General features: G+C 43.3%; 2 protein-coding genes and 2 non-coding genes across 4 annotated transcripts in view; all 4 read right to left on the reverse strand.

Moving 5' to 3' along the window:
- LOC124651346 (protein unc-13 homolog) overlaps positions 1-4608 on the reverse strand; it is a 5713-nt gene extending 1105 nt beyond the window's left edge. Inside the window, exons 1-5 of the mRNA XM_047190438.1 lie at positions 4099-4608; positions 1949-2812; positions 1091-1534; positions 239-428; positions 1-150 (exon numbers count right to left, since the gene is read on the reverse strand). The exon at positions 1-150 is cut by the window's left edge and continues 1105 nt beyond it. Coding sequence (XP_047046394.1) covers positions 1-150; positions 239-428; positions 1091-1534; positions 1949-2812; positions 4099-4608 — 2158 coding nt within the window. The remainder of the gene's footprint in view (positions 151-238; positions 429-1090; positions 1535-1948; positions 2813-4098) is intronic.
- Positions 4609-10323: 5715 nt separating this feature from the next.
- On the reverse strand, positions 10324-10396 carry TRNAK-CUU. The gene has a single exon. It is a non-coding gene; the product is annotated as a tRNA-Lys (tRNA).
- Positions 10397-12044: 1648 nt separating this feature from the next.
- On the reverse strand, positions 12045-33613 carry LOC124657926 (inositol-tetrakisphosphate 1-kinase 4-like). Its single transcript, XM_047196398.1, has 2 exons — positions 32582-33613; positions 12045-12263 (listed from the first exon to the last, which is right to left on the reverse strand). Exons 1-2 carry the CDS (start codon positions 33568-33570, stop codon positions 12206-12208), a joined length of 1047 nt encoding a protein of 348 aa, XP_047052354.1. The 5' UTR covers positions 33571-33613; the 3' UTR covers positions 12045-12205.
- A 32137-nt stretch (positions 33614-65750) lies between these two features.
- Positions 65751-65823, reverse strand: TRNAF-GAA. The gene has a single exon. It is a non-coding gene; the product is annotated as a tRNA-Phe (tRNA).
- Positions 65824-72089: the final 6266 nt, after the last annotated feature.

Here is a 72089-nt window from a genome sequence, read left to right on the forward strand (position 1 = left end):
GGCCCAATCCATCAGTTCCATTGGTTGATCCATTTTGTGATACTCGATGCTGCGGATTCTGTGGCTTTTCCTTTTTCTTGAATAACAATTTTGAGCCAACCTCGCACCGCGTTAATGGAGGTAGTTCAGGCAAAAAAGTATTCCGTGATCCTGTAATTAATACAAATGAAAATTTTATTCAGCACCAGAACACCATGTTACAGAAAACGATTCCATCTTTTATCTACCTAGTACTTACCGCAGCCAGATTTTGCTTTGGAAACATAAAGTTGTAGGCTTCTATCCAGACCAGCTGTCAGATCAGGAAGAAGAGCTGGATGCATTGGTATGGGCAATTGGAAAAATGCATCTAGTGTTTCACCAATAATCCGAAGCATCTCCACAGACGAGGGAGCAAAATTATCTCTGTTGGCACCTGGGTTCCATGTCTGCTCAGAAGATATTGCCAAGTTTAGTGAAAGAAAATCTTACACAAACAAGCCACAACTTTTGAAGCTAAAGCTAACAGAACGGCATATGATTTAGTACAACTTTGTACTAAATTAACAACAAGTTATAGATCGGAGGGAGTATTAATTTCTATATACCAACAAGTTTTGTTGATATCATCTTCACACAGGATCATTCAGACTTCAGACTCAAGATGCATGAGTCAATCTATTGTTTTGCCTGCACACACAGAGTGTGTTTGGTCTTATGGTGACTTCTAGCCTGTACAAAACTAATATGATACATTTTTTAAACTGTGAACTGAACACTAATAATATGAATAGCTTTGCGTCAACGATGAATGGTGCAGGGAGATGTTGAAGAAAATAGAATGCAGTTTACTTTACATTATGCATTAGAAAGGTGCGAAGGATATTGACATAATTGGCAACTGGTGTGCATGATCATTATTAACCAAGGCAAATTTTGCAGTTGTATCCAGACATACATCTTGTTTGAATGCATTAGCCATATGCAGAAATAGAGTAACTTAATCTTGTAAGAGTAGTAGCAATAACATCATGCAACATCAGTCACTATATTATGAAGGTTTCAATTTATATTGACAAAATAAGATCCAACAGATGTAAAATAACCGCACCTCTTGCTTCAGATTCCGGTCAACCCATCCCTTGAGTCTATCCACCCTTTCTTTTATCCACACTTTCGCCAGATTAGCAATTGCATTTTCAGCTTCATATGGTGGCATCTCTCTGATTAATGACTTGCCTCCATCATCACTATCCACAGAATCTTCAACAGCAATATTAACAAGATCCTTCTCTAATTTGTCTGCAGACTTGAGCACTTGAACTGTGTCTGGGGTTAACTCTGTAAGCCCAGCTATGAACTGCTTCAGTTCATTACCAAAACATGAATGAAGTGTTGCAACAGCAACTCCTGAAGCAAGGGGATGCCATGTTTTCAATATTGGACTGTACATATTTTTCTCCTTAATTGCTAGGTCACCGATGTCCTTTGCAAGGATAGACATCACTGGGGTAGGGTTCCTTGATGATCGCTTTGAATCTGCTTCTTCCATTCTCTGTACAGGCGATGTGTCACACATGTTTTTATAAGATATACGGCTATAAATATCTAATAAGAGACAGATTATTCATGGTACTGCTTGAGCTTCAGAAGAATAGTTTCTTGGGGATTAGTTATCAGAAGCGTACTTTCTAACTGTTTTTTCTACAATTTACAGCTATAAATATTTAGTAAGAGACAGATTATTAAATGTACTGCTTGAGCTTCAGAAAAATGGTTTCTTGGAGGTTAGTGAGATTAGTTACCAGGAGTGTACTTTGTAACTGTTTCATTAGCAAAATAGCCCTAACGAGGTTGTAATGATCAAAAGCAAATGTAGCATTTGGGTAATTTTTACAACATAGCACTGTTCATCCATATACTGACCAAGGTAAATGCAGTAATGTATTTTTAGCTAACAGGGACTTACTTGAGCAAAAGCTGTACGAAGTGAAGACCTTATGTATGTTTCTATCCTACTGCGAGCTACATCGGTCACTTCTTTCCTCCTACGGCGGTATTCATGGGATATATCTTCAACAAGCACCTTTGCAGCTGACACTCCGATTGAGACAATACCTTGCATGGACTCAATGTTACTTGCACCAAATGTTTCATGGTAAGCCAGAAGTCTTTTTTCTGTCCAACCCATTATAGAGCTTAATGTCGAACTCAATACTTTACAGTAATTAGGATCCTTAGTGGTTTTGGCATCCTTTGCAACTTCAACCAACTGATTCTCTGCAGCAGAAAGCAGTTCAATATCTACTTGTCCTGACATAACAAAATGATTGAACAATGCCCAAGCAAAGCAAAGATTGTGAAGCATTTGGCTAATTCCAAGAATGCCCCAGGTCTTCTTCAAGAGCTCTAGCACCTCATCAATCTCATCAACCACAGTGCTATCGTCACTATCAAAGCAAGCTTCTAACAACATTTGGTATAGATGGAGATTCAAGGGAAATCCATCTGCCCAGTGGCACCCATCAGAAGTTCCGTCATGTGATCTTCCAGCAAGGGACATGACAGCAGTGCGTAAGACCTGCATTGATTCGGAGTTCTTCCCAGTTTCAAGTGGCCTATCATAAGCTCCACGTATGATTTGCCTCAGCCGCTGTGCAGAACTGTCTGATTTGTTCAATGGAACAAAAGGGTGAACCAGCAAACCAGCCTCAATAAGCTTCAAGTTCCTAGCCTGCCATGCCTCATGTTCTTGAGGATCAGGGAAATCTGATGACTTGAACTGCTGCAGGAATTCCAATGGTAAAACCATAGCTTCCGCACGCCTGCCAAGCTGTTACAAGATGTTCATTTTTAGCATTAAAGAAAATTGGAGTTTGAACATTAATTTCATCAATGTGCATATGGATTAATTAGGACTGTCAAACTAAACTGATAATGACCCACTACCTTAACTCAAAATTCTTCTCTGAATTTACAAGTTCCATGGGAAATATGCAAAGAAAGTAAGTGACAGATGACATAGTATCAGGTTGTATGCATAAAATTCAACGTTTGGCATGTTGACATCAAACTGAAGTTCAAACCAATCTTTACAAAAAAGTTCAGCGAGATGGATGCTAACACCAAAGCAGATAGTGTGTATCTAGTCCATCACTGGCATGTTCACAAATGAAACAAGCAAACAATGTCACGTGAGTTAGTACAAATCATTCCTTAAACCAGAGTTGTGCAGCTAAAGCATCAAGTGTAATAAAATACAATTCAAGATGTCAAGGGTAAGGTTAGGGTGTGGCTTGTATCAGTAATCCCAGTAATAAGAAAATGTTTTTTACTCAGTGTTTTCAATCATGCAAATAACATTTCACTAACTTGTTAAAAGTTATACTCGATATCATCAACTTCTTATCCTCGCCAATGCTTTCAATACATGTCGTTCTTTGGATGGTGGACCGAATTAGTATCCATCTCACCGATTTCTCCACTTTTGTACTTATATTTCACATTCCCCTTCCTTCAAGTGTACTTCATCGCTTAAGCAAACTAGGTAACAAGTAGGAATCGTGCCATTAACATTGTTCCCCGTTCCTACTAAGAATTACTTAGTTGAAATATCCTACCGGATCAAATTACTTTGAGAATACATATCAATGTCTACCAGAAGTGCCAACTAAAATTTGATGGCACGATCAAATTATTCTGGGGACAGAGAATGGTTTCACTGCAGCCGACACCACCGACAGTTACGAGATCCATTCATCAAGCTTAATAAAAAAAGAAAGAAAACTACTTCCACGCACCCTCAGGAGAACTGGTAACACGGAAAACCAAAAATAGAAAATGAGAAAACGAGCGTCTTTTTGGCAAAGATTAAATTTTTAGTCCTCCAATCAACTCTCCCCTGAAGAACGATAGCCAAACTAGACCAAAACGAAGATCGCACGTAATATATGCATTGGGCGCGAGCGACACGCTTTACCCACCCAGATCTGCCGACGGCAACATTTGCAGAAGCAAAAAAAAAAAAAATGGCGATCCAATGACCAGACTTCAAGCTGCATTTCAACTGAAATCCCAGAGAGAAACGCGGTAACAACCAGAACCAAGTCGAGATCCTACCTGGCCGGCGGCGATGCGGAGGAGGCCCCTGCGGATCCTGGCGTCGGCGGGCTCGGACACGCGCATCTGCACCCGCATGAGCTCCCCGACGGTGGCCGGCCGGCGCGGGGCCGCCTTGGCCCCGCCGCCGCCGCTCCCGGGGCTGCCGCCCTTGGAGGAGGCGGAGGACTTGAGCCCGAGCGCCTTCTTCATCTTGCTGGCGGCGGCGGAGGTGAGGGAGCGCTGGAGCGACGGGGAGGAGCTGGTGGCGGAGGACGCGGAGGAGGCGGGGGACGCGGGCGCCGCCTGGGGGATGTAGGTGAGGGGCCTGCCGCCGGTGGTGCGGGACGCGGCGACGAGGACCTCGTAGGCGGCCTCGCGGAGCTCGGCCGCGGAGAGCGGCACGCCGAGGTCCGGGAACGGCGACGGGAGCGCGGACGGGGCGGGGGAGACTGCGGCCGCGGGTGCGAAGCCATTGGAGGAGGAGGATGTGGCGGAGTCGCGGCGGGAGTCGCGGAAGAGGCGGGACATCGCGTCGGCGACGGCGGGGCGGCGGCGGTGGGTGTGGGCAGCTTGCCGCTCTCGCTCTCTCTCTCGGTGGTGGGGGAGAGAGAAAGGGAGGAGGAAGGTGGATGAGTGTGCGCGTGCCGCTTTTTCTCTCGAGGGATGATGAGGAGAGAGAGACGCATGGTGAACTGCAAGAGGTACCCAGCCTGTGCCAAGTAGGCAGGGAGATGGAATTAGGTTTTTACCACTGATATTTTCATAACTAACCATATGTCTCCTTTTTTCTGTCTTAATAGCTGAATCAATTCCTAGCATAGAATATACTTTTGGTTCAACAGTTTCTAAAAGGAAAATGGGCATAAGGGCAGGTATAACGAGATGACATCAGCATTTTCTTACACTTGCCACATAGGATTTTTTGTTTAGTTGGAGAAAAGAGAAGAGAAAGAGAATGTTGTCTTCCCTTAGTGAAAGGATGATCTCTTATTATGAATAAGAGAAGACTATTTTCCTCATTGTATGACTTGTCTTCACTAGCCACACACTTTTCTACTACAACTAATTAATTCTCATTTATTGTAAGGGAGACAATAAGAGATAATGTATTATACCCCTAAAATATTTATCATCTTCACTAAATGACAGTGGACTACTAAGAGAAGACATATCTTCCCTACCATTGTACATACCCTAACATGTTCATTTCTATGAGGACATTAGTGTGAAACTTCTCTAGAGTCACTTCGCATCAATTCACATGGCAACACTTACTCATGCCACTTGTACATACGTGACACGTCATAAGGCTGGGAGCTATATTAGCGCCATCTTCGAAAAATATTGTGCTATGTGATCATCAGTCTGTGTAACAAGAAATGCACGATCTGTCTTAGCGAGTCAGGATCATTAGCGGTTTGGAAGGCTAGGAATTCATCTTGGTTTAAGCAGCGATACCCTAGTGATCATGCATCTATGGTCTTCGGTTTGTATAACTTTCTTACAAATAGGGAATTTGTTTTTCAAGAATTGAGATTCTCCATTCACCCAAACATCTCTTTATACTCCCTCCAACTTCAATTAGTTGTTGCGGTCGTTGGGCACACATGTTTGTAATCAATGATGGGCTGCTGATAAGTAATTTGGGCCAAAGGGAGTAGTTCTTTTGGTTTTTCTTGTGATGCAAACACACTTGATGTAAATTCATCTAGTTTCCTAATCATGAAGGTTTTAGAATGACATGGCACTCTATTGATTCTTTTTTAATCTTTGGGTTTAGAAACATGTGAATTGATAATGCCCTCTTTCGTTTTTCACTCTGGTTCAACTAAAGAACCGAACATGAGAAACATATAATTTGGGTGATATGATATTATATCATGTGTTTTACTATTCAAATAATGCAAGTCAAAGAGATCTGAAGGTGGCGCACACATGTCATCTCTTAAAAAGATAGTTTCTATGTAGATCTTTTTTTTTTGCGAAACGCAGTACAAATACGTACATACACTCACATCTATGAATGCATCCATACCATACTCCTATGAGCAACTCCGAGAAACTGACACCAAGAAACTAATTCAGCAGGCCTTGAAATTGACGAAGTCATCACAAATAACTTGCTATCGACGAAAACATCGCCTCTCTCTGAAAGAATGCCAAATTGAGGTTTGAACTCTAATGGGTTTAGGGATGTCACTGTCCTGACCATCCAACAACGTATGTCTTCTCATGTACTACTCATATTTAGCACATTTGGCATGATGTAAAGCAGGTACAAACATGCATTTATCCTGGTGTACGTTGCGAGAGTAACCACTGCAAAATACTAGTACCCCAGTGCCATCTCCATTACCGTGCGTGTTAAGGCTAAGCAAAAGACTTTGGTGGGAGTACCGAGTACCCAGTTGTCGACTAGTAATTGCATAGACCAGATCCTTCCAAGACGCGTCTGCCCGCCGATTCCAAACGCGCTGCTGCGGAAGTGCAACGCTCAACGCTGCTCTATGTGCTCTTCTTTTTCTGGTGCCGTGATTTTGTTCTCAGCCAAAAACAGAAGCAAAATGATAAAAGAGAGGACCGTCGTTTTCAGCAAATCAGATTTCATCCCACACAACGAACACGACCATACTATTTACCCCATCTCATCAAAGTTATATAAAATTTGTCTAAATTTAGATAATCTGGATACTAAATACTACGTGTAAATTTATAAGTAGTAGCATATAGATACGTATAAATTTTGATAAATTTTAGACAACTTTCATTGAACCGAGGGAGTATGTGCTAGAACCAGACGACATTTTGGTACGATATAGGAAATACACTTTTGATCCCATGTATACATACGAAAAAATATTTAAAATATAAAAAATCAAGCATACATGTCGATATTTTATATGTGCACGCCATTTTTTTAAATGACATTGTTTTGTTTCTTGTCTAAAAAAGATACAGAAATGTATCATTAAGAACTATTTTTAGCATCGAATTTTATCTTATTTACACGTGACGTAAACAATGTTGGTTTTTTATGAAACGACTTACGAGCACATAGAACGTTGAAATGTACACACAATTTCTGTCAGACTTTTTAACATTTGAAAATACGTTTAAAACACATTAAAAAAAGCAGAACCATATACTCGTAGGCGTAAAAACGTCTTGTGCCGATGTAGGTCTCCCTAACCTGCAAGAAAGCGTTCTAACCACTTATTAAAAAAACGTTCTAACCACTTCTATCTCATGAACTATTTGGCCTATTTTGAGAAAACATAAAATTGAAAATAAGCAAGAGGGTATTTTTTACTATCGCTGTTTACCGTTGCCTAACGGGCTGCATGCACCGGATAGTCGCCTGGTGCATCTTGATTACCGCGCTGTAAACTGATAGGATCTCCCGTGCAGCTAATTTTTAAATGTTTGTACAGTAACAACTTCTTGATCGTTTTACTCTCTTCTGATGGGATTTGCTACAATCAAGCGGTTTGTCCTCGTCTCCATTAAAATATTTCGAATATGCAGAATGTGTTGTACGAGTAATAGAATAGATGAACGTCGCCGACTGCGCATGTGGTCGAGAAATGCATTGTGCTGCGTCCACAGATGGAGACCTGCGCATCCAATCAAACTGTCTTCTTGAACAGCTGGAATGCCATTGCCATGATATTTCATCCGAGGGAGACACCTAACCGTATTTCTCTTGCAGCAAATTAGCTGGAAAAATGTCGATTAGCTTGTAGTTGGAGCCTATAACTGTTCCTTTTTGGGTATTTCAGAAGGATGGAATTTTTTTTTTTTGAAAAGGAAGCAAGCGCTCCCTTGCCCTGGGTCAACTAGATTTATCGGATTTTTTTTCTTCGTTCTCTTTTGCCAGGACAAATAGAATTTATAAGATGAGATATTGCACAAAGTAGTTGGGGAGTAGACTGCATCGACCCAAATTTTTTTGTCGAGAAATTAGGACATACTTTCTGCAAAAATTCTCCTTTTGCCATCCTCATATACAAATTCCGTAATGGGAGAATATCTAGTGATATCGCACCTTATATGATACCACTAAGTTTCAAAATTTTCTAAAATAAATTTCTAGATGTTCTGTGTGTCTACAATCCCTACAATTTACAGAACCAAATACTAAATACACTCAGAGAAACAAAAAAAAAAGATAATCCAACAAAAAAAATTGTTCCTCGACATCATATTCATGTCGAAGTATGTGTAAATTGTGTTTTATTTTTCTTTTTTTTGTTTCCCTATGTTCATTAATAATTTAGTGTGAATTTTTTGGCAATATAAACACACATCTTGTCAACACCCATAAATTTATTTTAAATTTTTTTACACTTGCAAATTTGAATTTAAGGAGTGGTATCATGGTATCACATAAGGTGCGGTATCACTCATATGCACATACTTTGACATGAATATGTACTTCCTATAAAGCAAAACCTCTCTAATGATAATTATGATAGTCAATCTATTTACACAAACTATCCACATCATTAATTCTTCGAGACCACTGATTTCACCTTATAGGCAAAAAAAGTTGGGTACTTTCCTAAATCTGCGATATTTAGTTCATCAAATGCACAACCATTTCACTTCGAATAAATGTAATGTGCATGCTATTTAGATAAAAAAAATGCATTTCCTCTTTTATTGGTAGCAAAATAGATTCTCTAAAGAGGGATCATGCTGCAACGCGTGAGGTGTCGATCTTGTCCAACAAATTTAACTACGCTATACCGTCTACATAAAGATATAATACTAATATACTCTACCTTGTCATTCAAAAACAGATATACTCTACCTACCAGGCTACCAACCAGAAATGCATATACCTGGAAACATTAGTTGGCAGAGGCAGTCAGCATCCATTTTATATGGCACTCCTGGAAAATACGGAATGCTTAAAATATTAAGAGCTCTAACTAGTGTGAGGGTGCAAATGATTGGAGACTAATCGCTTTCACATGCCCCTGTACTTGCACTGCTGGACTGGATATGCGTGAGCCGTGTCTGGCTGGCAACCATTTGTGGAAAAAGAAAAGAAATATGTCACCAGCAACTGTATGTCTGGTTGTCCATCTGATAGCATATCTAAAATACTAAGACGGGTATGCATATTCTACCACCTGGATCCACATGTATGAGCATTTTGACTGACAGAAATTAGAGTAGAGTTGCAGAAATCCTTTCAAAATGTACACAATACAACCTGCGAGAGATGAAAAAGACAGTAAGTAGCATGCTATTAGATCTCCACATCTCCAGTAAGAGGGACATGCATAAAACAAATGAAGTAAACAAGCACACAAAGGTCCAAATGCAAGGGAGCAAATTAAGTTCCAAAAACTCTGAGCTAAGCAAATCTAGAGGCTTAGCTAGAGACAGGAATACTTCTGATAACAAATAAAGCCCTTGTCGCTGACTGTGCTTGGAGAATGTAGATTATTTTAAAGAGGACGAAGAGCACCAACTTTGCGTAGGTTCAGAAAGCAAACAAATATATATTGTCTTCGAACAACTTTGTAACGAGCCTCCACCGCTGCTTTCTCGGCATGATTTACTAGATTTAAGTAAAGCATATATGTGCTCTCCACTCTCTGGATCATCAGACATGACCCTGTGTTCATACAGAATCATGCTCTGTCATGTCATGTATTAAGGGCCTGTTTGGTTCCTAGCCACACTTTGCCAAGCCAAAGTTTGGCAATTTGGCATGTGTTTGGTTCTTGCCACACTTTAGAGCTACCACACTTCACTAATCATATGGCCCACTTGTCATAGAGTGAATTTTTTGCCAACTTTTGCCACACTTTGTGGCTTCCAAAATCATAGCCACACTTTTGTGGCTGCCACACTTGCCAAAGTTAGGCTTGGCAAACTGTGGCTGGGAACCAAACAGACCCTAAACTTCCCGTGCCCATTACGGCGAACCTCAAGCAGTCAAGCTCGATAGCCATGCCGGGACACTGTCCATCGTTTTAGCTCAGACTAGAGTCGACATTTTGCTCACGGATTAGCCAAGGAGGTCCATTTTTGAAGAGTGCAAATGTATTTTTTGTTGTATCTTCACATGCCTAAGTAAGCTTTCGCCAATTCATCAAACAAAAGAATAAAATAAGTGCATAAATATCTTCACATGCCTAAGTAAGCTTTCGCCAATTCGATCCGAAGACAAAAAAAAAAAAGAAGCCCTAACTGCGTCCTCAACCCGAAGGCTCAAAAAGTGGAAAGCGCCCACCGTGGGGCTCGAACCCACGACCACAAGGTTAAGAGCCTTGCGCTCTACCAACTGAGCTAGACGGGCCAGGATGGTAAATGTAAAAAATTGTCTTCTTTGTAACCTGCACTACTGTCATGGTAAAAACTGAAGTTTTTTTTTTGTCCACCGTAGGATCTAAGGAGTTTGGTGTGGTTTTTTCTCTTGTGGCAACGTCAAGGTAACTTTTTCATCAAGATCAGAAGTGGCGAACCATTTCATCATGATCAACAATAGAAGAACATTCTGGCATCGGGCAAAGTACAAATAGTGCTGAAAGCCAATTCATCCTCCAATGGATCACCCGCCACCAAGAATCAGTTGACTACTTGCAAGCATAATCCACATAGAGATGCCAATGATCCGTTGACTACTTGCAAGCATAATCCACATAGGGATGCCAATGATCCCACTCAAGGTACTTTGAAATGACTGTGGATGATATTGGTACATGGAGGTTCGGTCCGGAAGGCAGGCTTTTGCTGAAATGGTGATAGAAGATGAGTGGTCTTTTGGAACCGGTGAGCGGTTGGGGGGTAAGAAAGTTCATGTCCAAGGCTTGCCCAAGTTTCAACCATGGGATCAAGAAAACCTGCACTAGAGATAAAGAGATATTGTTCGCAAGTATGTTGAGCTCAGAGCAAAGCTGAAAGTGGCAGGTCCCGAGTCGCCCATTTTTGTTGTACCTAGCTAATCACACACACACAAAAAAAACCCGGAAAGGGGAAACATCACACACAAGGGAATGTTTTTCGCCATTCCTGATGTTTGTCCCGTGTTCGATAGGATGCACTTAGAGTCGTTATGTACTAGTGAGAGGATCAGAGGATGATGGTTAGGTAGTGCGGGTTGGGTTCTTTCTTTTCGACACCGGCTTGGTAATTAAGAAGCCTAGTATTTGTGGTTGTAGCAGGCCTAGAAATAGCGTTAATTAGGACTGTAATTTATCATGCATATCTTATTTCTTTGATTGTCTATTTCTCTTGTACGAATCATCAAATGGTCATCTAAAAAAAATCATCAAATGGTAAAAGAAAATGAATAAGCATATTTCAAAAGAGAGGCAAGTATGCATGTCATACCTTACACCGAACCAAGAAATATTGCATATGAAGATCTCTATATTTGGAAGGAGTGAACATTAAATCTTTAGAAAATGGTTTTGTCAATTCTCATTCGACCGAAAATTAAGTTAGAGCTCATTTCATTCAGGAGTGTCAGATTTGTATCACGATTCATAAGCCCTAAGAGTTGCAAATAGGGTTGCAACTGATTTTGCAGTTGTAAGTGAAGTTGCAACCAAGAATTTTTAGTCGCAATTGCGGTTGCAACTGAGATTTTTCCGTTACGAGAGGATTGCAACTGAGAATTTTAAGTTGCAAGTGAGGCTGCAAAAAATTATCGAGGCATACAAAACATTCAGTTGGTAAAAATTGTTAATGTAGTGTAAAATTGTGGAGATGACATCACACTCGACTGGAATGAGAATTAGCCACAGCCTTAGAAGCATAGTTTAAACAGCACACTAAGCCATTTAGTGGAAACACGCGAAAAAAAGCTATAGCGCCACTAATTCGCTGCTATAGTATGCTATTTAAGGGTATTCGACCCGCTAGTATCCTTAGCGGCATGATGAAGAAAACGCTATAGCTCGCTATTTAAAACCTTGGATATATAGATGGGAAAAAAATTAAACTCGTTATGGCTACCATATATATGTAGACAAATTTACCCTTGCACAATTGATGGTTAGGATCTAATTATTCCCCTACCCTTGCACAATCGATAGTTAGGATCTACTTATTCTCCCACCCTTGGGAGGGTAGGCGAGAGCGCCTTAAAAACTCTCCCAATCTTCTAAAAACCTTTAGCAGCTCTCGACACGTACGATGAAAAAATCTCCGGCTGAGCAAACATTTTTCTTCTCTTAATTGATTTGGTAGAACACCTACCGTTTACCCTAAAAAAATGCTAATCTCTACTACTTAAAAAGACTAAAGTGGTTCCTTATTCTGCCATCACAATACGTTTTGGTCGTCCTTGGTCGTTCGCTCCGTTTGGTCGTCCTCGTCGCGTCCCACTGGTTTTCTTCCATTCGTTTTTTTATCTGCCTGCGAAACCAACCCGGGAAAAACCTAGCGATCTCTCCCTCCTCTCTTCTCGACCCACGCCGGTAGCGGCCTCCCTGCCGCTCTCCCTCTCTGCCCTCCCTCCTGCGCCTGCGCCGATGAAGGCTGCCGCCGCGTCCTCCGACTTCCTCTCCCAAGTCTCCTCTCTCAACTCCCGCCTCGCATCTCGGAGGTCCTCGCCTGGAGGGCGTCATCACAGCCATCGCCCGCCTCCCCCATCTGTGCCATTGTCCGCCTCCCAAACTTCCGGTGGGTGTGCGGCCGGGGCGGCGGGAGGGAGCTGCTCCCCTGTGCGCTCGCCAAGGCCGCCACCGCCCGCGACTACTTTGCCACGCTCCGCATCACCACCACCAATTGGTTGGGGACGGACGAAAGTGGGGCAGAGCCGCCGCGGATTCGCCTCGTGGCGGGGACGGGACTGCTCACTTGGGCGCTCGCCAAGGCCGTCGACGGCGGGCATCACATGTGGACTAGATCCGTCAGTCTGAGTTCATCCTATTGTGTTTTATATGTTCTGCATTCAAATAGTGTCCATGTCTAATTTTTCATGTCTACGCTCATGACTGAATTCATAGGCGGATGATTCAGTGTCCGTGAACCTTTTGCAAGGCAGACTGGTAGGGCTATATCATCCGTACATTCAGTTACCGTAAGGGTTTGATCTTTACTTTCAGTTCATGAATCATTCTCATTATCATGCTGAGGAACAAAGTGTAAGATGTTTTCCCAGAACTTCATAGCCATGCTGATATGCTGATATGGTAGAAACTTATACAGATTTGTCTTCCTTCTACTCCAATTAGTTTAATGAACTTGACAATACTTTTTTTAATCCTTAGTCCCTGATCATAACTTGTTTAAATTTTGAATAGGTGGATCACTCTTGCAGTCTCAAGATTCTTATGAAGGTTTAAATCTCTTAATCTATTCTCAGTTGCATCTTTATGTACCTACTATTAATTTACCTCAAGATATCTATGAAGATTATATACAAATCCCAGCCTTCCTGTGTGGTCTAGAGGGTGTTGTAAGACCTCTTGATAGAATTAATTTACCAATTTTATGTTTTATTTATACCTAACTTAGGTTGTATTCCGCGATCTTGGATATTTTGTAGCGTAATCCAACCTGAGGTATCATACATAGCACTTTGACTTTTTTATTTCTCTCAAATGTCTTTGGCTATATATAAAATGAGGCACACTCTATTTAAATCATCAAAGCATCATGTACAGAGAATAAATAAATAAATAAATAGAGCCTGTTAGTTTCAAATGAGGCTGCACTATAAATAAGTAATCTGTAGCTGCTTGGAGCAATGCTGTAATATATCTCATTTTTTTTTTCGAGAAAACGCAAAAAGCCTTTGCGTTTCATTGCATTGAAAAGAAGGAGAGCATAAGTTCAACAGTTACAACCCGCGGAAGGGGCAGAACAGGGGACAAGCAAAAACAAAAACAAGCAAAAAATCAATGTACATCCCAGGTGCTCGGCAAGACGACGCGCAGGCCTCGTGCTCCAGCTCTTGCCCAGGTGCTTGCTTCATCACGGATCTTGGTGACCACACCAGGGACGGAGGGGTTGCGCCGTCGAAGACGCAGCCATTGCGTTCCTTCCAGATCATCCACGGAATGAGCAGCGTCATTGAGGCGAGACCTTTGCGCAGGGTTTTGGGTGTGGTTTTCCTAGCTTGGAGCCACCAGGAGAGCAAGGAGTCATCCTGGGCAGGTGGTCTACAGGTGGCGCGAAGCCAGGAGAGGATGTCAACCCACACCTGACGAGCGAAGCTGCAGCCGATGAAGAGGTGCTGTATAGTTTCCATCTCCTGGTCGCAGAGCAAGCACTTAGCATGGTGCGGGAGACCTCGTCGTTGCAGACGCTCGGCCGTCCAGCATCTATCCAGGTGTGCCAACCAATGGAAGAATTTGACACTGTGAGGTGCCCAAGTCTTCCAGGTAAGCTGCCAGGCATCACAGAGCAGGGATCCATGAAAGGTGGCTCTGTAACAGGAACTTGCCGAGTAGGATCCGTTGCTGGTCCACTTCCACACCATGGTGTCGGCCTGGTCAGAAAGCTGGACGTGCTCGAGTCTCCTCCAGAGCAACAGATAGTCGCCGATTTCCTCGATACCCAGGGTGCCGTGTATGTCCCGAACCCATTGGCGGTTTTGCAGGCCCTAAGCAACGGTAGTGGCGCGCCTCCGGCGCTTGGGGATGCAGGCGTAAAGGCGCGGCATGATCTCGCTGACAGACCTGCCGTCGATCCAGCGGTCCTCCCAAAACCGCGTCGAGTGTCCATCGCCGAGGGATATGGTTGTGGAGGCGAAGAAGAGGGCACGCTCCTCGGCAGAGAACTGCAGGTCGAGCCCATGCCATGCTTTCGACGTGTCGGTGCGGCTGAACCAGAGCCACCTCAGGCGCAACGCGAGGCCGGCTTTGGCCATGTTCTGGACGCCGAGACCGCCAAATTGGATGGGCCGGCAAACCCTGTTCCAATTGACATGGCAGCTGCCACCGTTAGCTTCTTTGCGTCCAGCCCATAGGAAGCCCCTCTGGATCTTCTCAATTTGCTTGATGATCTTCTTTGGTGGCGCGTAAACAAGGAGCTGGTGAATGGGGATGGCGCATAGCACCGCCTTGACCAGCTTCAGCCTACCAGCCTTGTCCATGAGGTGCGCCTTCCAAGTTGGGAGACGTGCGGCGATGCGGTCCACGAGGGGTTGAAGCTGCGCGCATGTCGGTCTCCTAATCGTCAAGGGGATGCCCAGGTAAGACATAGGCATAGTTGTCAAGGGGCAGCCCAGGCCGGTGGTGACCACGGCGGTGTCCTCGTCTGTGCCGTTGATAAGGGCAGCGAAGCTGTTGCCATAGTTGACCAGGAGGCCGGAGGCGCGTCCAAACAGCAGTAGGATCTCCTTGATGGCGGCTATGTCATCGCACGAAGGGTGGCAGAAGAGGACGACGTCGTCGGCGTAGAGAGAAATCCCGGGGATGCGGCGGCGGGGGTGCAAGTCCTTGAGGATGCCCACTTCGGTGGCGCGCCTAAAGAGCCGGCTCAGCACGTCGACGGCCAACACGAACAGCTGCGGGGAGAGGGGGTCTCCCTGTCTCAAGCCACGGCGGTGCCATATGGGAGGGCCAGGCTCGCCATTGATGAGCACCCTGGTGCTTGCCGAGCTGAGGAGGAGGGCGAGCCGGTCCGAGAATCTGTCGGGGAAGCCGTACCGGCGCAGCACCTCGAAGAGGAAAGGCCATGAGACGGAGTCGAAGGCGCGGGCGAGGTCCGGCTTTAGCGGCACACGGGGCTCGCGCAGGCTGGTGAAGGAGGCGAGCAGATTGCCCGACGAGGACGAAGTTGTCGTGTAAGCTGCGGCCGGAGATGAAGGCATTCGATTCTTGCCGACCGGAGTGTCGAGCTTGGGGGCGAGGCGGAGCGAGAGCGTTTTGGCGAAGAGTTTTGCCACAAGGTGAATCAAGCCGATCGGCTCGTACTCGCTCATCGTCGCAGCATCCGGTTTCTTGGGCAGCGAGTTAGAAGCGCCTGGTTGAGCTTGTGAAAGCCGCGGCCACGGAGGGCATAGAGCTGGTCAAACGCCTGGATGATGTCGTTCTTGACGATACCCCAACAAGCGCGCAGGAATTCGGCCGTGAAACCGTCTGGCCCTGGGGCTTTCCGTGCCGGTAGGCGCTTGATGGCGCCCCAGATTTCCTCCTCCGTGAAGGGAGCGTCCAGGTCCTGCAGATCCGCGGAGGGATCGATGAGCTGCTGCAACTCGAGGGCGACATCCCGCGCACTCTCAGTACCGAGCATGGCGTCAAAATGCGCGAACGCGGCTTCGGCCATGTCTTTGTGATCTGTGAGGACGTGGCCATCAACGAGGACACTGTAGATCATGTTCTTCTGCCGGCGATAGCAGCAATGCTGATGAAAGAAGGCAGAGTTGGCCTCTCCATCTTTGAGCGTGGCAAGGCGGGAGCGTTGCCTGGCGATGGTGCGGTCGAGGGAGGCGAGGCCAAGGTAGGAGACCCGGAGGTTTTGGTGCAGCCATCTCTCCAAGGGCGATAGAGGCCGATCTTCCCTGGCTTTGTCAAGTTTCTCAATCACCTCACGGCAAATGGCCATGTTGTGCCGCACGCTTCCCACCGTGCGTGCGCTCCAGCTTGTCAGCGCCCTCGCAGTGGCTTGAATCCTCAACCAAAGGCGGTGGAAGGGGTCCATGGCATTGACGGAGTGCCAAGCCGTGGTGACCACATCATGGAATCCATCTTGGCGGAGCCAAAATTCCTCGAAGCGGAAGCGTCGGTGAGCGGCCGGCGAGGGAGAGCAGTCGAGCACCAAGGGACTATGGTCGGAGAGGACAGAGGCAAGACAACGTAGGTGACATTCGCCAATCATGTCCTCCCAGTCCGAGGTGCAGAGGGCTCTGTCAAGAAGCACCAGGGTTGGTGGGTCTTGGCCGTTGGTCCAGGTGTATCGACGGCCGTTGAGATAGATCTCCTTCAGGGCTAAGTCGTTGATGCATCGGCGAAACTTTCCCATGAGCCGCCGATTAAGACTGTTGTTATTCTTGTCCTCGTCCCTGTAGATAAGATTGAAATCGCCGCAAAGAAGCCAGGGTCCGATGCAGGTGGTGCGGATATGCCGCAACTCGCTAAGGAATTCAACCTTGTCCGCATCATCTTGGGGGCCGTAGACAACGGTGATCCACCGGGGTGCGGACTCGGCCATCGTGACCTTGGCCGTGAGAGCGTTGGTGGTGAACAATGGGTCCGTGACACGCACGTCCCTGCTCTTCCAAGCCAGCAGGATTCCTCCACGTGTGCCCTCGGCCGGGAGATAAGTATAGTCGTCAAACTCGGATCCAAGCGTCTCGAGCACAATGTACGAGTGAATGATTTCCATTTTCGTTTCTTGGAGACATACAATGGACGCGCCCGAGGAGAGAATGAGGGAACGGATAGCGGTGCGGCGTGCCCGGGCGTTGAGGCCGCGCACGTTCCAGATGGCGATCTTGAGATTCCTATGCATTAGGCACGAGATCGACGGTGTGCTGGTCCTGAAGATCGGCGGGGAGCTCTCTGTTCACCAAGGCAGCAATGGCGGCGATCACGTGGCGAGGGAGAGGCGCGGCAAAGATGCTGTCATAGGCGCGCATCTCCGCGGCGGTGATCACCTGGTCGACGCCGATGATGCCGATGGTGCGAAGGACCCGGACCCGGGCGCGTCGCTCGGCGGTAGGTGGTGCTACTCGTTGCGGTTGCCTTGGCGGCACACTTGGCGGAGCGGCCACGTCGCGGAGAGAAGGACGGAGCGTGGCGGCGAGGGCGCCGTCCGGGACAGGGCAGAGATGCGGAGATGTCCTTGGTGGCGGCTTTGAGGAAATCCCCAAGGGTCCGGGCCTGCGGGGCGGGGGACGCCGTCCGCTTCTTCCTGCGACGGATGGTGATCGGCGGCGACGCGAAGCGGCCGGCGGAGCGGATGGTGGTAGGCGGGAGCGGTTCCGGGCCGCAAGCGCCGAGGTGGGCTCGGGCGTGGCGGGCTGGGCCTTATCCGCCGAGGTGGGCTCGGGCGTGGCGGGCTGGGCTTCGGGGTCGGCCCGGGTGGGACGGGAAGGAGGAGGAGTTGGCGCCAAGCTGCGCATGTGGTTGGCCTCGTCCTCTTCGGCGACGCCCTCGCGAGCGGGTCCCGGGGTAGCAGCAGCACAGGGTGGTGCGGACGAGGTTTGCCCCGACAGGAGATCTGCCTCGGGCGCAGCGCGTGGGGTAGCTGGCTACGAATCAGGGACCTCGCTGCATCAAAACCGCTTTGCATGCTTTGCTCCTTGGATGCTTCTGGGGAGCCAGGCTCGGGATCAACAGCCACTGGCTCCGGGGGTGACGACGCGGGGTCGTGGTCCACGTTGCCACGTTGGCCTCTTGACCAGAGAAGCTGCCAAAGAGGACCAAGGCTAGGGCCCCGTTTGCAGGAGCAGACACAGCGCCGGTCGGGGCCGAAACAGAGCAAGAGCCAGCTGCAGTTTGGACAGGCGTGGCCTGTGGCGATTGGCGTGGAGCGTCTGGAGACGTTGTGTCTGCAGAGGCGGGGCCCGCGTCTCCACTTTGAACAGCTTTCTGACGCCAGACAAGCTTTCCCTTTCTCTTTTTGGCGTGGCGACGACGGCGGCGGTGGGCTCCACGGTGCCCAGGCCAAGGCGCCATGGATCGGTCCGTGCAGGCAGGGAGCTTCCCAGGCGGCGCGCCACGGCGGTGGCCGGCGGCGGCGCCCCATGCGGCGTCGAGAGCCAGCCCGTCTGCGCGTTGGTGATGGCCAGGGGCGGGCCAGGAGAGTGCGTCCATGGCGAGGCCGTCCGCGCGTCCGCCGGCGGCGGGAGAGTTGGGGCGGCGGCGCTTCCTGGTACGCCGACAAGGCGGGCGGCGTTCTTGGGCAGCGGGAGGTTGTCCGCCACGATCCTGGTTGGTCTGGTCACCCTGCCCACGACGGTGGTCGCCATCACGAGCATCGGGTGGTGGCGCACGGTCGGCTTCGTAGCGGACGATGTCGATGGAGATGGGATAGAGGAGCCGCTTGATGGAGGGAGCTTGGGAGGCATGGCGAGCGGGGGTGACCTCCACCACTTCCAAGATGGCATGGCGGCGGATGGAGGCGGGGTCGCAGGTGCGGGCGTCGAGCCGGAAGACCGCCATGTCGGCCCTGGTGCGAGTGCTGGGATGCAAGCGCTCGATCCAGCAGCTGGGGTTGAGGAGGTGCTCGGCCGTGGACAAGTTCCAGGCTTGGGGCGGGATCCCGCGGAGCTCCAGCTCCACCTTGTAGTCGAACGAACCCAGGTCAGCATGGGCGAGCTTGCACCACGGCCTCAAGGAGAGCGTGAAGCCGTAACCAGCGCCGCCAAGGAAGTGGTCGCCGGAAAGACGGTCCTTCAGCTCCATGGACCGGAAGATGAGCAGGAAATCCTCTGGGTGGTGGAGGTGGACGGAGAAGTCGCCGGGCCGGAGCTCGAACTGCTCATAGATCGCAGTGGCAACCTCCTCCGCGGTGACCATGGGGCGCGTGCCCGTGATGGTGGCGACGACGGCGCGACGGAGGACGTCCTCAGCCTGCTCAACCTCGACAGACCGCGAGACGATGACGCGCGCCGGACCCTGGGGATCGACGGCGGGTCTTGTCCGGGTCGGCGTAGGAGCGGGCAGAGAGGGCCTGGGCGCGGCGGCCGCGAGCGGGACCATGGTGGTCAGCGCGTGCGAACGCGCCGTTGCCCCGGTGTTGCCGTGTCGCAGCTCGCATTGACGTGACGCATGGCCAGAGACGAAGCAGAGCCTGCAGCGCACATCGCCGGTGCAGTCGCGGACGCGGTGGTGAGGTGACAGACAGCGGAAGCAGAGGCCTCCTTCTTCCTCAGGGGTGGGGCTGCGCGGGCGAGTGATACGTCTCCAACGTATCGATAATTTCTTGTGTTCCATGCCACATTATTGATGTTATCTACATGTTTTATGCACACTTTATGCCATATTCGTGCATTTTCTGGAACTAACCTATTAACAAGATGCCGAAGTGCCGATTCTTTGTTTTCTGCTGTTTTTGGTTTCGAAATCCTAGTAAAGAAATATTCTCGGAATTGGACGAAATAAAAGCCCGGAGGCCTATTTTCTCACGAAGCTTCCGGAAGTCCGAAGGAGAGACGAAGAGGGGCCACGGGGCGCCAAACCCTAGGGCGGCGCGGCCCCCCCTTGGCCGCGCCGGCCGTGGTGTGGGCCCCCTGTGCCGCCTCTTGACCTGCCCTTCCGCCTACAAATAGCCTCCGTGACGAAACCCCCGGTACCGAGAGCCACGATACGGAAAACATTACTGAGACGCCGTCGCCGCCGATCCCATCTCGGGGGATCCCGGAGATCGCCTCCGGCACCCTGCCGGAGAGGGGAATCATCTCCCGGAGGACTCTACACCGCCATGGTCGCCTCCGGAGTGATGAGTGAGTAGTCTACCCCTGGACTATGGGTCCATAGCAGTAGCTAGATGGTTGTCTTCTCCCCATTGTGCTATCATTGTCGGATCTTGTGAGCTGCCTATCATGATCAAGATCATCTATATGTAATTCTATATGTTGCGTTTGTTGGGATCCGATGAATAGAGAATACTTGTTATGTTGATTATCAAAGTTATGCTTATGTGTTGTTTATGATCTTGCATGCTCTCCGTTATTAGTAGATGCTCCGGCCAAGTAGATGCTTTTAACTCCAAGAGGGAGTACTTATGCTCGATAGTGGGTTCATGCCCGCATTGACACCAGGACGAGTGACGAGAAAGTTCTAAGGTTGTGTTGTCTCTGTTGCCACTAGGGATAAAACATTGATGCTATGTCTAAGGATGTAGTTGTTGATTACATTACGCACCATACTTAATGCAATTGTCCGTTGCTTTGCAACTTAATACTGGAGGGGGTTCGGATGATAACTCTGAAGGTGGACTTTTTAGGCATAGATGCGGTTGGATGGCGGTCTATGTACTTTGTCGTAATGCCCAATTAAATCTCACTATACTCATCATAATATGTATGTGCATGGTCATGCTCTCTTTATTTGTCAATTGCCCAACTGTAATTTGTTCACCCAACATGCTGTTCGTCTTATGGGAGAGACACCTCTAGTGAACTGTGGACCCCGGTCCAATTCTCTTTACTTGAAATACAATCTACTTGCAATACTTGTTCTACTCGTTTTCTCGCAAACAATCATATTCCACACAATACGGTTAATCCTTTGTTACAGCAAGCCGGTGAGATTGACAACCTCACCTGTTTCGTTGGGGCAAAGTAGTTTGGTTGTGTTGTGCGGGTTCCACGTTGGCGCCGGAATCTCCGGTGTTGCGCCGCACTACATCTCGCCGCCATCAACCTTCAACGTGCTTCTTGGCTCCTCCTGGTTCGATAAACCTTGGTTTCTTTCCGAGGGAAAACTTGCTGCTGTGCTCATCATACCTTCCTCTTGGGGTTGCCCAACGAACGTGTGAAATACACGCCATCAAGCATATTTTCACGGCGCCGTTGCCGGGGAGATCAAGACACGCTGCAAGGGAGTCTCCACTTCTCAATCTCTTTACTTTGTTTTTGTCTTGCTTAGTTTTATTTACTACTTTGTTTGCTGCACTTATATCAAAATACAAAAAAATTAGTTACTTGTTTTACTTCACTTAATATCATGCATGTTTTTATTACACTAGTTTGGCATAATGTACAAGAGTGAGCTTCTTATTCTATTTCCTGATTTAAAACATGGATTGTTTGATGCGAAAATTAAAAAACCTATGGAATCTTATTTGCATGCTGGTAGTAATATTAGTATGAACGCTTTGAACACCATTGTTGATAATAATGTAGAAAGTTCTAAGCTTGGGGAAGCTGGTTTTCATGATCTTTTTAGTTCCCCAAGCATTGAGGAGAAAATTTCCTTTGATGATACTTTGCCTCCTATTTATGATAATAATAATAATGGTCTTTTGGTGCCACCTACTATGGAGAGTAAATTTTGTTGTGATTATACTATGCCTCCTACACTTGATGAGAATAATAATGATAGCTACTTTGTTGAATTTGCTCCCACTACAACTAATAAAATTGATTATGCTTATGTGGAGAGTAATAATTTTATGCATGAGACTCATGATAAGAATGCTTTATGTGATAGTTATATTGTTGAGTTTGCTCATGTTGCTACTGAAAGTTATTATGAGAGAGGAAAATATGGTTGTGGAAATTTTCATGTTACTAAAACACCTCTCTATGTGCTGAAATTTTTGAAGCTATACTTGTTTTATCTTCCTATGCTTGTTACTTTGCTCCTCATGAACTTGTTTATTTACAAGATTCCTATGCATAGGAAGCATGTTAGACTTAAATATGTTTTGAATTTGCCTCTTGATACTCTCTTTTGCTTCAAATACTATTTCTTGCGAGTGCATCATTAAAACTGCTGAGCCCATCTTAATGGCTAAAAAGAAAGAACTTCTTGGGAGATAACCCATGTGTTATTTTGCTACAGTACTTTGTTTTTATTTTGTGTCTTGGAAGTTGTTTACTACTGTAGCAACCTCTACTTATCTTAGTTTTGTGTTTAGTTGTGCCAAGTTAAGCCGTTGATAGAAAAGTAAGTACTAGATTTGGATTACTGCGCAGCTCCAGATTTCTTTGCTGTCACGAATCTGAGCCCACTGCCCTGCAGGAAGCTCAGAAAATTATGCCAATTTACGTGCATGATCCTCAGATATGTACGCAACTTTCATTCAATTTGAGCATTTTCATTTGAGCAAGTCTGGTGCCATTTTAAAATTCGTCAATACGAACTGTTCTGTTTTGATAGATTCTGCCTTTTATTTCGCATTGCCTCTTTCGCTATGTTGGATGAATTTCTTTGATCCACTAATGTCCAGTAGCATTATGCAATGTCCAGAAGTGTTAAGAATGATTGTGTCACCTCTGAATATGTCAATTTATATTGTGCACTAACCCTCTAATGAGTTGTTTCGAGTTTGGTGTGGAGGAAGTTTTCAAGGATCAAGAGAGGAGTATGATGCAACATGATCAAGGAGAGTGAAAAGCTCTAAGCTTGGGGATGCACCCGGTGGTTCACCCCTGCATATATCAAGAAGACTCAAGCGTCTAAGCTTGGGGATGCCCAAGGCATCCCCTTCTTCATCAACAAATTATCAGGTTCCTCCCCTGAAACTACATTTTTATTCGGCCACATCTTATGTGCTTTTTCTTGGAGCGTCGTTTTGTTTTAGTTTTTGTTTTGTTTGAATAAAATGGATCCTAGCATTCACTTTATGGGAGAGATACACACTCCGCTGTAGCATATGGACAAATATGTCCTTGGTTTCTACTCATAGTATTCATGGCGAAGTTTCTCCTTCGTTAAATTGTTATATGGTTGGAATTGGAAAATGATACATGTAGTAATTGCTATAAATGTTTTGGGTAATGTGATACTTGGCAATTGTTGTGCTCATGTTTAAGCTCTTGCATCATATGCTTTGCACCCATTAATGAAGAAATACATAGAGCATGCTAAAATTTGGTTTGCATATTTGGTTTCTCTAAGGTCTAGATAATTTCTAGTTTTGAGTTTGAACAACAAGGAAGACGGTATAGAGTATTATAATGCTTTCAATATGTCTTTTATGTGAGTTTTGCTGTACTAGTTCATCCTTGTGTTTGCCTCAAATAACCTTGCTAGCCTAAACCTTGTATCGAGAGGGAATACTTCTCATGCATCCAAAATACTTGAGCCAACCACTATGCCATTTGTGTCCACCATACCTACCTACTACATGGTATTTTCCAGCCATTCCAAAGTAAATTGCTTGAGTGCTACCTTTAAAATTCCATCATTCACCTTTGCAATATATAGCTCATGGGACAAATAGCTTAAAAACTATTGTGATATTGAATATGTAATTATGCACTTTATCTCTTATCAAGTTGCTTGTTGTGCGATAACCATGTTTACTGGGAACGCCATCAACTCGTTGTTGAATTTCATGTGAGTTGCTATGCATGTTCGTCTTGTCCGAAGTAAGGGCGATCTACACTGAGTTGAATGGTTTGAGCATGCATATTGTGAGAGAAGAACATTGGGCCGCTAACTAAAGCCATGTTCCATGGTGGAAGTTTCAGTTTTGGACAAACATCCTCAAATCTCTAATGAGAAAAGAATTAATTGTTGTTGAATGCTTAAAGCATTAAAAGAGGAGTCCATTATCTGTTGTCTATGTTGTCCCGGTATGGATGTCTAAGTTGAGAATAATCAAAAGCGAGAAATCCAAATGCGAGCTTTCTCCTTAGACCTTTGTACAGGCGGCATAGAGGTACCCCTTTGTGATACTTGGTTAAAGCATATGTATTGCGGTGATAATCCAGGTAGTCCAAGCTAATTAGGACAAGGTGCGAGCACTATTAGTACACTATGCATGAGGCTTGCAACTTATAAGATATAATTTACATGATGCATATGCTTTATTACTACCGTTGACAAAATTGTTTCATGTTTTCAAAATCAAAGCTCTAGCACAAATATAGCAATCGATGCTTTTCCTCTATGAGGACCATTCTTTTACTTTCAATGTTGAGTCAGTTCACCTATTTCTCTCCACCTCAAGAAGCAAACACTTGTGTGAACTGTGCATTGATTCTTACATACTTGCTTATTGCACTTATTATGTTACTCTATGTTGACAATATCCATGAGATATACATGTTACAAGTTGAAAGCAACCGCTGAAACTTAATCTTCTTTTGTGTTGCTTCAATACCTTTACTTTGAATTATTGCTTTATGAGTTAACTCTTATGCAAGACTTATTGATGCTTGTCTTGAAATGCTATTCATGAAAAGTCTTTGCTTTATGATTCACTTGTTTACTCATGTCATACACATTGTTTTGATCGCTGCATTCACTACATATGCTTTACAAATAGTATGATCAAGTTTATGATGGCATGTCACTCCAGAAATTATCTTTGTTATCGTTTTACCTGCTCGGGACGAGCGAGAACTAAGCTTAGGGATGCTGATACGTCTCCAACGTATCGATAATTTCTTGTGTTCCATGCCACATTATTGATGTTATCTACATGTTTTATGCACACTTTATGCCATATTCGTGCATTTTCTGGAACTAACCTATTAACAAGATGCCGAAGTGCCGATTCTGTTGTTTCGCTGTTTTTGGTTTCAGAAATCCTAGTAAAGAAATATTCTCGGAATTGGACGAAATAAAAGCCCGGAGGCCTATTTTCTCACGAAGCTTCCGAAGTCCGAAGGAGAGACGAAGAGGGGCCACAGGGGCGCCAAACCCTAGGCGGCGCGGCCCCCCTTAGCCGCGCCGGCCTGTGGTGTGGGCCCCCGTGCCGCCTCTTGACCTGCCCTTCCGCCTACAAATAGCCTCCGTGACGAAACCCCCGGTACCGAGAGCCACGATACGGAAAACATTACCGAGACGCCGTCGCCGCCGATCCCATCTCGGGGGATCCCGGAGATCGCCTCCGGCACCCTGCCGGAGAGGGGAATCATCTCCCGGAGGACTCTACACCGCCATGGTCGCCTCCGGAGTGATGAGTGAGTAGTCTACCCCTGGACTATGGGTCCATAGCGGTAGCTAGATGGTTGTCTTCTCCCCATTGTGCTATCATTGTCGGATCTTGTGAGCTGCCTATCATGATCAAGATCATCTATATGTAATTCTATATGTTGCGTTTGTTGGGATCCGATGAATAGAGAATACTTGTTATGTTGATTATCAAAGTTATGCTTATGTGTTGTTTATGATCTTGCATGCTCTCCGTTATTAGTAGATGCTCCGGCCAAGTAGATGCTTTTAACTCCAAGAGGGAGTACTTATGCTCGATAGTGGGTTCATGCCCGCATTGACACTGGGACGATGATAGAAAGTTCTAAGGTTGTGTTGTGCTTGTTGCCACTAGGGATAAAACATTGATGCTATGTCTAAGGATGTAGTTGTTGATTACATTACGCACCATACTTAATGCAATTGTCTGTTGCTTTGCAACTTAATACCTGGAGGGGTTCGGATGATAACCCGAAGGTGGACTTTTTAGGCATAGATGCAGTTGGATGGCGGTCTATGTACTTTGTCGTAATGCCCAATTAAATCTCACTATACTCATCATAATATGTATGTGCATGGTCATGCTCTCTTTATTTGTCAATTGCCCAACTGTAATTTGTTCACCCAACATGCTGTTCGTCTTATGGGAGAGACACCTCTAGTGAACTGTGGACCCCGGTCCAATTCTCTTTACTCGAAATACAATCTACTGCAATACTTGTTCTACTGTTTTCTCTCGCAAACAATCATATTCCACACAATACGGTTAATCCTTTGTTACAGACAAGCCGGTGAGATTGACAACCTCACCGTTTCGTTGGGGCAAAGTAGTTTGGTTGTGTTGTGCAGGTTCCACGTTGGCGCCGAATCTCCGGTGTTGCGCCGCACTACATCTCGCCGCCATCAACCTTCAACGTGCTTCTTGGCTCCTCCTGGTTCGATAAACCTTGGTTTCTTTCTGAGGGAAAACTTGCTGCTGTGCTCATCATACCTTCCTCTTGGGGTTGCCCAACGAACGTGTGAAATACACGCCATCAGCGAGACGCGGCGAGGGCGCGGGGTCGCGGCGGGGGCGGCGCTGCCGGTGGCGTCGCCGGGGGTGTTGGAACCCGTCGGCGTCGACCTGGGCGCCGTCGCGCACGCGGTGGACCTCCGAGCGCGGGCCGAGCCGGGCCTGCGCAGAGACGCGAGCCGCAGGTCCAGCGGCCGGCGGCGGGGGCGGCGGCGGCGCGAGGGGGCCGGACGGAGCGCGGCGCGGGTGTGGGGACGCGCTGCTCGCGACGTCGCAGTAGGAGCGCGTCGAGGAGCCGGAGTCGCTGCCGGAGTCCAGCCAGCGGCTAGCGCCGGAGCCGGAGGGCACGTCGGAGGTCGTCATGGCGGGGCGGGGGACGCCGGCGGGGCTCAACGGAGGAGGAGGGGGCGCGGCGAGGCTAGGTTAGGCGCGGGGAGAGGGGAGCGGAGGGGAGCGGAGCGGAGCCATCTTTCGACCCATTAGCTGTCATTTGACTTCCTTGCTCTTGCTACTACTGACTTTCGTATATTGACTTTCGTATATCGTTCAAACTGACATTTATATCTGGTATGTTTCTCATACACGTGGCTGCAATGAGGACATGGTTCCAATTGTATGTACTCCCTCCGATCCGAAAAATATGTCGGAAGTCTGGTACATATTCATTTTACAATTAAGACCTTACAGACTCTGTTAGCTGGTTAGCCATCACACGTGCACAGAGGCTTTTCCCAGACACATGCATGCGAGAGCAACACTGAAGTGCGGGTTGAATCAGAGTAAAAGACAGGGAGATTTGTACAAAATGAACAGTCCGACATTTTTTTAGGATCAGAGGGAGTACATATTTATCCTTAATTAATATCTTAGTTTGTCTAAGTGATCTTAATATGTGGAAAGTCACAAAGAGAAATGTCACAGTTGAACTTTGGGATCTTGGAGGGCAAGGGAAACTCCAAACTATGTGGGAGTGCTACTGTCGTGGAGTTTCTGCCATTCTGTAAGTTCTCATATTTTTTAGAGATCTCATATTTTACATATTAACTGAACAAATAAATTTGTGATAATATGATTTTTGTGGCAAGTGGTAACATGCAATAAATAACATCCGAAGTTAAATGCATTTTTCTGTTACATATAACCAAAAGATAAATCCTCTGATAATAGTGCATGACCTGATCAAGTATGCTGGGAAGAGATAGTAGAGTATGCAAATACTAATGACATGATTTGCCTGAGTTGACTCTTTAGCTCACATTGACTACTCGTTTGGCATTACCATATTCAAGTGACATTTTTCTCTACTACTTAAAAAGACTAAAGTGGTTCCTTATTCTGCCATCACAATACGTTTTGGTCGTCCTTGGTCGTTCGCTCCGTTTGGTCGTCCTCGTCGCGTCCCACTGGTTTTCTTCCATTCGTTTTTTTTCTGCTCTGCGAAACCAACCCGGGAAAAACCTAGCGATCTCTCCCTCCTCTCTTCTCGACCCACGCCGGTAGCGGCCTCCCTGCCGCTCTCCTCTCTCGCCCTCCCTCCCGCGCCTGCGCCGATGAAGGCTGCCGCCGCGTCCTCCGACTTCCTCTCCCAAGTCTCCTCTCTCAACTCCCGCCTCGCATCTCGGAGGTCCTCGCCTGGAGGGCGTCATCACAGCCATCGCCCGCCTCCCCCATCTGTGCCATTGTCCGCCTCCCAAACTTCCGGTGGGTGTGCGGCCGGGGCGGCGGGAGGGAGCTGCTCCCCGTGCGCTCGCCAAGGCCGCCACCGCCCGCGACTACTTTGCCACGCTCCGCATCACCACCACCAATTGGTTGGGGACGGACGAAAGTGGGGCAGAGCCGCCGCGGATTCGCCTCGTGGCGGGGACGGGACTGCTCACTTGGGCGCTCGCCAAGGCCGTCGACGGCGGGCATCACATGTGGACTAGATCCGTCAGTCTGAGTTCATCCTATTGTGTTTTATATGTTCTGCATTCAAATAGTGTCCATGTCTAATTTTTCATGTCTACGCTCATGACTGAATTCATAGGCGGATGATTCAGTGTCCGTGAACCTTTTGCAAGGCAGACTGGTAGGGCTATATCATCCGTACATTCAGTTACCGTAAGGGTTTGATCTTTACTTTCAGTTCATGAATCATTCTCATTATCATGCTGAGGAACAAAGTGTAAGATGTTTTCCCAGAACTTCATAGCCATGCTGATATGCTGATATGGTAGAAACTTATACAGATTTGTCTTCCTTCTACTCCAATTAGTTTAATGAACTTGACAATACTTTTTTTAATCCTTAGTCCCTGATCATAACTTGTTTAAATTTTGAATAGGTGGATCACTCTTGCAGTCTCAAGATTCTTATGAAGGTTTAAATCTCTTAATCTATTCTCAGTTGCATCTTTATGTACCTACTATTAATTTACCTCAAGATATCTATGAAGATTATATACAAATCCCAGCCTTCCTGTGTGGTCTAGAGGGTGTTGTAAGACCTCTTGATAGAATTAATTTACCAATTTTATGTTTTATTTATACCTAACTTAGGTTGTATTCCACGATCTTGGATATTTTGTAGCGTAATCCAACCTGAGGTATCATACATAGCACTTTGACTTTTTTATTTCTCTCAAATGTCTTTGGCTATATATAAAATGAGGCACACTCTATTTAAATCATCAAAGCATCATGTACAGAGAATAAATAAATAAATAAATAGAGCCTGTTAGTTTCAAATGAGGCTGCACTATAAATAAGTAATCTGTAGCTGCTTGGAGCAATGCTGTAATATATCTCATTTGACTTCCTTGCTCTTGCTACTACTGACTTTCGTATATTGACTTTCGTATATCGTTCAAACTGACATTTATATCTGGTATGTTTCTCATACACGTGGCTGCAATGAGGACATGGTTCCAATTGTATGTACTCCCTCCGATCCGAAAAATATGTCGGAAGTCTGGTACATTTTCATTTTACAATTAAGACCTTACAAACTCTGTTAGCTGGTTAGCCATCACACGTGCACAGAGGCTTTTCCCAGACACATGCATGCGAGAGCAACACTGAAGTGCGGGTTGAATCAGAGTAAAAGACAGGGAGATTTGTACAAAATGAACAGTCCGATATTTTTTAGGATCAGAGGGAGTACATATTTATCCTTAATTAATATCTTAGTTTGTCTAAGTGATCTTAATATGTGGAAAGTCACAAAGAGAAATGTCACAGTTGAACTTTGGGATCTTGGAGGGCAAGGGAAACTCCAAACTATGTGGGAGTGCTACTGTCGTGGAGTTTCTGCCATTCTGTAAGTTCTCATATTTTTTAGAGATCTCATATTTTACATATTAACTGAACAAATAAATTTGTGATAATATGATTTTTGTGGCAAGTGGTAACATGCAATAAATAACATCCGAAGTTAAATGCATTTTTCTGTTACATATAACCAAAAGATAAATCCTCTGATAATAGTGCATGACCTGATCAAGTATGCTGGGAAGAGATAGTAGAGTATGCAAATACTAATGACATGATATGCCTGAGTTGACTCTTTAGCTCACATTGACTACTCGTTTGGCATTACCATATTCAAGTGACATTTTCTTTTTAAATTATACTGCCACATATGACACAGTTGCTCAAACGAATTCCCACGTCTGAATAGCACAATTGTTGAAAAACTGATGCTCTCTCCCATGATTAAAGGAAAGTTGGGTGTTTCCATCTAGAATAACTGAAACACTTTTGATGTTCCATTGTTAAAGGAAACACCCATAGGAGAGCAATGGTCAGCCTCATTGTGGGTTAACCGTTAAGCTATTTGTCTTCTCGCTCTGAACCTGTGTCTGCCTTTTTATCATGTAGCTTGAGGGGGAACTTAATCTGACACTTTAGATCTGTTCAGTTATATGTGATCGAGATACTAATCAAGAACACAAATATATACATCAACTGCTGACAACGCGTTGAAATTAGAGAGAATAGGATATCGTGGATGGCTTGCAAAACGGCTGAACCATGATATGATTGGTGTTCATAAGTACATCGATCAACATCAACAAGAAGTTAGGCATGCATTATTACATTTTGTAGGTGGGGATGCCACACTTTTCTTCTTCTTTAATATCTAACCAACTGTCTTCATATGTAAATCTTCCTTACAGTGATTAATCCTTAGAGACAAAAATTTCCATGCCTGTAATGTATGTACTACATATGTTTTTAGGAAATAGTTATTGTCAACTCAATTCTCCGAGTGTGGTAAATTCTTTGTGGAAACCATGGTGTGAATCAGTTTCTTAATAGTTAATTCGAGGCTCCAAGTGATGGAGAGTTGTATGCTGAGGAAGTAGAATGAAACCTTGATCTGACTGAAATTTATGCATAGTGTATTTAATAAATCTTAGGTCTTAAATGCCTTTGAGAGTATGCAACCTATAATTATTTGATGGGTCTACCATTGGCTGAGAAGCATTATGTGATTTTAATTTGGTTTAGTTAGTTGCCTGGAGCATCTGTTTTATTTGTGGACTTGCTCCGCCCTGGTGTTTGATCAATGACTAAAAGGTATATATAGGAATTAGCCCGTTTGAGATACATGGGATATTTTGAAGTTGCATTCGTGTTATTTCAGTTTTATAAACATGGATATTTTGAAGTTTCATTTGTATTATTTCAGTTTTATAATAGTTGGTTAAGTTTTTGGATGTATACATTAGTGTGATGTTTCTTGCATGTAGCCGGTGGAGCTACCGTCATAGTGGTGACATGGAGGGTGAGTGGTTGGTAAAGTGTTGAATATTGTATTTTTGGTTATCAAGGAGTGACATGTTTGATTCGAGCTGCTCGAGAAGGGCCTCATTATGTGATTGGGGTGTTAATTGTAATTTCGGATGATATTACACACATATTTTTGTTATGGTTATGTCAATGTACACTTTTTTCACCGGCAATTGTGTGTTTCTTGATTCCTTGGTTTCATAAAAGGAAAGATATGCTAGGGTTATTTAAAATTGTTGCATGAGACTTAGTAGCATCATAAAAAATATAAAAAATAATAATTTGACTAACTTATGATTAAAGGGACATTCGTTCTTGGTGTCTTTATAGACGGTCACAATTTAAAGAGGATAAATTATGGGATGAGCTCTACAATTTAACTCATAGATACAATTTAAATTATATGGTTGCAATGTATTTGGCATGTTAGACGTGCATCTTCACTCAGCCTCAACCTAAATGTGCATGTGTTATGGTTATCCTCTTTTGGAGCGGTCAAGGAATAGCTATCTAAAAAAATTAGCATCCGCACCATTGGCCAGTTGATGGAGTTTTTTTACACCTGCCATTATCGAATGTTTGCAAAACCCCTTTTATATGTTTGATACAGAAGGCTACGATTAAGGGTTATCTCCGAATATTTATGAATATCATAGTGTTGTTTGGACTAATCAGGAAATAAGTATTCTTTTAGTTATACCTAACGGCCCAGAACACATGTGTGGGACTTAGCGCGGAAGAGTAACAAAAAGATCTAGAACTTGAAACCAAACAGATGCATAACAATAATGTTTCTTATTGCGTCCGGTATTATCACATGGTAGTACATTATGATATCCCTGATTTATTTTAAAGTTTTATATTGAGTTATAAATTATATATGTGCACTGAAAAATGAAATTTAAAGACCCGTTGCAACGCACGGGCATTTGTACTAGTGTAGTATAAAATTGTGGAGATGACATCACTCGACTTGAATGAGAATTAGCCACAACTTTAAAAGAAGAAAAAAAAATTCAAACTCGTTATGGTTACCATATACTATGTAGACAAATTTACCCTTGCACAATCCACACTTAGGATCTAATTATTCTCCTACCCTCGAGACGGTAATAAGCCAGATCACCTTAATAAATCTCCCGATCTTCTAAAAACCTTTAGCAGCTCTCGACACGTACGATGGAAAATACTCCGGCTGAGCAAACTCGAGCTCTTGCACTTTGCAATCTAGGCTTGGTGCTGTGTTCTCGAGCTGCGGAAGATCGATCTGCAGGTCCAGCGTCTTGGCGAAGAATTCAGTGAGCGCAATCTCGTATCCTGGCATCTTCGCGTACCCTGGAAAGTAGTTAATGTCGATGAGGTAGTAGCGGCCGCTCTCTCCCCGGATCATGTCGAAGTTGAAGAGGTTCAGCCCAAGCGCACGTCTTAGCCCGCGCGCGACCTCCTCGACAAAGCCAGCCGTGGGGGACATCGTCGTCGTATCAGCGTCGCCGGCGTCCTCAGGGGGCGGCAGGCTGGAGACGTTGGCGAAAGGGACGAGGTCGTCGGCCAGGAGGAGGCGCTCCGCCCGCACGTCCGGCAGGCTGCGCCGCCTGACGCAGGTGGCGCCGTCGCCCATCACGTACACCTTGAAAAGCACGCCGCCGTGGTTGACGAACTCCTGGAGCATGACAGGAAGCTGGAGGCCGCGGAGCCCCTCGCGGCGGTACACGAGCGACATGGCGTGGGAGGCCGCGCTGCCGTCGACGGCCAGCGGCTTGGCAATGAGCGGGAAGCGGAGCCCGGCGGCCGCGAGCATCAGGTCCGGCTCCGCGAGAGCGGCGGCGTCGCGGACGGCCACCTGGCGCGGGACGCCCACTCCGGGGACGCCGAGGCCGGGGACGACGTCGAGCATGGACGCGCGGTCGAGGAGGCGGTCGATGGCGGTGGGAGGGTCGAGGACGGGGACGGAGGGGTGCAGCGCCGAGAAGGCCTCGAGCTGCGCGCGCCACGGCCGGTCGTAGAGCTTGTGGACGATGAGGTGGAAGGGCCCCTGGTCGGCGAGCGGGCGCGAGGCGTCGATGGCGACCAGGCGCATGCCGCGCTCGGCCGCCAGGGCGACGAGGGGCGGCTGGATGACGCTGCCCACCTTGCTGGGCTGCAGAGCGTAGCCGATGGTGTAGGCATGATCAGGCGACTGCTCCGCGGGCGCCATGATCAACAGATTCTTAGCTTAGCTTAGCTTGCCTTGGCTGCTGAATGTGTGTGTTTGTGAGTGTGCGCTAGTGCCGCGCGGCCATGTATTTTTATACTAGCTCATCGGCGTGCATGGCAATGGCAGCACACCACGATTGTTCCTACAGTACTTTTGGTCGTTGAGGAAAGACCGAGAGTTGGGCTGCTTCAACCACCACACGGCACTATGTGATGTTTGTCTGGTTACTCACGTGTGTGTACGTATAAATGCGCGTTTACGTTGTCTGCTTAAACAATGTCAACTTTCTAAATATAAGATCAATAGGCATCTGATTCACTCATAATTTATTCAAGCCGTGGCTATAAGAAAAGTTAAATTGGTTGTAAGTGGGAGCAAAAACAACTGGTTTTTAGTTTGAATTTTTTTGCATATAATTCCAAGCATTTACTCCTAAATTTCGAAAATGGACAAGGTTTAATCTAGCCATCGTATTTCATGGCAAATGCAGCAATGAAAGTTTTGAAATCTAGTTATAAAAATAGCTATGGGTCAGTATAAAGGTGTGGGCCAACACTAAAAATTAGGGAATGGATGAAAAAACCGTGACAAAAGCCCTGTGTAACCGCGTTGTGATGAAACAATGCAAGCGGTTCCACTAGCTTCCAAGCTTAATTTCAACAAGGAGTGGTCTGGCTGGCGCAAACATGGGCCACTCTTTGGACCGACCATGCATTTTCGTTAATTAAGCATCAGCATCAACTTCTCATTCCATGAGCGCCTTTACTTGGATATATTCTTCTTCTAAAGATTCCATTATACTCATATATTATATGCGGCGGTGTTACCATATTACCCGATCTTGTCTTGCTGCTTTAATTTAGTCGGCGATTCAATTTATTCAGCAGGTTCTACGGAAATGAGAGAAGTATTTTTCTGGTTGTAGAAGCAAGATTATCGTTGGATACGTTTGTTGTTTGCTCATTGCTACTACCTCCGTTTCAAATAATAAAGCCCTCTCATTTTACGTGTTTTTTATTTTACCAAGAATTACTTCAAATAGATAAACATTGTTTGTATGAAATTAGTATCACTGAAAAGTTCTTTTCAATAGGAATCTAACGATACTAATTACATACAGTATAATATAATCAAAATTTTGTTGCTCAATTTTTATGATCAAAGTTCGTCTTGAAATACATGTATGTCTTATTCTTTGAAACGAAAGTAGTATACTGTACCCATGCCATGAGACATCTTCACTACACGTCTGCCTATATTAGAGCACAGCCAGTGTACCAGACACAAGGTAGTTTAGATGAAATGGAGAGCAATAACGAACATTGGATGTTATGGGCGAGATTTGCACATGGCACGATGTATAAAGTCCGGCCCCTCACGGTGGAGTCTCTTTTTTTTCTTCTTAGAAACAAAATACAAACGTGGGTACACTCACCCCTATGAAGGCACATACGCACATTCTACCCCTATGAGCACCTTCGAAATATTGAGCCGGCAGATTGGATTTTGAAATTAACGAAGTCATCACAGGCGCCTCGCTGTCGACGGGAACGTCGCCTCCCACTGAATATTCCGCCTTTATGAGACACACAGATGTCAAACCTGAGATTTGAACTCTGGTGGGCTGGGGGTACAACCACCCTCCTAACCACCCAACCTCAGATTGGTTCTCACGGTGGAGTCTCTCGTAAAGTAACCTTCAAGACGGGTTTGGAAACTTGGGCATACAACATCAAAAAGTTCATTCTGGTCCTATTTTCTTCTAGCATCATAATGAATTGGTGGTTCATTTGGTTGACTACCTTTCTTTATATGAAGGTAAAGACGTACTCCAGCTTAATTATATTGATAGATGTATTTACATGTCGCCGGAGGCATAGATGAAGGCTAAGATAGGGGAATGTGATCCGAAGCTATAGTCTCCTAGCCAAGTCTTATATAGCTGACTTGACCTATAGTTTACAACATACCCTAACTGTCGTTGGATCCCTGGTTTGTTCTTCACGTTGTTCCCAAGTGAGATGACTAGGTATTCGCATTGTCCTGGACCTTTGCGAGTAGGTCTAGCTAGGAGGCGACTGACCTAAGCCACCCCAATATTGTGAAGGGAGTCGCTCTGATGGGCCTATTCGGTTGGATATTCCCTCGTCATTAGCCCCCGAGTGCGTCAGGGACTTGCCTCCGTTCTTGGTTCTTTACTTGGAGTGGATTTTTGGTTCATCCGAAAGATGAACTATCGGTGGAAAGTCGTTGAGGGTCTCTTGAATCAAAGAAAAACAAATGTCAGATTTTCCTTGGAGACTCCCCAACTCTACATCTGGCGCCCTCAGGCCGAACCCAATCTACATGGGGGCTAGCGGGGGCGTCGGCGTGGCGAGAAAACCCCGCGAGCTAGCCCGTCGGCTACCTGAGCCACAAAAAACACAAATATTTTCCTCCTTCGCCTCGCGACCACCTCCCATCCCCGATGTCGCCGCCACAACCACCCCTGTGACGGTCCATTCCCGCCGGTAGGAACCCACTCCACCACCGCATACAATCCGCTGCAACCCTCGCCACCTCGCCGCCCCTTCCCACGGTCGCCGTTCACCCGCTCCCGCCACCACTTCTACCTCCATCCCCACCACGCTTCCACCTTGCACGCGAGTTTGTTTATTTGTTTATAATTGTGATTAAAACTTTCAAATTTGTGTGGTTTGATGAAGCTAAATTATTTGTGTGATATGTTGAACTTGTTGAATTATGTCCAATATTTATTTAAGTTGTAATAAACTATCATAGTTTTTTTGTTGTTTAAATTTAAATTATATATGAAATTATATTGGCAGCTGATACGTTTCAAAACGTATGACTTTCGCGAACACTTTTGTTGTTGTTTGCCCTCTATCTTGTGCGTTTTGAAAGCAACTAACACGGAGTGACGCTGTTTTCAGCAGAATTGCTCTGGTGTCCCCTTTTTGTGTAGAAATTCAACTTTCAGGAAAATTTCCAGAAAATATCGCAAAATCCTTATTTCACCCAAAGCCTCACGGAGCCAGAAGATGAGACGGAGGGGGGCCACGAGGGGACCACACCTGCCCTAGGCGCGGGCCAGGCTTGGTCACACCTAGGAGTGGTCTGGCCGCCTCGGCCACCCCCTCGACCTCTCCTTCGCACTATAAGAAGCCCCTGACTTAAAAATACCGGGGGATTCAACGTTTTTCCAGAAAGAGTTCCGCTGCTCCGACGCCACCAGAAACCCCAATCCGGGACCAGAAAGTCCGTTTGGGCACCTTGCGGGAACGAGGAATTGGAGGAGATCATCACCATCGCCATCACCGATGCCTCTTCATCAACCATCCATGATTTCTCCATCCATGTGTGAGTAATTCCCCGTTGTAGGCTGTAGGGGATGGTAGAGATTGGACGAGATTGGTTATGTAATAGCTATAAGATTGTTATGGGCATAGTGTCTAGTATGTGTTGTTAGTATTTTTGACATTGTTGCAACTTGTTATGCTTAATGCTTGTCACTTTGGGCCCGAGTGTTAGGATCTCAGATCTGAACATGTTATTGAATCATGATGATAATTATTGTTTTTTATCATACCTGCAAGTTGTATACACATATTATTGTCCGAAACCCAAGCCCCCAAAGTGACAGAAATTGGGATAACCGAAGGGGGTGGCTATGATGTGAGGATCACGTGTGTTCACAGAGTGTTAATGGTTTTCTCCGGTACTCTATTAAAATGAGTACCTTAATCACCAGTAGTTTCCCTTGAGACTCCGGTGCAACGGGCTGGTAGGACAAAAGATGTCGTGCAAGTTTCTCATTGCGAGCACGAGACACGACTAAATAGGAACACACGCCTATGGTTATTTTATACTAGGATGCTTATATCATTATTACTTGAATGCCTATGTCTTGCTATTATATGGACTATCTCATTCATGCAGCGCCCGTTCATCCATCCATGTGCCTACAGTATTTTAATCCAGATGTCTACTGCAATCATCGTTACTGCTATTTTTTTATTTCATTACTGTTGTTACTTCACTACTACCACTGCTATAAAACTGTTACTACTGATAAACTATTGCGAGCAAGTATATTTTCAGGTGCAGGTGAATTGATAACTCATCTGTTAAAGCTTATAAATATTCTTTGGCTCCCCTTGTGTCTAATCAATAAATTTGGGTTTTACTTCCCCCGAAGACTGTTGCAATCCCCTATACTTGTGGGTCATCAAGACTATTTTCTGGCGCCGTTGCCGGGGTGCATAGCTTTATTTACAAGCCCACTTGAAGGTGATATTGTTCGTTGCAATTTATTCATTATGGGGAAAGCTCCTGAATCGAAGTTCCCTATATTGCCATCCACTACAAGAAGAGGTACAACTCTGAACACCTTTGTTGCTCTTGATTCGCCATCTGTTATGAGTAAGCTTCTTACTCCACCACATGCTGCTACTTATGCTGAATCTGATAATGCTCTTGATGATTTTTATGATGCTTCTACTGTGTTTGATAAGAGTGGTTCGTTAGGTCCTTTCTTAGATACTAAAATTTCAAGAGCTAAACAAATTGAAAATACTGAAAATACTATTACACCTGTTAGTTCACCTCAAGCTAGGGGGAATCCTAGTGATGATCTTGATGAAACATATATTGAACTTGATGATAACTTCATTGATGAATGTCATGCTACTAGAGATGCAAGTGCTACAAAAATTCTTCTTGTAAGACGAGCTGTTAGATATAAATTGTCTCATGAGTCTAAATTTTCCACATCTCCCATAAATATTAGAGATAAGGATTATGATTTCTCTCTGGATTTATCTTACATATCTATTGTTGCGAAAGAACCTTTCTGTGGTACTGAAAATGAAAGTGCTATGAAACATATTAATGAACTCTCTACTTTGAGCAATTTATTTTCCGATGACATTAAGACACACACTTACTTATTTGTCACTAAAATTTTCTCTTTCTCTCTGAAAGGAGCAGCTAAAATTTGGTATGATAATTTGTCTCCTGGATCTATTGATAGTCCTATTGGTTTGGTTAATGCTTTCTTTCAGAAATATTTACCTGCTAGTGCTCAACATGCCGCTTTGCAGAAAATCTTTGACTTTGTGCAGATAGAAGGAGAGAAATTTCCTGAATCTTGGGCAAGATTTTGTTCTTTAATTAGAGCACTACCAAAACATCCATTAGCTAAAAATGAACTCCTTGATATATTCTATAATGGACTAACTTTTGAATCTAGGACATACCTGGATAGTTGTGCTGGTTGTGTTTTCAGGAAAAGAACTCCGCCTGAAGCTGAGGAATTATTGGCTAAAATAAGCAAAAATTATGATGATTGGACTATACCTGAGCCGACACCAACACCGAAGAAAAGGAGAATGATTGAATTAAATGATGAAGTGATGAGGGAAGCCAAGAAATCTCTTAAGGAGAAGGGTATTAAATCTGAAGATGTGAAGAATCTACCACCTATAGAAGAATTATGTAAGCCAATCCCTCGCTCTTCCACTATTGAGGTACACTCTCTCCAATGCTTTGATAGTAGAGATATTCCCTACTCTAAACCTCCTGATCAATGCTTAAATGAATTTGATAATTATATTGTTAAGCAAGATAATTTTTATAGGATAGTAGAAAATCACCTAATGGAAAATTCTAGAGCTATCAATAATTTGCATGATATTGTGGAAAGAACTTCTAATGATGTTAAAATGCCTATTAAATATTTCCATACGGTTCAAACTCAAATTGATCAGCTCACTAAAGTGCAAAAGATTTGCTAAGAAATTTTTCTAGGGAAAAACATGCTTATGAAATAAGAACTAGAAGTGGTGTTTCTACTCGGGATCCTTTATATCCTGAAGGACATCCAAAGAGAATTGAACAAGATTCTCAACGAGATGATGATACTAGGACTTAGTGTAAGAAAAAGAAGAAGAAACATAAAACTATTGTAGAATCCTCTGAACCTGCTAAAGATCCTAATAGTATATCTATTTCTGATGCTGAACTGAAAGTGGTAATGATAAAAATGATGTTTCCGATAAAGAAGATATTGAAGAAGAACCTGAAAAGCATACTAAGAATACAAAATACACTACGGAAGATTTTATTGCTACTAAACATGGTAGTGAGAGAGAACCTTGGGTGCAAAAACCAATGCCTTTTCCTGATATGAAACATAAATCAAAGGAGGAAGAGCACTATAACAAGTTCTTTGAATTGATGAAACCTTTGTTTTTGCAAATTCCTTTGACTGATACTATTAAATTGCCTCCTTATTTAAAGTATATGAAAGATATTGTCTCTCATAAAAGGAAGATTCCAGATGAGGAAATCTCCACGATGCTCGCTAATTACTCTTTTGATGGTAAGGTTCCAAAGAAGCTTGGTGATCCAGGTATACCCACTATTCCATGCTCTATCAAAAATAATTATATCAAAACTGCTTTATGTGATTTGGGAGCAGGAGTTAGTGTTATGCCTTTTTCTCTCTATAGAAGACTTGATTTAGAAATATTAATACCAACTGATATATCCTTGCAAATGGTTGATAAGTCTACTAGTATTCATGTTGGTATATGTGAGGATGTTTCTGTTCAAGTTGCTCATCATTGTATGATATTAACTAACTTTGTTGTGCTAGAAATGTCTGAAGATGATAATATGTCTATTATTCTTGTGAGACCTTTTTTTAACACTGTTGGGGCTGTTATTGATTGCAACCAAGGAAAAGTAACTTTCAATGTCGATGACAAAGAGCACACGGTTTATTTTCCCAAGAAGATTGATAGGAACTATGATCTAAACTCAATTATTAATATTGATACCATCCAAATTGGGAAATTTCATTTGCCTTTGCCCAAGCCAAAGAAAGAGAATGATATTGTCATGATTGGGACTATGCCCATCAAGATTGAGGTAACATAACCTAATTGTGAAATGCAAAGTTTGATTCATATAAAATTGTTTTGATAACAAGACTTGATCAACCTTGTTAACAAAGTAATTTTGAATGAATGAAACTATGTTTTCACCTATGTACTACTGACTTTATATTGGAATGTCTTAGCGTTGCTGTAGATTTGATTTTGATTTGGTTTTTCATCATTCCATAATTGTTTTCCTGGCATAAAAAGGGGCAGGGAGGCACCTGGGCAGCCTAGGGGGGCCCACTGGCCGACCACACCATGTGGTGGCGCAGGGGACACCCTGGCCGCGCCAAGGCTAGGTGTGGCCCCCCTGGCCCTCCACTTGCTCCCTCCTGTGCCATTCCACTACTCACCCTGGGGTTGATCTCCACTTATGCCAAAAGCCTAAGCTTGGGGGAGGTATACCAACATCTCCCTCATCTACATATCATATTCCATCGGAACTTTGTATATCCATGTTTCGCTTTTTTTTTGTTCTTGTTAGTTTGTTTTTGTAATTTCTCTTTTATTGAATCTTGGAAGTTGTTACTACTGTGATAATCTCTCCTTAACCTATTTATTTCGTTTTTATACCAAGGATAGCCTCTAATAGGAAGGAGGTAAGAATTTGGGAAGTTGCTGTCTAAAAACAGATTTTGTGCTGTCACCATAAAAATTCGTATAAATATCCAGAACGGAATTTTGAGCTGCCAAATTTTTAGAATATGCCCCAGGTTGTTATCTAACTTTAGTTAGTTGAGAATTTTTCAAGCTGAGCTACAAAACATTTACAAAAAAATCGATTTTTTCCTACTGTTCTGGGTTGGCAGATTTCTGCCATTAGTTGCATTTGCGTGTTTCTTTCTTTTTGTTGTTCTTCTTTTCGTTTCTACTTTCCAAAATACAAAAAGACCAAAAATATTTATGTTGTTTCTCTTTATTTGCTTCTTTCGTTTGCTTCATTTTCCCTTTATGGTTTGCTATTCAAAAATCCAAAAAGATTTTGCTTTGTGTGTTGATTAAAAATCGAAAACCCAAAAATATGTGTTGTTCTTCTTTGGTTTTTAAAAGTTGCTGCGTGGTTCAACGGTCTTCCGTGACTTCATTGGTGCTTTCTTATCATTTCATATCATTCAAGTCACACAAGTGAAGAGCAATAATGACGGTCACGACAATTCGAGTTGTGGTGAGAGGCTGCTATGAACTCTATTTGTTTTCATTTTTGTACATATACTCATTTATGTGGACATGATTAGTTTGTTTGTGTAATGTGTATGATAATTAATGATGCTCAGTAGTTTATGCTCTCTCATGATTAGTTTCAATTTACTAATATTAGGTAACATGTCATATAGATGTATGCTTGCATTGCTCTATTCATATAACAGTTTGACATTGTGGTATCCTCATATAAATGTTTCATTTGAATCGACTTGGCACATGCTCAAGCATGCATATATAAGACTAAAATAAAAGTCATTTAAGCCTAGATGATTTATCTTGTCTCGAAGTTCTTGTATTACTTTTATGCTTCTATTAATTTTATCTGTCGCAAGCATGATTACGACAACTACTACTTTCTTGATTGTCGCTTCCCAGTCTATTGCTAGCCTTCACTTGTACTGAGTATGAGCTCTACTCGTGCATCCAACCACTAAAAACCAAAGTGCCAATTGAGTCCATCATACATACATATATGTGGTATTTCACTGCCACTCCAAAGTGAATTGCTTGTGTGCTACCTTTAAACCTTCAAAATTATAACTTCTTTTGTGTTTTGTTTTAGCTCATGAGGAAGTATTAAGTGCTTTATTGTCCTTTCATGACTTCATACCGCGACTAGCATGCATAATTGCGGTGACCCAGCATACCACTGCATGGTGTAGTACGCAAGTCGTTGACATAACACAAGTGAAACATCGTTCCACTCATATTACATCCCTCAGAGTGGTACAACAGAAACATATGCGAGGCCAAGGAATGTCTATAGAAGGATACACGAACTGTTTACAGAAGATCAACATATCCTCCTACTTTACAGTGAGGTAAATCTTCAAATAAAGCTCCATAAGAACAACTCGTAGTCTAAATAATTGCTAACTCTAGATCTAGAGCTACTTGGCTTGCTATAGAAATCTAGCTACTTAGGTACTAGTATTAGCGAAATGGTTCCCTACTATTACTAGTCTAGGTTTCCACTTTAGCTAATGCAGAAGTTGACTCCATTGACTTCATTGATTGGGTTCTCCATCTTGTTGTAGTTGACTCCTTTGTCTCCGAGTTCCACGGTAGTTTCTCCTTCGGTGACTTTGATCTAAGAAGGGGTTCAAAAGGGAGGGAATGAGTACGAGCGTACTCAGCAAGTTCATTATAGGAAATAGGTGTATCATGCACTAGCTACAGCCACAGACCAGAAAGTCATAGGCGAATGCAAGTTTTCGTAAATATTTCTTCAAAAGGTTGATTTTATTCTGAAAACTATGCCCGTCGGTCTTCACAGGTTGACCAGAACTTCATGGAGTTCCTTTCCTGCCGCGTTCGTAGTTCCCTTCCCGGAACAGGGAGTGACAAGTCACAATTTGATACACTCTGCAGAGATGCGTTACTTTTCCCATAAGAGGACTTATCCTTGTTGCGAACCAGGTGACGTCTTTCCCGTCCACACTTCCTTGGTGTGAGGCCAGGTATAAGAACCAAGCCAATCACTGCCTTCTCCGCGACCCTGCATACCCACCCTTTTGTCCATCCGTACATCCCCGGTAGACTTCTCCCGATCATACGGCTTTACCCCCGATGTACTATGGATAATCCATCATAGACGGTAGAGCGCTCTCATCCACATGGATGGGGATTTAAAAGGATTTCGCAACTTACTGCGGTGTTATCACAACACCCAGCCAGGCTCTATCAAGTCTGTTGATATGCAGAAGGGAAAAGATACAGCTGACTTCCCTAGAGCCACTATAGATCTCATGGTTAACGTGAAATGTACGACGCTAGAATCACTAGACGGCATTGGTGATTAGACATAGATGAGTAGACCCTTGCAATGGAACCTCCACCAATCAACACATACCATGGTTCCATTGCCCACCACATAGTCATATTCATAATTGTAAAATAATATTTTGCTTTTCAATGCAGAAGTGATAAGTATAGTACTTTGCATATAGTTTGATAAAAGTAATCAAATGACATGAACAAGCGATGAAATTGCCTTTCTTGACTGCAAGATTATGCAGGCAAAAGCTTCGATACGTGATAACTCCAAATTCTGAAATACCATCATTATCCGTTAAGGACAATGTTAAAGAACTGGCAAAGATGCTATAATGCATAGTATGCGATGCAATCGCCCCGAGCGTAACCTAACTCCGTTGATTTAGGATTGGGTGAGTTGTAAGGACTGCTTTAGGGTGTGTTGCAGTTTTAGAATGATTCTCAAACAAGGTTCTTATTAGGATTTGGTGATATAAATAGCATAAACAAATGATATAATACTTCATAACAAGGATACACACAAAGGAATTGTAGTTGAATAATATGTCAAGAGTAGTTGTCAGTTTTAAGTTCTACAGTGCATGGTTGATGATTACTTATTATATTCTTCAAAAGAATAATGAGTAAGAAGTATTTCAAGTAAGAACTATTGGCTTCTATGGTTTGCTTGATATTTACTGCAAAATAATAACTTTTGAAGAACATGTTTAATAAAGAACAAGAATTACTACAAATAGGAGCTATGTGCTTCTAGGGTTGACTATTGGATTCATTTAGTTCACTAATAGGGACTAGTTGGTTCTTAAGTAGAATGGGTCTATATGCAGCAAATTGACATGTTTATTACTATGGTTGATTTTAGGTGATCATATCAAAGAATGGTTATCGAAGTGGTTCCATAAGTTAACCATTAGGGTTTACTATACCATTTCTATTTGTTTCACTAGATAACCAATCATGGACTTCTAAGCTAAGTGGTTTATTATCTTCAAGTAGAGTTTAGTTGAGTAGGAGCATATGATGTGGATTACTACACAAGGTTGTATTATGGTGGATCACAATGATTCTTCTAAGTCATGATGGTTAAGGTTGATTTCAATGGTTTTAATTACTAAGCTATGGGTTAAGTTGGGGACATGCAATTAACAAGTGAATTAGGGTTCTTTATTATGTGCAATTGAGTCTTTCAAATTGTATTAGAGGAACTTTACATAGTTGAGTTCATAAACATCCAAGACTTGCAAGACTTGGTTAGGCATTAGCACTTTGAGGTGATACTAGTTGGTCATATAAGGTTTAATAAAAAATGAAGACATGCAATGATGACTTCATATGAATTGTTTTGTTTGATTTAGGAGGTCATGAGCATGCATCAATTCTATTAAGATGAATTTATGAGTAAGAGCGCAAATTATATGATCACATTTCATAACTACCTAGGGTTTTAAAAATGTGAACAACTTAGGGTTCTAAAATATTAATACAGTATTGATTTTCTTTATCATATTTTCAATAAATATTAGTGGTATTTTATAAACCCTAAATTGCAAATTACTGTTTACCATTTTCTTTAAATTATAACAAAACAAGGAAATGATAAGAACTAATATTTTTTTTATAATTAACAATTCTTTATTTACTTAAACTTTTAGTGAACAAGTTATGATTTTAAAATTTAATAACAAATATAAAACCCTAAGTCCTAAATTAAAACCCTAAATAGTAATTATCTTAATTGTTAAATCTTTTAAAAATAATAAAATGAAAACCTTTATTAATTTTATTTCAAAGTAACTAATCACTTCAACTCCAGTTCCAATTATTATTTTAAGGATAGCATCACAATTTACAAACCTAGTTCCAATAGGAATAAAAAAGACTCTTAACCCTATTATTTTACTTACTTACTTACTGATTAGATATTATTTATGTTTGAAACTGAACTAATTAATAAGTTTTATTTGAATTCAGGATAAAAGAAAAGGCATAAATAATAAAGGTTAAAATAAATGAATTTGTATTTTGACAAACATTTTTATATTATATTTTTATTGGATAGGTTTTATTTTTGTGAGCATTTTGATATCTCATTTATATTTTTCTTAGCTAAAATGAATTTTATTTATTTCGGCAAAGTTTCAGTTATTTTCTGGGTTTTTGAATTAAATGGAAATATTAAGTGTACCGGTTCATACCCTAGCCCTAGACACAGATACGTGGGGCCTAGTCTAGGCTAGCTTCCTCGTTGGCAGTTGACTAGGTCAAAGTGGACAAAGGGTCCTGCCAACCACGTCACCTCGCCGGAGAGATCGCCGGCGAGCGACAGCGATGAGGATACAGGGCACCAGAGACGTTGATTCTAAGCGTGTTAGAACCGTGACTCGACGCTGAGTAAGTGAGCGTCAACGCCACCTCCTAAAGGTCACCGGAGCATCGTCGGTGACCACCATCTGCGGCGGCGGCTCCGGCCAAATTGCTAAATAGGGCTAGGATGCATGCTAGGAAGCAGGTAAGAGCTTGATCGATGCGCCAACTCACCGTGATGCTTCGTAGATGCTCGACGGAGTCAATCGGCGACGAGGACGATGATGAGCTTCACTTTTCTGCGAGATGCCGATGAAAGGGAATGATGAAATTCTCTTGATTGGAAGCACCCGAGCTCGATTCCTTTTGTAGAGATGATCAGCATGATCTTGCGCACCTCCCAAGCCACACCATGCTTTCCGGGGTGCTCTTAATCGACAGCGCCATGGAGGTCACCGGCGACAGAGACTGACGTATTGTGGGAGAAAGAGGGAATGAGAGAGGATAGGGACGGTCTACGATGAACAAAGACTTCATGGAGCTTCTCCTCGAGGTTTTATAGGTCGAGGAAAGCACCGAGGCCGCGACACGATGACGGCGATGGTCGGGAGGTGGCGGTTTTTGGAAGGTTTGTTTGGGTGAAGATCTTTTGGTTTCTGGATATGCTCGGACGCGAAACTATTAGGGCGAGGTCCTGAGCATCTTGTTGACGTCCGGGGATCTTTATCGGCGACTGATACGTCTCCAACGTACCTATAATTTCTGATGTTCCATGCTTGTTTTATGACAATACCTACATGTTTTGCTCACACTTTATAATGTTTTTAAGCGTTTTCCGGAACTAACCTATTAACAAGATGCCGAAGTGCCAGTTCCTGTTTTCTGTTGTTTTTGGTTCCAGAAAGTCTGTTCGGGCAATATTCTCGGAATTCGACGAAACAAAGACCCAATATCTTATTTTTCCCGGAAGACCCCAGAACACCGAAGGAGAGTCAGAGGCGGGCCAGAGGGCCACCACACCATAAGGCGGCGCGGCCACGGCCTGGCCGCGCCAGCCTATGGTGAGGAGGCCCCAGGCACCTCCCTGCGCCGCCTCTTCGCCTATAAGACCCCTTTCGACCTAAAAACGCGATACAAATTGACGAAACTCCAGAAATACTCCAGGGGCACCGCCACCATCGCGAAACTCCAATTCGGGGGACAGAATCTCTGTTCCGGCACGCCGCCGGGACGGGGAAGTGCCCCCGGAAGCCATCTCCATCGACGCCACCGCCTCCATCATGCTCCGTGAGTAGTTCCCCCATGGACTACGGGTTCTAGTTGTAGCTAGTTGGTACTCTCTCCCCCATGTACTTCAATACAATGATCTCATGAGCTGCCTTACATGATTGAGATTCATCTCGATGTAATCGGTGTTGTGTTTGTTGGGATCCGATGGATTGTTACATTATGATTAGTCTATCTATAAAGTTTGTGAAGTTATTGTTGCTGCAATCTTGTTGTGTTTAATGCTTGTCACTAGGGCCCGAGTGGCATGATCTTAGATTTAAGCTCTATACTTATTGCTTAGATTGTATCTACAAGTTGTTTGCACATGTCTATGTCCGAAACCCGAGGCCCCAGAGTGACAGCAACTGGGATAACTGGAGGGGAAGGCTTAGGTATGAGGATCACATGTTTTCACCAAGTGTTAATGCTTTGCTCCGGTGCTCTATTAAAAGGAGTACCTTAATTGCCAGTAGATTCCCTTGAGGCCCGACTGCCACCGGCTGGTAGGACAAAAGATGTTGTACAAGTTTCTCATTGCGAGCACGTATGACTATATATGGAAAACATGCCTACATGATTAATAATCTTGATGTTCTGTCTTAATGCTATTTCAATCCTATCAATTTCCCAACTGTAATTTGTTCACCCAACACTTGTTATTGGAGAGTTACCACTAGTGAAGATAGCTGGGAACCCCGGTCCATCTTTCATCATCATATACTCGTTCTACATGTCATTGGAAGTAGTATCAACTATTTTCTGGTGCCATTGCCTCTGTGTTACTGTTACTGCCGCTCGTGTTACTTGTTACTATTGCTCTCATATTATTGCTACTTTCACATCACCCCCGTTACTAGTGCTTTTCCGAGTGCAGCTGAATTGACAACTCAGCTTGTTAAGGCTTATAAGTATTCTTTACCTCCCCTTGTGTCGAATCAATAAATTTGGGTTTTACTTCCCTCGAAGACTGTTGCGATCCCCTATACTTGTGGGTTATCAAGACTATTTTCTGGCGCTGTTGCCGGGGAGGCATAGCTCTACTCATAAGTTCACCTGGGGAGTACACTCTACCTCTCTCTCTCTTTTTGTTTTATTTTATTTTGTTTTGCTTAGTTTACTTTTGTTTAGTTTACTTGTGCTTAGTTTATTTCTGTCTAGTATTATTTTGCTTAGTTTACTTTCATCTAGTTTATTTTTGTCTTGTTTTATTTTCCTCATATACCCGAAAATCCATAAAAATTTGAAAAACCGAAAAATTAAAAATTGTTGCTATGGGAGAACCTACAACCTATTTGGAGCTTATTGAATTATATAATAATTATAGAGAATCAAGAACGGGTAAAGTTATGAGTGTCTGTGATAGAAAAATTGAATACAATTGCTAAAATCTTGCTTAAACGCCATGATATAAACTGTTGCTCTAAACAGGATACTAAACATCTTAAATTTCAATGTGGCTTTAGTGAGGAAGTTTTAATTAAGAACTATAATTGGAATAGCTATATTCATCTTGGGTTCGAAGAGGTAGAACGATTTGTCATATTTATGGGAGCCTCTGAGATAGAATCCTTCATGTCTAAAAATTATGAAACTTGTGTTGTTTGTAAGGACCTTAAAGATTATGTCTCTTCTATCCTTAATTTTTGCATAGAAAGTTACAGTGATAATCCTTATATCATTGATTATAAAGAGAGACTCATTAATGCACAAGAATGCACTCACAGTTTGCAGGAACCAGTGGAAGAAGAAATTGATGAACCTGAAAGCTCATTGGATGAAAAAGAAGAAGAAACTGATGAACCTGAAAGCTAATTGGATGAAAAAGAAGAGGAGAGTGATGAAAAAAAGGAGGAAGACTGGATTAGCTACCCATGCCAACCTTCTAATGAGAGTAACTCTTTATCTCTTACACTATTTGATTGTCCTCCATGCTTACCAAAGGAGGATGAATGTTACGTTCCTGTGGATTCTTTTGAAATATTCCCTATGAGTAAAACTTGTGAGAATAATTATGCTACTGTTATTCATGATAATCCATGCTATTTTGATAAATCTTATGATAATGTTTTGTTTGTGCCTAATGTCGAAATGCATGGTACTAAAGAGTTTTGCTTGGCAAATGTTTATGATAAATCTCTAGATGATGGTCCTATGTTACTTGATAATATTAATTGTACTACTAATGAAAATGGGATTGGAAAGGTCTTGACTTTATCTATGAGTCCCATATCTTTTGAGATTGATCAATCATCTTGTTATATTATTGATAAAAGTGGTTTTGGAAGTTTTAATCCCACTATTTTTGAGCTTGATAAAAATTATGTGTTTGTGGATCATGAAAAACATGCTTTATGTGATAGTTATATTGTTGAGTTTATTCATGAAGCTACTGAAAATTATTATGAGAGAGGAAAATATGGTTGTAGAAATTTGCATGGTACTAAAACACCTCTCTATATGCTGAAAATTTTGAAGTTACTCTTGTTTTATCTTCCAATGCTTGTCACTTTGTTCTACATAAATTTATTTGTGTACAAGATTCCTATGCATAGGAAGTGGGTTAGACTTAAATATGTTTTGAACTTGCTTTTTGATGCTCTCCTTTGCTTCAACTCTTATTTCTTGCGAGTGCATCATTAAAACTGCTGAGCCCATCTTAATGGCTATAGAGAAAGCACTTCTTGGGAGATAACCCATGTCTTTATTTTGCTACTGTTTTGTTGTGTCTTGGAAGTTGTTACTACTGTAGCAACCTCTCCTTATCTTTATTTTATTGCAATATTGTGCCAAGTGAAGTCTCTAATAGAAGGTTGATGCTAGATTTGGATTTCTGCGCAGAAACATATTTCTTTCTGTCACGAATTTGGGTAGGATTCTCTGTAGGTAACTCGGAAAAATCTGCCAATTTACGTGAGTGATCCTCAGATATGTACGCAACTTTCATTAGTTTTGAGTTTTCTGATTTGAGCAACGGAAGTACCTCTTAAAAATTCGTCTTTACTGGCTGTTCTGTCTTGACAGATTCTGTCTCTTTTTTTTGCATTGTCTCTTGTGGACTTTAAGCGAGGCTTTCTAGACGTGGAGAGCTGTAGCTAATGTTTTATTGAGTTCTTTCAATGTGTCACTACAGGACTAAAGTGGATTAAAGTTTTTTTTGAGTACTAACCCCTCTAATGAAGTTTATGAGAAGTTTGGTGTGAAGGAAGTTTTCAAGGGTCAAGAGAGGAGGATGATATATGATCAAGAAGAGTGAAAAGTCTAAGCTTGGGGATGCCCCGTGGTTCATCCCCGCATATTTCAAGAAGACTCAAGCGTCTAAGCTTGGGGATGCCCAAGGCATCCCCTTCTTCATCAACAACTTATCAGGTCACCTCTAGTGAAACTATATTTTTATTCGGTCACATCTTATGTGCTTTACTTGGAGCGTCTGTGTGTTTTTATTTTTGTTTGAATGAGATCGGATCCTAGCAATCCTTGTGTGGGAGAGAGACAGGCTCCGCTTTTTCATATGAACACTGGTGTTCTTCGTTTTACTTTTAATGTTCAATGACCAAAGTTGGAAGCTATTGCATTTATTGCTATTTGGTTGGAAACAGAAAATGCTTCATATTGTCTTCGATAATTTGATACATGGCAATTGTTTTGAGCTCTCAAGTAGATCATGATTAAGCTCTTGCACCATGTATTTTGAACCTATTAGTGGAGAACTACCGTAGAGCTTGTTGAAATTGGTTTGCATGATTGGTCTCTCTAAGGTCTAGATATTTTCTCGGTAAAAGTGTTTGAGCAACAAGGAAGACAAGTGTAGAGTCTTATAATGCTTGCAATATGTTCTTATGTAAGTTTTGTCTGTACCGGTTTATACTTGTGTTTGCTTCAAACAACCTTGCTAGCCAAAGCCTTGTACTGAGAGGAATTGCTTCTCGTGCATCCAAAACCTTGAGCCAAAACCTATGCCATTTGTGTCCACCATAACTACCCACTATGTGGTATTTTCTGCCATTCCAAGTAAATACTTCATGTGCTACCTTTAAACAATTCAAAACTTTATTATCTCTTATTTGTGTCAATGTTTTATAGCTCATGAGGAAATATGTGGTGTTTTATCTTTCAATCTTGTTGGGCAGCTTTCACCAATGGACTAGTGGCTTCATCCGCTTATCCAATAATTTTGCAAAAAGAGTCGGCAGTGGGGTTCCCAGCCCCAATTAATTAACCTTCATTAATAATTCTCTTCACGTGTTTTGCCCCGATTCATCGAGTAAGCAACTTAATTTTGCAAATAGACACTCTTTCATGGTATGTGAATGTTGGAAGGCACCCGAGGATTCGGTTAGCCATGGCTTGTGTAAGCAAAAGGTTGGGAGGAGTGTCATCCATAAATAAAACTAAAATACATGTGTAAACAAAAGAGAAGAGGGATGATCTACCTTGCCGGTAGAGATAACGTCCTTCATGGGAGCCGCTCTTTGAAAGTCTCGTTTGATGAGGGAGTTAGAGTGCCCACTACCATTCGTTGACAACAACAAACACCTCTCAAAACTTTACTTTTATGCTCTCTATATGATTTCAAAACTTAAAAATCTCTAGCACATGATTTAATCCTCGCTTCCCTCTGCGAAGGGCCTTTCTTTTACTTTATGTTGAGTCAGTTTACCTACTTCCTTCCATCTTAGAAGCAAACACTTGTGTCAACTATGCATTGATTCTTACATACTTGCTTATTTGCATTCATCATATTACTTTGTGTTGACAATTATCCATGAGATATGTATGTTGAAAGTTGAAAGCAACTGCTGAAAACTTAAATCTTCCTATGTGTTGCTTCAATGACTTTACTTTGAATTTATTGCTTTATGAATTAACTCTTATGCAAGACTTTTGATGCTTGTCTTGAAAGTACTATTCATGAAAAGTTTTGCTATATGTTATCTATTTGTTAGCAAACTATAGATCATTGCCTTGAGTCACTGCATTCATCTCATATGCTTTACAGTAGTATGATCAAGATTATGTAAGTAGCATGTCACTACAAAAATTATTCTTTTTATCGTTTACCTACTCGAGGGCGAGCAGGAACTAAGCTTGGGGATGCTTGATACGTCTCAAACGTACCTATAATTTCTGATGTTCCATGCTTGTTTTATGACAATACCTACATGTTTTGCTTACACTTTATAATGTTTTTATGCGTTTTCCGGAACTAACCTAGTAACAAGATGCTGAAGTGCCAGTTCCTGTTTTCTGTTGTTTTTGGTTCCAAAAAGGCTGTTCGGGCAATATTCTCGGAATTCGACGAAACAAAGACCCAAGTATCTTATTTTTCCCGGAAGACCCCGAACACCGAAGGAGAGTCGGAGGCGGGCCGAGGGCCACCACACCATAAGGCGGTGCGGCCCCGGGCCCGGCCGCGCCAGGCCTATGGTGAGGAGGCCCCGTGCACCTCCCTGCGCCGCCTCTTCGCCTATAAGACCCCTTTCGACCTAAAAACGCGATACGAATTGACGAAACTCCAGAAAGACTCCAGGGGCGCCGCCGCCATCGCGAAACTCCAATTCGGGGGACAGAATCTCTGTTCCGGCATGCCACCGGGACGGGGAAGTGCCCCCGGAAGCCATCTCCATCGATGCCACCGCCTCCATCATGCTCCGTGAGTAGTTCCCCCATGGACTACGGGTTCTAGCTGTAGCTAGTTGGTACTCTCTCCCCCATGTACTTCAATACAATGATCTCATGAGCTGCCTTACATGATTGAGATTCATCCGATGTAATCGGTGTTGTGTTTGTTGGGATCCGATGGATTGTTACATTATGATTAGTCTATCTATAAAGTTTGTGAAGTTATTGTTGCTGCAATCTTGTTGTGTTTAATGCTTGTCACTAGGGCCCGAGTGGCATGATCTTAGATTTAAGCTCTATACTTATTGCTTAGATTGTATCTACAAGTTGTTTGCACATGTCTATGTCCGGAACCCGAGGCCCCGGAGTGACAAAGAATCGGGATAACCGGAGGGGAAGGCTTAGATATGAGGATCACATGTTTTCACCAAGTGTTAATGCTTTGCTCCAGGTGCTCTATTAAAAGGAGTACCTTAATTGCCGATAGATTCCCTTGAGGCCCTGGCTGCCACCTGCTGGTAGGACAAAAGATGTTGTACAAATTTCTCATTGCGAGCATGTATGACTATATATGGAAAACATGCCTACATGATTAATAATCTTGATGTTCTGTCTTAATGCTATTTCAATCCTATCAATTGCCCAACTGTAATTTGTTCACCCATCACTTGTTATTGGAGAGTTACCACTAGTGAAGATAGCTGGGAACCCCGGTCCATCTTTCATCATCATATACTCGTTCTACATGTCATTGGAAGTAGTATCAACTATTTTCTGGTGCCATTGCCTCTGTGTTACTATTACTGCTGTTGTGTTACTGTTACTATTGCTCTCATATTACTGCTACTTTCACATCACCCCTGTTACTAGTGCTTTTCCAGGTGCAGCTGAATTGACAACTCAGTTGTTAAGGCTTATAAGTAGTCTATACCTCCCCTTGTGTCCAATCAATAAATCTGGGTTTTACTTCCCTCGAAGACTGTTGCGATCCCCTATACTTGTGGGTTATCAGCGACGCAGACTTGGCGCCGCCGTGTTGTCGATCTCCGACGAGAGGAAGAAGATGGCTTCTTTCTTCGCACGATTCTTAAAGCGAATCAGTACGTGGTTAGTTTGGTGGGCTGCTCCTAGGCTGGTTTGGGCTTGGCTGCTGGGCTGCTCCTTGGGCTGCTGAGGCCTGCCAGGTAAGCCTCCTCTCTTGTCTTTTTCTCTTTTTATTTTCTATTTATATTTTCTGTTTTAAATTTCCAATTTGAATGCATAATTGAATTCTCTTTTGGTCTTGCAGGTTTCTAAATATTTGAATCTTAATGGAATTTACTGTATAATTTTGTTGTTCAAACAAATATTTAAGTTTTGATTGAATTGATATTTTTGTGAGGTCATATAAAATAGACATGGACCTATGTGTTTATTTTAATTCCTTTTTATTTAGGAACCAAAAATATGTTTAAGTGATTTGAAGTTTATACCATTTTCATGGTAAACATATTATTAGGTTTAGCTAGTGTGCTTAACCACTTTGGTTTCATATATATTTGAATTATGACTAGAGTTTGAAATAAATGGTAATAAGGATGGTGTTAGGTCATGATTTTATGTGTATTGTTATTTCTAAGAATTTAAGAACATGGTTGAATAAACTCTATAGTTGCTAACCTTACTTAGCAAACTCTAGCTTGAATTACTTAGGGTAGATCCTATGTTCATCATGGTCAATTCAATTGCTAAGGTGATGGTCCAAACTATAATATATTACTCCATTTGGTCAACTAAACAAGTTACTTGGAAGGCAAAATATAATTGGGTATTGGCTTAACTCAAATCACCTAAATGGCATTTAATCTTAAGTATATCTGGCTTGAGTTTATACTTGTGATCCATGATACACAAGTTAGAAAATATCATTTTATGTGGAGTTGACCTAATGTGGAATGGTCTAGGTTTTTGCTTATATTTCACTAATTGAAACATAAGTGGACATGAGGTATGGTAGGATTCTATTTAGGATCCCAAGTGATACATGGATTGGAATTCAATTGTGGTCTAGGGTTTTAGTTGTGATCACCCCAAGTGATACACAAACTAGGATTGGGGTATAAGCATAAGCTATGATTGTGTTTAATTGGCTAAGGTTACTCTTCCTCACTTTGTTATGATTCTGGTATCAAGACAATACTCGGGTTGTCTCAAGTATTTGGATAAGCAAATTTTAATTGTAATGTCATTACTCCTCAACTCAAGATATGAGGAATAATCTAGGGTTGACTACTAATGATCTACCTATCATTTCATGTTATGGATGGTATCTAATAATCACATAGGTTTTACTTATCATCTAAATCTACAAGTCATGGTCATGCATTGGACATGATTAACTTAATCCACACTAATCTCTCTTCATTATTCCTCTCTTCACACTCATCTAGATTCCTAGGGTTTATGATCATTACCCAATTTGTAATGATAAAGGTATTGGCCTCATAATGATTCATTAGTGAATCATGGTTCTCCTCTCTAAGATCAAGTATTGGTCATATACTTGGGTATACATTTTTAGCTTGATCTCTCTTGGATAGGTAGAATTTCTCTAGGGTTTATGAGCATTACGAAGTTGTAATGGTCATAACACTTGCCTCTCTTGGATCACTAGTAAAATAGGTTCTTACTTACCATCAAGGGTTGGCTAGGTCAAGTAGGGTTTGAATATTAACCTAGGTTATATCAATGGATGATGTAAACATATATAGATGATCCTCTCCTTTCTCAGAGGTTTAGCAGGAATGAGTTTGGAGAATGAGATTAGAATAGTTAAGGTTGATAAGGAATTGATGTGAATGTCCTTGACATGAGTTCAATATTGTAGTTGGGAATATACCATGTGGATCATGGTAAGAATATTTATTTAGTAAAAGACATGGAAAAGATAAGTAAATAATAGTTTCTTGATTAATTGTGTTCTTGGATTTATAGTTCAATAATTATTCATGTGCTGTTGTAAGGAATGTCATGTTGAGATCTTTTATAAGATCTTGTAGTTGACCCTTACTTAAGGTGTTGTTATTGTAAAGCTAATTAAATTTGATCTAACCCATAGATCAAATCATCTCTACCCAAGACAAAGTTTTAGCAAAGATCACAGTGAAGTTTATAGCGCTTGACTTGATGATCTACTTCAATTCCAGCAAGTCAAGTGAAATTCCAGTTACTGTGGTAAGTTTTATTTGAAAGCGCGAAAATTTCTCGGATTTTCTATGCGTGAATGCAATACAAACTTTAGTGTTCTCTCATTTTGTAGCCTCTAAACCTGGAATATTACAATAATGTGCTGGTCCATAATATTGCAAAAAGAGCAAGGCGATGGATGCCCATCCCAAACGAAATACAAAATACACAAATAAACAAACACTGCTCTGCACATTATGTACTGGAGAGATCCTAAATAATGGTGTGCATTGGAGAACTACATGGGAGCCGCTCTTGAGGTCACTATATGAAGGGATGATAAATCATTTAATGTCAGTCGTTGACATAGACATGCATACCTCTTAAAATATATATTTTCAACACTCCTATTGCATTTGAAATGAGAAGCTCTAGCACATGAGCAATGTTACTTCCTGCTGCGTAGGGCTAATCTCTTACTTTTATGTTGAGTCACCATCCGTTCTTCGAGCACTTTCTCGAAAGCATAGCTGTCATTCTTAGTTTAATGTGCTTGTCTCGGAATAAGATTAATTGTGGTATAACTGTGATACTTGAATCTTTCGATATTTTTACTTCTAGTCTTCTCCTGAACTTCAGAGATGTCCTGGCATTTATGTTTTGCTCCAAAAATAGGGCAATCGAGATACCACTTTATCATATCATATTATGAACACTGCAATCCTACAGATACTTATGTTTCATGTTGCTTATTAATGTGTTGGTATCTTTTCATGACATGCATAACTATTGAATAGCCTTAGTTGCATGCTTCTTATTATGAACTGCCTAAGAGGTTGATCATATAATGAGAATATATACATCATATGAAGTAAAGAGGTTCGTGAAAGTTTCTTTTATTGCACTCAGTTGTCACTGAATTGGTTGAGGACAAGCAATAAGCTAAGCTTAGGGAGAGTTGATACGTCCAAAACGTATCTACTTTCCCGAACACTTTTGCTGTTGTTTGCCCTCTATCTTGTGAGTTTTGAATGCAACTAACACGGATTGACGCTGTTTTCAGCAAAATTGCTCTGGTGTCTCGTTTTTGTGCAGAAATTCAACTTTCAGGAAAATTCCCGGAAAATCTCGCAAAATCCATATTTCACCCGAAGACTCACGGAGCCGGAAGACGAGATGGAGGGGGACCACGAGTGACCCACACCTACCCTAGGCGCAGGCCAGGCTTGGTCGCGCCTAGGGGTGGTCTGGCTGCCTCGGCCACCCCCTCGACCTTTCCTTCGCACTATAAGAAGCCCCTGCCTTAAAATACCGGGGGGTTCGACGTTTTTCCAGAAAGAGTTCCGCTGCTCCGCCACTACCAGAAACCCCAATCCGAGACCAGAAACTCCGTTCTGGCACCCTACCGGAACGGGGAATTGGAGGAGATCATCGTCATCGCCATCACCAACGCCTCTCCATCATCAATCTATGATTCCCCCATCCACGTGTGAGTAATTCCCCGCTGTAGGCTGTAGGGGATGGTAGAGATTGGATGAGATTGGTCATGTAATAGCTATAAGATTGTTATGGGCATAGTGCCTAGTATCTGTTGTTAGTATTTTTGACATTGTTGCAACTTGTTATGCTTAATGCTTGTCACTTTGGGTGCGAGTGCCATGATCTCAGATCTGAACATGTTATTGAATCATGATGATAATTATTGTTTTTGATCGTACCTGCAAGTTGTATACACATATTGTTGTCCGGAACCCGATGCCCCAAAGTGACAGAAATTGGGATAACCGGAGGGGATGGCTATGATGTGAGGATCACATATGTTCACGGAGTGTTAATGCTTTGCTCTGGTACTCTATTAAAAGGAGTACCTTAATTACCTGTAGTTTCCCTTGAGGCCCCGCTGCAACGGGTTGGTAGGACAAAAGATGTCGTGCAAGTTTCTCATTGCGAGCACGAGACACGACTAAATAGGAACACACGCCTATGGTTATTTTATACTATGATGCTTATATCATTATTACTTGCAATGCCTATGTCTTGCTATTATATGGACTATCTCATTCATGCAGCGCCCGTTCATCCATCCATGTGCCTACAATATTTTCATCATGTTGTCTACTGCAATCATCGCTACTATTGTTTTTATTTCATTACTGCTATTACTTCACTACTACCACTGCTATAAAATTGTTACTACTGATAAACTGTTGCGAGCAAGTATATTTTCAGGTGCAGGTGAATTGACAACTTATATGTTAAAACTTATAAATATTCTTTGACTCCTTTTGTGTAGAATCAATAAATTTGGGTTTTACTTCCCTCGAAGACTGTTGCGATCCCCTATACTTGTGGGTCATCAGCAGCGCCTATGGAGTGCACGGCTGGGCGCCGACAAGTCCCATTTTGCATTTCGCGCCGACGCCCCCTCCCCCGTACGGTCCCTAAAACGGCTGCGTTGGACGCCGTATGGGGAGGGCGAGTGGAGATGATCTGACCAGGCTATTCTCGATGGTGTTGTGAGGTAGGATTGAGTGGACGACCACGGAGGCATGGGTGACTTTTTGTTTGGCCATGGGGGCCTCATCGTTGTGCTCCCAGAAACGGCCGCTGCAGCAAAGGGAGGGCTGGGAGCAGACGGGTGGTGGAGGCGGGAGAGGGAGGGAGGGAGGGAGGGAGGAGAGACAGAGGAGCGTGGGGCTGCTACAGCGGCGGCGGTCGCCAGAAGTCGCCTAAGGAGACGAGAGAGCTAGGCTCATCCATCTTTTCCCCTTCTGGCGGCTAACCTTTAATATTGTTTGCATGGACAAATAGAACATGCGGCAACATGCACGCAAACTCATCATTCTTTCATTGGAAGCATATTATATTATACCTGAAATAATTTGATGGTTGTTGCATCGCACTTGAAATAATTTAGAACATGGAGCTCCGGTTTCATATTCTAGCATGCACGACACTTTTACTAAAAGAAGAAAAACTCCTCCATGTCTCATTTTTGTTGATGTATTCTCTTTTTGTATGGTAGGTACTGGCTATTTTCTGGCCCAAGTGAGAGAATCTGGTGCTAATGGTGATGTTTGACATAACATCAGTAGAAGCAACAAGCAAGGCATGTTTGCAAATCTGCAGCCCATTATAAAGATCCAGAAAATTATAGAGCCATGGCCATACTTTAGGCCTGTTTGTCCATGAAGGGAGGTCAGCGAACGGCGACGCACATCGCCTGGCGAGGGGGTCAGTTTCAAGAGTTGTTGGCCGGCATGTGTGGTTTAAAACTCCACCCGAGGTTGTTTGTATGAACTATGACTTTATTTGAATAAAAGAGGTGTGAGTTCTCAAAAAAAAAGGTCACGCCTAGCAAATAAATCAATTTTCTTTTTTACAAATAAGAGCTGCCAATGAATTTTTAGTTGTCAGTTATGTCATACTGTTATTGTCGGAATCAAAATTGTACTGGATATAACATGACGTCTCACTGTAGTTTTTCTCCTAACAAATTTTCCATAATCGCATAGCTTTTGCTGCCTTTCTTCCAAGGTAGATTGAATTGCCAAACTTAGAAAATGTTCCTATCCCAGCACAGTCATCAGACAACCAGACAGTTCTTTTGCCAGTTCTGAAACTACAAACTGTTTACTTACAAGCCCCATAGCAGCGCCGAAATGAATTGTAGTGTGTCCCCCATCCATTTTACTCACTTCCTTAGATGGCCCTGGGCCAGCATGTTGGTCATCACACCCCCTGTCCTTCGCTCTCTGAATTCTCAAGACACCATTTATAAGCGCGCGCACACACACACACATAGTAGTCCGCACACGCAATCTCATTTGTCCGTCTGCGAGGAGCTTGCATTCTTTCATTAGCGTGCTGATTCCCGAGATGAAAAGTTATTTGATGTCCATGAAGAAATAAATCACAGTAATCGTGTTGTTGGTAGGGCAAGATTACTCATTCGCACTGGTCAGAGTGTCAGCTGACCTGACAGTATTAATTCAAGAATGTCATTTCTTACAGAAGACCATTGTAAACTTTGCCATCTATCCATTCCAGAATTTAACAACAGATGTACCATCAGTTGCACTAAGAAAACTATTGCCGACAATGATAAAATACATTGCATATAACAAGTTACTCCGTCTGTTCCTAAATAAAGTATAAGATGTTTTGGGATAGAATCTAGCAGTTTGTTGGGAAATAGAGACTACTAAGGTGAAGCTAACAAAATAATAGGAAGCGACATATATGTCAATAACAATTGCCATATTAATGGGAATTTCTCACATTTTAAATCCATCTAATATCCACCGACTAAATAAACTCCCTCACACACTTGGCTATTCAAAGAGGACAATTACTTTTGTAGTGATCAAAAAAAAAAAAAAAACATCAGCAACCATGGCCCAAATGAAACAAGGGCCATATGAAACTATTTTGGCCTCATCTACAATTTTAGGTATAACTACTCTGAAACTAACAGCTATCCCATCATTCGTCCAAGAGATTTCCTTACCCTATTAAAGATCAAGGCCAGAAGTAACTTCTACCTTATATAGTTAGGATAACCAGCCTGAATATGCAAATTGGGTAGAAACCCGAAAGACTGTCTGCCCAGAAAAGAAAATGGAAGAAAGATATATCCATTCAGGAAAAAGCTCATGTTTCCTATATACTTCGTTATTAAATATGTTTGTTCAGTAAATTACAGCAGATTGAGGCATGAAATTGGTATGGCATGAGTTTTGACTGGAGCTCTTCTGACTACGAATTTTGCACAACCAATCAGGCTAGTAACTGTACATTGTCATGTTGTAATCTTCACATGAATCTGAAGGATAGATATGTACATTTGAGAATTCACATATCTGAGTTTTGCGACATTGTGGGCAAGCACAAGCTTTATGGTTTTACATAAGTAACCAGCCTTCTGTGAAAGCGATGTCAACTACTCTGTTGCAGAGGATTGCCCTTCATTTTGTTTTGGAACATGCACGTTTTTAGTGTCGATTTAGTTCTTCAGTTTTCCGTACTCATGGTGATGATCTTATATAATTTTGAAGAGCTCTTTTACGGTGATTGGCATGGAACTTTGGTTCCGTCTAATCGAATTTTGGTTCCGTCTAATGTAATTTTTCGTGACCGTTAATTAAATCTGTAATAAATTTTGTGTAAGTTCTATAATAATATGACACCGTAAAAGAGCTCCGGAACGGACATTTTAATCAGTGTTGAAGAAAAAAAAATCAGAATCAGATTGGGATTGTGATACATCTCGATAGAGGATTTGTGATACATCTCTCGATAGAAACGAGCGCCCGTCGCCGCCACGCAGCCGCCGCCCCGAAGCTGACTCCCCGCCGACGCCGCTGCCCCGCAGCCGACGCCGCAGCCCCCGCCCCCGCCCCGCAGCCGACGCCCCGTCGACGCCGCCGCCCCGCAGCCGATGCCGCCGCCCGTGAGAGTTGGAAACATGTAACTATGAAGTTCAGTGTTCCAAGATTTTACTGTGATTTTACAATCAACGTGTGAACAGTTTACATGTATGCCTACTCAGCTCATTGCTAAATTAGAGCCTCAGAATGAAAGATCACTGGTACAGGGCATGCTTGAACTAAAGCCAGACGCTGTCACTGTAACCATGCACTTAAAACAGCCAAGGATTATGACACTTCTCCAGCAATGCTTCAATGGAAGAAGAAAAAACCAACATCCAAGATTCTAGTATTTGCCAGCAAGTGACCATCTAAGAAGACCAACATCCAAGAGAGCGTGGAAGGGCCTCCTCTCATCACATGGCTCAACAGAAGTCTTCACCAGTGGCCTGGACTCAGAAGCAGAATTACAAGAGTTCAGTAACAGCAGCATCAGCGAATATTAGTACATAATTAAAAATTTCTCGGAAAGAGGAAAGAACTGGAGGAGGTGGACAACCTTACAAGATTATCCTTCTGAAGTGCATTCAGACTCTTGTTCAGATTATTGTCCATAAGCATATCCTTCTCAAATGAAAGACCAAGTTTGATTGCAGACACTAGGCATCTCCACTCGGACTGGCCTCACTTGCGGTGCCAGGAACGCCTGAAAGTCTCCTGAAACCCTGTTTGACCATCCATCATCTCCTGCCCAAAGCACCACCATCTGGGGCGTGAAGATCACATTGAGCCCAGCCTCGCCGTTGGACCCAGGGTGCTGGTCTCCTGTTGCTTCAAGCACTCCCCTGAAGAAGCAAAAGCAGGGCACAATTATGAGGAGACTGCAGAGAGTTTCATTCCACGCATCCTGCAAGTGCAAATGAATACATGTCATGGCAAAAAAATTAAATGAATATGAATTATCTGAAACATAGATAATGAAGAACATTATTTCCCTGTCTTTCCAATGAATGAATGAAGTATAGTTAAATTGCATCTACGAATTATCTGAATCATGTAATCTATATTATAGCTAAACTGTAACCAAAGTAGAGTCAGATCAGCAGTACGTAAATACACTGAATGGTGTTTGACTGTTTGGTGTACCTTTGCCAAAAATCTAGCGGTGAGTTGGGGGGGTGGTTTCGCAAACTTACGGTAAGCGATCACACAAGAACTACAAGATCGGTGGTCTGCAAGCGGGGGCAGCGAGCGGCGGCTGGACCTTGGACCCTAGAATTGTCAACGAGATCGATCAGGAGCCTGACTATTCTAGCCTCGTCTTCCGCCCCCGCCGCTACTCCTCCCTTGCCTAGCGCCGGCGGCCGGGTCCGTACTGCCATCCACACATCCACGCAGAGGATTGCCAGGGCAAAGTGACCACCGTCGTGATTTAGGGGACGAGTGACGGCAGTGAGCGAGAACGAGATCGAGAGAGGAGGACGAGTGAGATCAGGACTGTGATTTTGTTCTAATAGTTTCTCCTACCCGATGACTATAAGATTCGTGCCACGACTTTAAGATTCATGCAGTTTTATCAGACGATTTGGCCGCTGAAAAGGACGTTCGTTTTTTACTACTTTTCGTAATATATATTAGAGGTTCCGGTCCTACAGATTTTGGTTCCGGACCCACACTTTTGGTTCCGTCAGTTTGGTTCCGTCAATTTACCACCATCAGATCGAGGTCGATGGACGGTTATTAAAAATGCCAATCACTGTAAAACTTGTAAATTTTGAAAATGCTTTTTCTTTATGGCTTTCGCTGCTGCTAGTATGTTAACCCTTTTGCAGAAATATAGCAACTGTAAGATAAACATTTCACGCAATCCAAACATGTACAATACAACACAACAGAAACAAATAAATTTATATATTCAATCACGTTCAGCATGCATTTTACAGAGTTTACACAGGCCTTGTTTCTTTCTTTGAGACATCAAGAACAAATCAAGCTTCCAGCCAAGATCAGAACCGAATCTCTCATTCCTCGAAGTCTTCTTCGAAGTTTCAATGCAGCGGCTCCTGATCGTCATCGCCTTGAGGAAGAGCCCAAGCTGGTGCAACCCGTTTCCTGGCCTCGCCATGTTGTACTCATGAATGTCGAGACTCTTGAGGACCGTCCAGTGTACCCTCATCAGACAACCAGACAGTTCTTTTGCTAGTAAGAACTGTTTATTTACCAATCCCATAACAACGCCAAAATGAATCATACTGTGTTTTCCCATCCATCGCAACTCACTTCCTTGATTTTACATGGCCCTGCGCCAGCATGTAGATCATCACACCAAGGTCCTTCAATCTCTGAATGTTCTCGACACCATTTATCATCACGCACTCATAGTAGTTCAGTTGTAGGTAGGCAAGACTACTGATTCTCAGTGGTCAGAGTGTCGGTTAAATGGCATTTTCTGACAAAAGACAATCCTAACCTTCTGGCATGTAAAACCCATGCCAGAATTCAACGACAGGTTTGCACTATGAGAAGAATCAAGTTTGTCCATGCAGAATCTCTCGGTTTCCTGTTTCTTGAATGTTAGGGCCAGCTTCATCCAAAGTTTTCCTAAGAAGACTTTTCTGAAGTTTGTGGACAAGAACAAGATTTATGGTCTTTGTACACAAAAGTAGCCAGCCTGCTGTGAAGGTACTCTGTTGCAGAAATGGAATGCCGTGCTCAGGCGAGAAGATTTCGTGCCCTTCATTTTATTTTGGACGATGCGCGTTTTCAGTGTATGATCTTCAGTTTTCCGTGCTCATGGCGATGATCTTATATGATTTTCAAAATGCTTTTTCTCTATATGGCTTTCGCTGCTGCCAGTATGTTAACCTTTTTGCAGAAATGGATCAACCGTAAGATAAACATTTCACGCATTTCAAATATGTACAACACAACAGAGAGCACGAGTTTAGCTGATGCTCGAACTAATCGATCGATCAGATAACTTCATGTATATTCAATAAAGTTCAGCATACATTTTACAGAGTTTACAAGCCATCTTCCTTTGAGACGTCAAGAACAAATCAAGTTTCAGCATCGAATTCTTGCTAGCCAAGATCAGAACCGAATCTCGCCTTCCTCCAAGTCTTCTTCGAAGCTGTGATGATGCAGCTGCTCCTCCTGATCGCCGTCGTCGTCAGGCTTGAGGAAGAGCCCAAGCTGGTGCAACACGTTTTCTGGCGTCGCCATGTTGTACTCTTTAATGTCGAGACTCTTGAAGACCGTCCGGTGTAACCTCTCGCTGTCGGGCATCGCCGTCCTCTCCATCTTCAGCACCTCCTGCCGGGCCTTCTCCCTTGCTCTCGATCTCGCCTCCTTCAGCTGCCTTTCCTGGGACTCCATGGCACGGGCGATCAGCACGGCTGTCGGAGGCGTGGCGGCACGCTCTGCCGGAGCTGGGCCGTCGACGCTTTCATCTGAATCGGAGTCATCTGAATCGCTGCTGCTGCAACTACTGCTGCTGCTGCCGTCGCTTGCTGAGTCTGAATCCGAGTCGCCGCTGCTGCTGCTTGAGCTAGGGCTGCCGCTGATGGCTGCGTCGTCGTCGAGATTCTTGGGCATATCAACCGGTGACGCGTCCCCGCAGATGTCCATGTCGTCGTCTTCGGCAAGCTGCAGCGGCGCCGGAGAGATCACCATGGGGGAGACGCCACCACATATGTCAACTTCTTCTTCCTCCTCTTCCACGCCCTCCTCTAATTCTGAATCAGTGTCACAATCGCTGCCGGAGTCTGAGTCCGAATCGCTGCTGCTGCTGCTCGAGCTAGGGCTGCCGCTGATGGTTGTGTCATCGCCGAGATATTTTGGCATCTTCTCCGGTGACGCGTCGGCGTCGCCGCAGACCACGTGCTCGTCGTCGTCTTGGGCGGGCTGCAGCCGCGGCGGTGCGAGTGCGATGGCCATGGGGGAGACGCCGGGAAGGACGTCAACGTCTTCCTGCTCTTCGGCCACCATGTTACGCGCGACCACGGGAGCTGTAGATGCCTTCTTGCTCCTCTTGGCAGGAGGTTCCTGGGATCGTGGCACCGGCACCGGCAGGGCGGCCGCCTTCTGGAGGAGACGACGGACCGCGACGAGCTCCAACTGGAAGCGTTGCCGGACGGCCTCCCGCGCGCGCTCCGGGCAGACGTTGAAGACCTCCGTCGCGGCGTCGAGTGGCTTGCGCTTCCGGCTGAGCGTGCTGCCGATCTCCATGGCTTTCTCCACGCGGCGCAAGAACGAACAAGCCGTGAGATGGAGTTGGATGAGAGGGAGATGGAGCGGAATTTTTGTGCAAAAACAGAAGGCACGGCGTCGACTTTATGCTGGAGTTTGGGCATGATCCCATGCTGGACTCAAAGTCGAACTCGGAATGTAGTCACTTGAGCAGTTCTTCTCCGTCTCTGTAAACGCGGTTGTCTCCGAATTCCATGGGAAAGGAGACAACAAATTGCGGTTAGCGGAAGATCGAATGGCTAATCAATTTCGAAGACGGAACGGAGCAAAAACAACAAATTGCGGTGAGCGTGGATCGAACACGCGACCTTCAGATCTTCAGTCTGACGCTCTCCCAACTGAGCTATCCCCGCCGCTTGTAAGTTTTCTACACATATTTTTTTTAACAATGTTATAGAATTCGAACATACTTTTTAAACAAAGTTTGAGGTTACTTTGACGTGTTAATTATTGGGCCAATCTTAGGCACCGAACCAAACATTAACCCCGAGTCAACCAAAGGGAACCTATATTTCATCTTAAACATAACCTAGATTTATATCATTGGTTTTACCCTTTTTTTTTTCTTCTTCTGAATTTACGCTTGAGATAGGTTAAGTGAGTGCTCCGTTGTGAGCCCATAACTATTTTGGAAACTATTAGCCGATACAATGAGTACACCATTTTAGAAACTATTTTTAGGAGAACAAAACTTAATTATTTGCAGATTGCACACATCGAATTACTCAAATTTGTTAACTATTTAGCAACTGTAACCAGGTAAAAGAAGATAGGAAAATGCTAGAAGAGATAATGAAAACAAAAATCATGAATACACATGTGCGTCGAGAAGAAAATAAATTGCAATGGCTCCTAGTCAGTGAAATATGGACATTTTCATTGCTAACTAAGTAGCACTTGTTCGTCGTCGCACCTTCAAAATCTAACCAGTATCGTAGTAGGGTGGTCCATGGTTTAAATAGCCAATTGTCTGTTCACATTAGTCTTTAATACGATTGTTAAGGGAACTAGTTCCCTCTTTGCGACCCCGGGACCTGGCAATTCAGCAAAATGTTGATAAAGTGGACTTAGATTTTAGAAATCATCAGACTAATTATATTTGAATGATGACAATACGTTTATGTCACGGTGCAGGAAAATTGTTTGACAACATGGTGGGTACAACGGTTAGGCAGGATGTGATGACAAAGAGTAGGCAAATTTTTTGATGGCATGTTCGAAGTGGTAGACTCAAAGGACCATAGGGAAGATTTATGGTGGAGGGGCAGCGATCAATAGGCAATGTTAGGTAGCTCATTTACACGGGTTTGTTAGGCAAATAATTTCAAAATGGAGCACCGTATAGGATTTTAGTGTAGACAATATGGATAGACAAAAAAAACATAAAACTAATTGGAATATTTACCACATAGTAGCAACACAAAAGAGATACATGGCACACAAAGAGTAAGCACTTCCGAAAACAAACGGAGGGAACCTCCTCGGACATGACATCTAAGTTACACTCAAGTCATCGCGTGGAGAATTGTTTCTCTTCATGCTATCCCCCGTGAGCAGTTCTTTCTCCTCGGTAAAGCTCCACCACGAGAGGAAGTTCTGCTCGCTCGGTAAAGCTCTACCGTGAGGGAGTGTTTTGCATGAAATCAAATTGTCTTATTTCTATCCTCTGCGTCCGACCGGGGCAAAGGGTTAGAATCTCCAGTTATTTTTTTGCCATAGTAACCAGTACATATTAATTAATAGCAATAATAAAATAAGAGGCATGTAGTTACCTCTTGGCCCATCCTGTAAACCACGTGATCATGTCTATGGCTTGGTTCCAGTGCTGGTCAGGGTTTTGAGGGAATGGTTTATGCATAGAATTACATGTCAAAGGCAACCTCAAAAGCATAGAAAACATGTAGTGACAAGCAATTGAGTGATCATTCTTTGACACTGGGTGACAGTGCAATTAGAAATGGAGTGATTCTGCTGCCACCGTCTCTTTGTATTATCTGCTAACTTGTGAATTCATTTGTTGTATAGCTGTCTTTTGTCTTTTTTCCAGATAAATATGAGCTACTGCATTGTTGTTTGCAAATAGAAGCCATGGAGTATAGTCGTAGGTCCACTGGTTCTTGCACACAAGAACCTGCTCCTGGCCATCCCCTAGTGTCACGGGCGGGCCCATGACTTTGACAATGGGTATTCAAAATAGAGAGATACAAAAAAATTCAAAAAATAGGGACAAAACTAGGGATTGAATTGAGGACGTGCTTGTGCAGGCTCACTTTCTCTCGCCAACAAACCAATAGCTAATTTGTATCATCACTTGGATTAGATTTTATACAATGTAAACGAAAATTGATAGCTGTATCATATGATTTGAAAAGTTTAACACATTTTTGGGTATTCACCTGCATACCCATGAATACATGTGCAAGAGAGGGAGTTGGCAGACGAGAGGAACAGAGCATTCAGGGAGCAGGAAGCTGTAAGTGGTTTGGAGAAGCTAGGTGAATGTCTTGTGAGAAGCACTATCATGGTACTGCCTTCTCCAAATGCTCCATCTCACATTGTAAGGGCATGCTGACCTAGTACGCCATCCATGGCTGAGCTGCTAAGAAGAGTGGATTCATTGCATCCTACGGAGGCAAGGAATCAGAAAATTTGTGGAGGGAAGTACACTCCCCTAGAACACTTGGAGATGACTCTTTAAGGACAGTACATGCATGCATTGATACCTCTAGAAATAGAAAAGGAAGTGACTACTAAATTGTGCTATGCAAGGTCAATAGGGCCATGGAGAGATGGTTGGCTAGGGTGAGGAACAAATTAAGGAAGCAATTGTGTGTGTCTCTACAACCATGTAGTGTGTGTGTGTGTGTCTGCAATTAAATAATGTGTGTGTAGTGATACCTTCGATTCGGATTATGGATTGTAGTATTGTAAGCTTTTTCCCTAGAAGATCTAGGTTTAACCGAACCTTGGGAAGCACTACTAAAGTGGTGTAAAGGAAACATGTACAAGACTTGCTAGTTGATTTTATCTTACGTTTACCGAACCTTTCGAGTCTACTTTATTTGGTGTTGTTTGTGAGCTGCACATCCGTAAATACTATTGCCCCTAAAAACATAGGTGACAACAGTCTCTTGATCCAACCATTATTGTCCCCACAACCGCGAGTAACAACAGTTCTTAAGTAAATACATACATACCAAAGTATTAAGATAGATGATAGTGCCGTTGATCTCAAGCGAATCACTAAACATGTACCGTTACTTTCTCTTTTGTCACCGAGGTTTCACGATAGCACGCTGTTCTCCCCTTATCCCACTTCTTCTCTTGATCGATCTGAGAGGCATGGGTACCTGCAGGTCCTCAAATCGAGGCAAAGAGACAAGGATACAAGATTGCAAAGCTCATATTCAATTTCTAAGCAAACTCATAGGATTTGATCCATATAAACGCTGCAAGGATTCACCCCAACCCGTAGCCCGTGAGGATTACTCACGCATGATATCAAAATCAAAGATAGAAATCATTGTTGCAAATACTTGGATTGAAATCACAATATTATTATAATGGTCGCTAATTCTTAAGGTGATCTCTATCATAATGGTGATGGCTATGGCCATGGAGGAGATTGGAGAGGAAATGGATAACCAGTGGTGGTGGATCTTCTTCGGTGTCGTGTAGATGGATCTGGAGGATGGCGGCTCTGATTGACGATGAATGGCTCCACTTTTCGATTGGCTCCCTTCACGAAACTTATAGGGTTTGACCTCGGGAATGCTCCGGCACCCAGTACGGGCGGACGATACGGGCAGGGCTTGCCCGTACTGGTGTCCGCTAAACCTCCTGGAACCGACTTTGACCCTCTGGTTGATTTTTCTCCACTTGTGACGAGATTTTCTTCAGTAAGTGTAGGTCCATTTGCCATTAAGACTTGATTTCCTGCACACCATACAAAGAGAGAAAAGATTCCACATCTTTGCAATAATTAGTCATTAGTGGCACGCTTAGAGAGAAGTTTAGTCAATGTATTGACTTAGCAAAGGGTTTAAACATGAGGAAAAATGGCGCATTTCACAACCATAATGTAGCTTCTACCATGTAATATTATGCAAGGTATAATAAAATGTGTTGTTCTCACTTAGCAACATTATTTTTTGAATATCATATTCTTCATCTTCTTCAGTAATTCTAGCAAGTTGTTGAGCCATTTGCTTTTGCACAAATTTAATGTGACCTTTTTTTTGTTGTGCCCAGATTTACCACATAAAGAGCACTAGATGTGCACTCTAGCTCTGGTAAACACTTGATTTCTTTCTTAATTTTCTCTTATGGTGCTTTTCTTATGTTCTTATTTGGCCTCCCCATTACCTTTGTAAACATAAGTGGATGCACTTCTGATGCATCCACTTTGTACCAGAAAATTATGCCTCTTAATGGAGCTAAATTAAATCCATATGCTTTGTTATAGGTGTCAACTATGCAACAAGAGTGAACTAGATTGTCTCGATTCGGTCTGTCAGTCCTACAACAAGCAATTCCATGGTGGCATGGTATGCCTATTAGTTGCCACTTATTGCGTCACATGTTTTCCCCTTCAAGTCCACATTGTAAGACCTTTCTAGCTCATGTGATTGCACATAAATTTTGAAATTTCCTCCTGCCTTGACAATGCAATTGATGTTGATGTTGATGCAACACACTATGATTGCACACACTCATGCCCAACATCTTGTGCTATTACAATTGATGTTGATGCAACGCCTTCAGAGAGTACAATAGCTGCTCTAGCCCTCACAAGGTCAGCTCTGATTAACCTGATAAAATTTGTGTGATCAAAAAATATAACCAGGGTCTTATGAACTTGTGCTTCCTTTTTCATGTCAATAAAATATGCATCAATAACTAGAGGCAACAAACCATCAAACAGATCTTTCCCTGGGTAAAGCCAGTACACATGAACCTTCTCATCCCTCATACAATCAAGCACACACAAAATATGATCAAAGTGTTGAACTGCTCCAACTATCAATCAACAGATTGTCAAAAAGAGAAACTGTGTCACCCACATACTGCAAAATTTCAGCAAGGCCGCAAAAAAAACATTGTGGCACACTTCTAGAGAAAATAGGTTTGGAGCCATGATGACCCACAAGTATAGGGGATCGCAACAGTCTTCGAGGGAAGTATTACCCAATTTATTGATTCGACACAAGGGGAGACAAAGAATACTTGAAAGCCTTAACAGCGGAGTTGTCAATTCAGCTGCACTGGAAACAGACTTGCTCGCAAGAGTTTATCGATAGTAACAGTTTTATAGCGAGTAGCAGTAGTGAAATAACGAGCAACAGAGTAACAAAGACAGCAGTAGTGATTATAGTAAACAGCAGGATTAAAATACCGTAGGCACGGGGACGGATAACGGGCGTTGCATGGATGAGAGAAACTCATGTAACAATCATAGCAGGGCATTTGCAGATAATAATAAAACGGTATCCAAGTACTAATCAATCAATAGGCATGTGTTCCAATTATAGTCGTACGTGCTCGCAATGAGAAACTTGCACAACATCTTTTGTCCTACCACCCGGTGGCAGCCGGGCCTCAAGGGAAACTACTGGATATTAAGGTACTCCTTTTAATAGAGTACCGGAGCAAAGCATTAACACTCCGTGAACACATGTGATCCTCAAGTCACTACCATCCCCTCCGGTTGTCCCGATTTCTGTCACTTAGGGGCCATTGGTTCCGGACAGCCGACGCGTGTATACAACTTGCGGGTAAGATCATAAACAACGAATATCATGATGAAATAATAACATGTTCAGATCTGAGATCATGGCACTCGGGCCCTAGTGACAAGCATTAAGCATAACAAGTTGCAACAATATCATAAAAGTACCATCTACTGGACACTAGGCACTATGCCCTAACAATCTTATGCTATTACATGACCAATCTCATCCAATCCCTACCATCCCCTTCAGCCTACAGCGGGGGAATTACTCACACATGGATGGGGGAAACATTGCTGGTTGATGGAGAGGCGTTGGCGGTGATGGCGGTGATGATCTCCTCCAATTCCCCGTCCCGGCGGAGTGCCAGAACGGAGACTTCTGGCTCCTGCGACGGAGTTTCGCGATGTGGCGGCGTTCTGGAGGGTTTCTGGCGACTTCGACTTCTTCCCGTGCGTTTTTAGGTCGAGGCGAATAAGTAGTCCAAAGGGGGGCGTCGGAGGCCGGCCGAGGGGCCACACCACAGGGCCGCGCGGGCCCCCCTGGGCCGCGCCGCCCTATGGTGTGGGGCCCTCGGGCCTCCACTTCAATTGCCCTTCTGGCTCCGTTAGTTTCCTGGGAAAATAGGGCCTTCGCATAAATTCCGAGGTTTTTCCCGAAAGTTGGATTTCTGCACAAAAACGAGACACCGGAGCGAGTTCCGCTGAAAACAGCGTTAGTCCGTGTTAGTTGCCTCCAAAATACACGAATTAGAGGCCAAACAATAGCAAAAGTGTTCGGGAAAGTAGATACGTTTTGGACGTATCAACTCCCCCAAGCTTAGCTTATTGCTTGTCCTCAAGCAATTCGAGTTAACAACTGAGCGATAAAAGAACTTTCACGAACACATT

Source organism: Lolium rigidum, chromosome 5 (genome assembly GCF_022539505.1).
Source record: "Lolium rigidum isolate FL_2022 chromosome 5, APGP_CSIRO_Lrig_0.1, whole genome shotgun sequence".
NCBI lineage: Eukaryota > Viridiplantae > Streptophyta > Magnoliopsida > Poales > Poaceae > Lolium > Lolium rigidum.

What these genes read in the sequence shown, in the direction of transcription:
- LOC124657926 (XM_047196398.1), bottom strand. Translation starts at nt 33,570, where the DNA reads ATGGCGCCCGCGGAGCAGTCGCCTGATCATGCCTACACCATCGGCTAC. An exon ending in TGCAAAGTGCAAGAGCTCGA is followed by an intron (nt 12,264 to 32,581) that starts GTTTGCTCAGCC and finishes GAGAAGAAAAAT; the next exon opens with GTTTGCTCAGCCGGAGATTT.